The following is a 72,089-nucleotide window of genomic DNA, read 5'->3' as shown; positions in this document are numbered from 1 at the left end:
GATTGCTAATAAAATGAACTGTGTCCATTTAGGCTACATACTGTCAGGGTAGTGATTAGCCCTTGGCTTCTGTTAGACTAGGGGTGTCAAACTCCAGGCCTGCAGGTGTTCATTCTAACCATCTTCTTCATTAGTGACCAGTTTTTGCAGCTAATTAACTTCTTTTGCGTTTGTTTGAATTAACTAGACTCAGACCCCTTAGTTCTTTCTTTTTCCTTAATGAGGAGCCAAACAATAATGAGACACAAAACAAGCTGCCACATCACCAGCTAACCACGTTATCTGAACATAAAGAAAGGTGAGGGCCTCAGTAAGGTTGATCTCTCAGGTCACCAAAACATCTTGACGGTGTTCGTAGAAAAAAAAAGAAAATCAACAGTTTTAGAAATGTCTGCTGTGGTAGAATGAGAGGAGCAACCAGCCGTGGAATTAAGTAATTGATTTAATCAACAGCAAGAACTGGCTTCTCATTAAGAGATTGGTTGGAGTGAAATTGGCAGGCGTTTGAAGCCCCAGTTTAGCTGGTCATCCGTCAGCTCGTTTCACATCTCGTTTCTGTTTGGCTGCCATTTAATGAAGAAAAGAATCAATTCAGAATCCTTAAAAACAGGGAGATTAACATGAAGGGAAAAGAAGCTAACTAGCAGTAAAAGCTGGTCACTGATTAGGGAAAGGGTTCGAATGAAAACCTGCAGCCACTGCGGCCCTCCAGGCCCGGAGTTGGACACCCGTATGTTAGACTGTGTAGCCATTTGAAAGGATATGAAAGCCCAACAGGAGTAGCCGTTCCTTTCTTTGGCTTTGGTATTCGGAAGTGTATCCCTTTCAGGGGAAGTAATCTAAAGACGAACTGACGTGTAAGCGCCTCGTGACTGGAGCCCCTTCTAGCCCCCGGTAAGGTATTGAAGTTGAGGTCGCTAGCCTTGGCCTTTACCGAGATAATCTTGCTTTGTATTTGAGCTTATCTGTGCTGAGTGAATGTTGAACAGGTAAGTTTTGTGGGATGTACGTGTGAATCAAGGCTTAACAGTTCAGGCATTTTCAGTTTCAACTTGTCCACCGATATAGAAAGAGCCTAAAGTGCCTTTTCTGAACACTTGTACACCTCAAAAAAAGGCCTTTCATAAAAGTTTGCATAATCATTTCAGCCTCAGCCTCTTACACTTTTCTAATTTTTTGTTTGTCAGTTTCAGACCGCTGCCAGTCACTTTTGGGATCTGTGTATTCACTGGTCTCACCATTACATCCATTTTCTAAGTTGCTTCACGCTTCGATGGCCTCGGAGGCCAAAGTCTATCACAGCAACATTTGGAGCAAAGCAGGTTCAACAGTGGATAGGACACCAAACACCAGTCCGGTGCAACGTCTCATACTGGCCCATTTAGAGTGTCCGGTTACCCTTGAACTCCCATCTCCCATATTCTCATCCTTCTTGATCCGAATGCACCCTTTGACACTATTTGTCACACTACTCTACTTAATAGATTATCTTCGATTGGCATTACCCACACTCCACTAGACTGGTTCAGATCCTACCTCTCAGGCCGCACTCAGTTTGTTCGCTGTAACTTCAGGTGGGCTCTGTCCTGGGACCCCTCCTTTTCATTATTTACCTCCTTCCCCTTGGTAATATCTTTTGTAAATATAACATTAGCTTCCACTGTTATGCTGATGACACTCAGCTCTACCTCACTAGCAAACCTACTGCTTCCTTCCCACCCTCTTCACTTATTGATTGCATAGCAGAAATCAAATCCTGGTTTTCTTCAAATGTTCTTAAATTAAATAGTGACAAAACTGAGGTTCTCCTCATTGGTACAAAACGAACATTATCACAAACTGATCATTTTTCATTTGTTATTGATAATTCCTCTGTCTCCCCTTCCTCACAGGTGAAGAGTCTGGGTGTCATCCTTGACTGTACTTTATCTTTTCAGTCCCACATCAGTAACATCTCCCAGTCTGCATATTTCCACTTGCGTAACATTAATCGTATTCGCCCCCCGTCCCTCACTCCCCACACCACTGCTATCCTTGTTCATAGCCTTATCACTTCTCATCTGGATGATCGCAATTCCCTTTTCTTTGGTCTTTCTCGCAAATCTCTTTATAAGCTTCAACTTGTCCAGAATTCACCTGCCCGCATCATTACTAGAACCCCCTCTATTCACCATATCACTCCCGTTTTGCTGCATCTTCACTGGCTTCCAGTTCAGCTCCGAATTCAATTCAAAATTCTCCTACTAACTTTTAAGGCTCTCCACAACCTTGCCCCTCCATATCTGTCTGACCTCATCCCGTACCCTTAGATCCTCTTCCTCCATCCACTTGACTGTCTTAACACCATGGCATTCAGTTGCTCTGCTCCCCAGCTCTGGAACTCACTGCCATCTGAGCTTAGAAATACTGAATCATTTTCACTTTTAAAATCTTAAGTTAAAACTCATTTGTTTAAGACTGCTTTTTCTCCTTGATTATAATTGCTCTGTCTGATTTTAAATCTGTTTTTTACTTTTGTTTATAATCTGTGTTTTTCTATTGTTTGGTGTCCTTGAGTGTTTAGAAAGGCGCCTACAAATAAATAAAATGTATTATTATCTTTGGCAAGGTGGTTCAAAATGGGAAAGCTTGGAGAAAAAACACATGCAAATTAGGCCAGTATTTGAACTTGATATTATGGAGAGCTCAGCACTGCTCACTGTGTGGCTTAAATCATTTAAAAATGAACATTAAAACGTAAATGAAAGTAACGGTACATAAACAGGAATACCTGGGAGGCTTGAGCTGTGAAGCAGTCATGTTAACAGCTGTGCCACCATACTGGAAAGACTTCTTCTGTACCCCAGTCCCGCCTAAGTTTGCTTTGGAGTTAAAAACACTAAATATTTAAATAGTGGCCATGAGATCAGCATGTCTTCACTTCCCAGTCGACTGCATTAGCAGCAGAAGTGCAGGCTCAGCACTTTCCAGTTCACCCAGTTAATTTTGTTCGCCATAATTACAGAGTTCTTCAAATGCAGGGCCCACCTCAGTAGTCAACATACCCCTCTCACTTAAGTTTTAGTTTTCTGGTTTTAATTTCAAAACACATTGGCTCCGTCCAATATATATATATATATATATTTTATTTTTTTTTCCAAAAATGGAATACTTGTTTTTTCAGATTTAATTTAAGGGTAAAACATACAAAAAGAAGTGATATAATTATAGCACTGAGCATGGTGAAACCCGGCCTCGCTGTGTTAGTTAACATGAACGCACATGGCATCTTGAAAATGTGGTAAAAAAAACAAATCAGATGACGACATAAGGGATGGGCAGAACCGCCAAAGAGTTATAAAGAGTTATACAGACGATGGATTACCAGTTTCCAAAGGAGATGAAAGACTGTGTGGTCGTAGAGAAAGAAATCCCTGAACCATGAAGGCACCAAACCTCATATTGTAAACCTTTTCTAAAAAAATCAGATCAATAAACAGGATAATACATTTAAATCAAAGGGGAAATGAAAGAGGGACAGAGGGGTTGGCACCGCTGGCTTGGCTCCAGTTCCCATCCTTCGGTCATTGCAATGGTGGAGGCGACATGGGCTTCTTCTCCATTAGAAAGACATGCAGGTTAGGTGGGCAGGCATCCTTAAACTGGCCCAGTGAGAGTGTATGAGTAGACCTTGAAACCGAATGGCGTCTCCTTGAAAATGGATTAGGTGTCGAGACTGGCACCAACTTCACACAATGATGTCATTGAAGTCACAGACTCCTACAATGAATGAGAGGTCAATGCCTCTTTCATTTGAGTTCTAATCACTGAACCCAATCGCATATCTTCATACAGTACAATGGACTCAGAAAGTATTCAGACCCCTTCACTTTCTACATAGTTTATTGTGTTGTACATTTCTTTTGAAATTGCTAAATTCTCCAGTTTTCCCCATCCGTCTACAATCAATGACTCATAATGATAAAGAAAAAATGTGTTTTCTGAAAGGTTTTCAAATTTATTCAAAATCAAAAACTGACATCTCTCATTTCTGTACTGTCACGCTTGGGTCACAGAGTTGCACAGATACTCACAGGAGACTTTATTCAGACACTTCAGACAAACATAAGTCTCTTTCAGGAGGGAATCGAGCTCCGTGTGTACTCAGGAAGCTCATAGTCTTATGTAGAACAACTTGTTCCTTCAAGAAATCATAATCTCCAAGCTTATCGGTAGGCACATTTCACAATGCCAGCAAGGCATCCCCAGACAAATACGGGCAGCCCAGGTTCATCTATCCCAGCACATCAAAGTGTTCAAAAGCCAAAAGGAACACCTGGTGGTCATCTGTAGGACCCAACTTCACCAACAGATCCTTAGGAGCAACAGCAGGAATAGGAGGCCGATCATCTGGTCTAGAGCAGGGCTGTCGAACTCCGGGCCTGGAGGGCCACAGTGGCTACAGGTTTTCATTCTAACCATCTTCTTAATTAGTGACTAATTTTGGCTGCTAATTAACTTCTTTTGCCTTAGTTGATTCAAGCCCCTTTGTTGTTTTTCTCCTTCCTTACACCTTGACTGATGAAGGAGCCTTAGCTGCCTCGAAAGCTTGCATTTGTAATCTATTTAGTTAGCCAATGAAAGATGTCATTTCACCCTACTGTCTCCTGTGTCCTTCCTTAATTAGCAGCCAAACAATAATGAGACACAAAATGAGCTGCCACATGACCAGCTCACTTCTGCCCATTACGCAGTTTCTGAAAATAAAGAAAGGTGAACGTCTCAGTAAGGCTGACCCTGCTCAGATCACCAAAACATTTTGACGGCGTTCTTAGAACAAAAAGACAGAAAATCAACAGTTTTGGAAATGTCTGCTGTGGCAGAATGAGAGCAGCAACGAGCCATAGAGTTAAATAACAGGTTGAATTAGCAACAAGAATCGGCTTCTCTTTAAGAAATTGGTTGGAGTGAAACTGGCTGGAGTTTGAAGCACCAGTTTAGCTGGTCATCCGTCGGCTCGTTTCACGTCTCATTTCTGTTTGGCTGCCGTTTAATGAGGAAAAGAATCAATTCAGAGGACTGGGTCCTTAAAAACAGGGCGATTAACACGAAGGGAAAAGAAGTTCATTAGCAGTAAAAACTGGTCACTGATTAGGAAAAGGGTTAGAATGAAAACCTGCAGCCAGGTCCTTGTACTTTTTGGTATTTGAAATTTCGTTTCAGAAAATATCATTTAAAAAAGAAAAAGAGTCACTTATTTGATGTTCAACTTAAAAGGGATAAATGAAAAACGCAAAACAATTACTTTTTTCCTTTTGTTCTTTCGCACATCAGAAAAGAAAAATGCAAGAAACGAGAACGAGAAAACGCCCTTCATTTATTTTGTCTGAACTGGATGTTTTTGAAGGTCAACAACCTGGTCAGGTAATGCGGCACTTGCAGCAAACACTGGTCACTGGTGTTTAGATTGGACCATCATCATGACGTTGGAACAGTACTCAGACGTGATTTTAGAGATGGCAAAACAAGTCCTGTCATCGAAAATTATATCTGAGCGTTTATCATATGAACACGGAGAAGCGAGAAGGATCTCTGCGAGAAATGTTAGAAAGTTTTGTGCTGAGCAAATCTCGTGCTGTTGACCCTCTGGCACACATTTGGAGGTAAAGGTGACAAACTTCAAGGCCGTCCATCGATGTGTTGTGAGGAGGACTGTTCACACGTGTCGCCAAAAACCGCGCAGAAGAAGAAGTACTTCCAGTTTCAGACAACGAAAATGCTTCTGTTTTGTTGTTTTTGAGCTATTACACTTTCATTATTTGAATCACAAATAAATCCAGAAAAGTATGTGTAATTTTAAGTTTATGACTGCTATTCGTTACCGTAGAATTAAAAAATACCTTATTTTCCCTCATTTTACTCTTTAATCAAAAATCAAAATCTGAAAATTCCTTTCATTTTTCGTTTTTTCTTTCTTGCTTCTAAAATGAAATTTCAAATACCAAAAGGTACACGGACACGGCCACTGTGGCCCTCCAGGCCTGGAGTTTGACACCCCTGATCTAGAGGAAGCGGAACATTTTGAGCTTGGCCAAACAGTTCCTCAGAATTCATCTGTGCAACCACTTGTGATACCACTTGTCACACGGGTCACAGAGTTGCACAGATACACACAGGAGATTCTAGAGACATAAACTTTATTCAAACACTTCAAACTAACATAAGTCTCTTTCAGGAGTGATTCGAGCTCCGCATGTACCCGGAGGTCACAACTCCATCTCTCAATTAAAAGAATAGAAAATCTTCCTCTTCAAAGTTGGTGCGCCTCGGGAGCGGGAGCCCCAACAGGAGCAGAGGATGTCTGGGAGAGAAGAGAGACAAGGCAGTGAGACAAAAGGACAGCTGCTGTACAGGCTTCAAAGTGTTCAAAGTGTCAAGTAAGATGCAGAACATGCCGTACAACAGCAGCAGCAGCAACCAAGCAGCTGTTTGAGCAAAGAGGAGGTAAAAGACGGTATTTGTTTCCCATTGAATCACTGTTTAAGAGGGGGTTTCAGAGGAGCGACCCCATCACCTTGGGGTGCATTCAGCCCCCTCTTCACAATACGTACTTGTGAAAGTGCCCAGCGTTGTCCGTGGTTAAGGATACCCTGCTGCATCTGAGGGTGAACCCTGGACACTCTGGAAGCTGTTGTGGAAAAGAGGACGGTGGCAAAATTGGAAGCCATCGTGAAAAATCCCCTTCATCCCATGTAGGAAGCGACCTCTTGGAGCTTTTTTAGCCACAGGCTCTTTCCGCCATGGTGTACTGCCCTGGGGGTCTTTTCTGCTATCAGGCAAATCAATGCTGCCTCCTGACGCACTCTTTTATCCTACCTGGCAGGGAGAAAATTCTTTGTTAGTTGTGGTAATCACATCTCAAAGACACATGATATCCAATATGGTGTTCCACAAGGCTCTATCCTGGGTCCGCTGCTCTTCTCAATCTACATGCTTCCGTTAGGTCAGATTATCTCAGGGCACAACGTGAGCTACCACAGCTATGCTGATGACACACAGCTGTACTTATCTATAGCACCTGATGACTCCGACTCTTTCGATTCACTAACACAATGTCTGACTGGTATTTCTGAATGGATGAATAGTAATTTTCTCAAGCTAAATAAAGAGAAAACTGAAATTTTAGTGATTGGCAATAATGGTTTCAGTGAGGTTATCAGAAATAAACTTGATGCACTAGGGTTAAAAGTTAAGACGGAAGTAAAAAACTTAGGAGTAACTGTTGACTGTAATCTGAATTTTAAATCGCATATTCATCAGACCACTAGGACAGCATTTTTTCACTTAAGAAACATAGCAAAAGTTAGACCTCTTATATCATTGAAAGATGCTGAGAAATTAATTCACGCTTTTGTTTTCAGTCGACTAGATTACTGTAACGCACTCCTCTCAGGACTACCCAAAAAAGACATAAATCACTTGCAACGAGTGCAGAATTCAGCTGCTAGAATCCTAACTGGGAAAAGAAAATCCGAACACATTACTCCAGTTTTAATGTCACTACACTGGTTACCTGTGTCATTCAGAATTGAATTTAAAATACTGCTTATGGTTTATAAAGCCTTAAATAATCTCGCTCCATCTTATATATCGGAATGCCTGACACGTTATATTCCAAATCGTGACCTTAGATCTTCAAATGAGTGTCTGCTTAGAATTCTAAGAGCTAAACTTAAAAGAAGTGGTGAGGCGGCCTTCTGCTGCTATACACCTAAAATCTGGAATAGCCTGCCAATAGGAATTCGCCAGGCTAATACAGTAGAGCACTTTAAAACACTGCTGAAAACACATTACTTTAACATGGCCTTTTTATAACTTCAATTTAACTTAATCCTGATACTCTGTATGTTCAATTCATTATAATAACTATTAATGGTGACTCTAAAATCTGTACTGACCCCAACTCTCTCTTCTGTTTCTTTGTGGTGGCGGCCTGTGCCACCCCCACCTACTCAAAGCATCATGATGCTCCAACATTGATGGACTAAAAGCCAGAAGTCTGTATGACCATCACCATCAAGTCCTTCTGTGAGGGGACTGGGCGGCCTCATGGTCTGGAATCCCTACAGATTTTATTTTTTTTCTCCAGCCGTCTGGAGTTTTTTTTTGTTTTTTCTGTCCTCCCTGGCCATCAGACCTTACTTATTCTATGTTAATTAATGTTGACTTATTTTATTGTCTTAGTGTGTCTTTTATTTTTCTATTCTTCATTATGTAAAGCACTTTGAGCTACATTTTATGTATGAAAATGTGCTATATAAATAAATGTTATTGTTGTTGTTTTAAGTTCATTTTGAAATATCTGCACTTTGTCCTGGGAAAGACGTTAACCTGCAAGCAGGTCCTCCAACTTGCAGAGAAAACTTGGGGGTTGCTGGCAGGATCGGCACCCCAGCCACTGTACAAAAACCTCACACTCTTCCTTTCCATTCAAACTATAGTGTGGTGCTGAGGTGTCACCCGTCGCACTGCTGCCCTCGGGTCCAAGTTTGGGATCCTGAGGGGGTTCATTGTGAGGTGGGTGCAGCAACGCGCTGTATCAGTGCATATTTCATATTTCTTTATTGATAGAATGATTAATTGATTGGATGTACTTTTGTCCTATTAGTCTGTATCCTTGTTTGTTAAGGTTCTGCTATTGTAGGCATCTGAATTTCCCTTTGGGATTAATAAAGTTTATCTAACCTAGTTGAGGAAAGCAAAGGTTTATTTATTTTTAAAATGGTGACCTTGTTATTATTGCTAGCTGTCCCATCTGTCATCCACACTGCCTCTCCATCAGTGTCACAGCTCTCATGAGTCAAGAATTTGTTCTTTTTGGGTCCAGCTGGATGTCTGATTCATCTTCTTAGGTCAAGCTAGAGAGCTTGTAGTGCTTAAATTATGAACAAGCCTTTGATTCTCCTTTCGGTTGCACTGCTGTCCCACTCTTCATCAAGTCTCACTAAATACCCCTCTAAAGTCCATGATGCGCCCTTTTATATTACAGTAGATTGAAGCAGCACACGGCACTGCCCAGGTAAGTCATGGTAAGCAATGGTTGTTTTGTCTGCTAGTCTGCCTTCAGTCTGTTTAGATGTTTCACTTGCTGTGAGCCAGCAGGTGGCAGGGGTGTGCAAAGTGAAGCACACAGGTACAGTAAAATAAAAACCCACTGGGACTCGCAGTGTCCGCCTTTTTGTTTCTAAAGTTGTCCATACAGTCCTAGAGATCACATACTGTATGCAAATTTAGATGAAATCGGTCAAATACAGAAAACATAGAGACAGACTGACGTTCTATTTTAAACATGTCTAGATTAATACCCTTCACCATGGCACTCCACACTGAGCTCAGGTGCATGCTGTTTGCTTTAATTCTTCTTCAGACGTGTCCAGAACATGACTGGAGTCCACCTGTGGCAAACTGAATCTCGGATATCATTTGGAGAGGCACACACGCGCCTGTCTAAGGTCCACAATCCACACTCCATGTCAGGACAAAAACCAAGCCATACACACCTTCTTCTTCTTTCGGCTGCTCCCGTTAGGGGTTGCCACAGCAGATCATCTTCTTCCATATCTTTCTCTCCTCTGCATCTTGTTCTGTTACACCCCTTTTTCGGCCAACAGTCGTCCAATTTCTGCCAGCACCCTGTTGACTAACAGTCCTGGTGGTGGTCATTGTTAACCCGGGGCTCGACCGATCCGGTATGGAAATTTATACTGTTGTCCGCATATTGATTTGGCAAAATTTTACACCGGATGCCCTTCCTGACGTAACCCAGGCTTGGGACCGGCACGAAGAAACACGCTGGTTTGTGCATCCCCTGTGGCTGATGGTTCCCTACAGTCCATTGAATACATATTTAAATGAGAGATTTCAGTTTTTGATTTTTAATAAATTTGTAAACCTTTCTGAAAGCATGTTTTCACGTTGTCATGATGGTTCATTGAGTGCGAGCTGATGGGCAAAAGTGGTACATTTATCCATTTAAAATTAAATCTTAAACCCAATAAAAGTGAAGGCGTCTGAATACTTTCTGAAGTCACCGTATAGAGCGTTACAGCCTAAGAGGATGGAGACACGGAATTCCTGGCAATGCTTTGTCTGTGGAGTTTATTCAAAATGGTGACGCACAACCCACAAGAACACAGCTTACTCTTTAATCATCACTTTAGTTCATATTCTTCAGGGGAAATCCATTTTTTAATTGCTGCTGTTTGGGAAACTTCTGACAATTTAACAATTGGTGGCATATCTCCAGCTATCAGATGTGTGGTCTCATTAACTAAGAAAAGTGTGGCACGTTTGAGAAACAACCTGAGGTCTAAGAAGTCCTGTGGCGGCATCCTTAAAGAAGAATGACATACTGTATGTGGTATTTAGAGCCCTGTGATAAACATGGCGGGAGCCCAGCGTCAATATGAAAGCCTTCTGGTTCCCAGAATCTGAGCCAAAATAACGAATTGCATTGACATCCAGAGTCATTTCCTTCTCCTCACCATTAAAATCCAATGATTCCTGGTTCTAACTCTTAAGTGGTGGACTGAGCTTTCGCTAACCAATCAAACATCTGCCAAACTGCTGCTGTTCAGGTGTCTCTTGAAAATGCACATCTTCACAAGGCATCATGGGACACAGTAGGCCCTACTGCTAGGTGTCTGCAGCTGGACTGACCCAACTAACTATCGGCAGACCACTTTATTTGGCCTGAACTGTAGTTTTTCGTCTGATTTTAGGTACTCAGTCTAGTGCTACACTTCTTTTACTTTGAGTTTTGTTTACTTTTAAATCACTCCGTTTTATGTATTATGGATTGTTTGTGCAAGTCATTTTGGATAAAACATATCTGCTAAATGACAAATAACAAATAATATTAATAAACCCATTCAGTCCATGCGAGTTCCTGTCTTACACTTGATGTTCTCAAGATCCTCAAACCCGATGTTACAACGTGGCATACTGTCACCAGTGAGAAATCCCCCAGGCCCTCGCCTTTCTGTGTTTCAGATCAGCTTATCCAACTGGACCCAAGTTTGCACTTCAAGCGAGGACCTGAAAGGGATGGTAGTTGGAGTGCTATATAAGATAATAAAATCCATCTATTTTCGGAACTCACGGTTACATAGTTACAGAGGCCAAGCCCATCTTGCAGGACACAATGACTTGCCTCCATTTTGCTTTCTGGTAATTGCATGCTGTTGTAGTGTAAACTGGGCAGGGTTGGCTGGCAAATTCTTTTCCTTGTACTGTAAGTTATAATCACAGTAAACTGAAATGATTCAAACTGCACACCCATACCTATTCATACAGGGCCAATTTAGAGTTGCCTAACAGCACACACATAAAAGAAACTCACGCAGGCGGCCACCACACTGGAAACTGAGCCCATGTTCCCCGAGTCTGATAAGCAACAGCACTAACAACAACAACAACATTTATTTATAGAGCACATATTCATACAAAAAAAATGTAACTCAAAGTGCTTTACAAAATGAATAGAAAAATAGAAGACACAATAAAAAATAAAAATAAGTCAACATTAATTAACATAGAATAAGAGTAAGGTCCGATGGCCAGGGTGGACAGAAAAAACAAAAAAAAAAACTCCAGAGGCTGGAGAAAAAAAAAAATCTGTAGGGATTCCAGACCATGAGGCGGCCCAGTCCCCCATCTACCTAACATAAATCAACAGTGCTCCTTGGATTTAGGGTTCTTATGGAAGGACTTGATGATGATGGTCACATAGACTTCTGGCTTTCAGTCCATCAATGTTGGTGCATCATGATGCTTTGAGTAGGTGGTGGTGGTGCAGGACGCCACCACAAAGAAACCGGAAAAAGAAACAGAAGAGAGAGTTGGGGTCAGTACAGATTCTAGAGTCACCATTAATGGTTATTATAATGAGTTGAATATACAGAGTATCAGGATTAAATGAAGGTGAAGTTATAAAAAGGCCATGTTAAAGTAATATGTTTTCAGCAGTGTTTTAAATTGCTCCACTGTATTTGCCTGGCGAATTCCTATCGGCAGGCTATTCCAGATTTTAGGTGCATAGCAGCAGAAGGCCGCCTCACCACTTCTTTTAAGTTTAGCTCTTGGAATTCTAAGCAGACACTCATTTGAGGATCTAAGGTTACGATTTGGAATATAAGGGTGTCAGACATTCCGATATATAAGATGGGGTGAGATTATTTAAGGCTTTATAAACCATAAGCAGTATTTTAAAGTCAATCCTGAATGACACAGGTAACCATTATGCCATGACATCCCCTACCATCCTGTAACTGCAATTACATTTACTTTTTCAGCTGACGCCTTTATCCCAGGCAACTTATTACATTCGAGATACAGTTTGTTACATTATTCTTTTGTTTGTCCAGTTGGAGCACAGGCAGGTGAAGTGACTTGCTCAGGGACACACAGTGTCATTAGAGGGATCTGAACCCACAAACTCAGGGTTAGTTTGAAGTTCAAAGCCTTAACCACCACACCAAACTGACGTTTACTGTATGTTTAATATTGTAACACACGCCTTGTGCTCTCATGTTTGTTCTCAAGTACATTTATCAGCTCAGGATAAATGCAGACTTCAATTTCGTGGCATTTCACCACCATGTCTTCATAGGGTCTTACCTTCTGTGGTTTTAAGTTTACAGAGCAGTGACATAAACACAGAGTTCTTGAAATTCTCAGGCTTCTTTGACATCCTATTTATGGAACGTGGACTATCTTACAGACAGACCTCAGTATGTGCGTCTCGGGAACTGCAGGTCTGACATTGTGGTCAGCAGCACAGCAGCGCTGTACTTTCTCTGGTCCTGTTCAGCCAACATACATCAGACTTACAATACGACTCGGAGTCCTGCCACATGCAAAAGTTCGCTGACGACACTGCTATTGTGGGCTACATCAGGAGTGGGCAGGAGGAGGAGTACAGGAAGCTAATCAAAGACTTTGTTAAATGGTGCGACTCAAACCACCAACAACTGAACACCAGCAAAACCAAGGAGCTAGTGGTGGATTTTAGGAGGCCCAGGCCCCTCATGGACTCCGTGATCATCAGAGGTGACTGTGTGCAGAGGGTACAGACCTATAAATACCTGGGAGTGCAGCGGGATGATAAATTGGACTGGACTGCCAATATTGATGACCTGTGCAAGAGAGGACAGAGCCGACTATACTTCCTTAGAAGACTGGCGTCCTTCAACATCTGCAATAAGATGCTGCAGATGTTCTATCAGACGGTTGTGGCGAGTGTCCTCTTCTATGCAGTGGTGTGCTGGAGAGGCAACATAAAGAAGAGGGACGTCTCACGCCTGGACAAACTGGTGAGGAAGGCAGGCTCTATTGTAGGCATGGAGCTGGACAGTTTGACATCCGTGGCAGAGCGACGGGCGCTGAGCAGGCTCCTGTCAATCATGAAGAATCCACTGCATCCACTGAACAGGATCATCTCCAGAAAGAGGAGCAGCTTCAGTGAAACTGCTGTCACCATCCTGCTCCACTGACAGACTGAGGAGATCGTTTCTCCCTCACACTATGCAACTCTTGAATTCCACCCGGGTTTGGTAAACGTTAACATTATACAAAGTTATTGTCTGTTTTACCTGCATTGTTATCACTCTTTAATATAATATTGTTTTTTATCAGTATGCTGCTGCTGGAGTATGTGAATTACCCATTGGGATTAATAAAATATCTATCTATCTATCTATCTATCTATCTATCTATCTATCTATCTATCTATCTATCTGTCTTACATACAAGCATTCTCAAACACACCCAATACAGTTTCAGGGCCATGAGGGCTGGAGCCTAAACTGGCAGCATTGGCACACAAGAATAGCCAACCTAGAGCAGGGGATACCACTCTAAACTTATGATCCATTATCAACAACACCAGCTACAAAAATGTATTTCTCATATAGCTCAAAATCACACAAGGAATACCTTAATGCTTTAACAGGCCATTTTTTTGACAACATTGACTAAGAAGACTACAAACAAAATCCTTGTGGGGAAAGAAAATGGAAGAAATCTTGGGAAAGGCAATTCAGAGAGAGATCCTGTTCAAGGTAGGTTGGGCGTACAATTGGTGTCAAAAAATGGAGTAAACACACAAAACAGAACACAAGTAATCCTCTTCACAGAGCTGGAGGGTCACTCTATCATGGCCACCTCAGAAATACAATGCAACAGTAAAGACTACTTTGTTCTTGCTCAGAGCTTCTCACCAAGTGCAAGTGCACAGAACATCGAAAACTCTCAAGACAAAGTGCAAGAATAGATGATTCCACTCACTAAACACAGAACTATCACATATTAGGATACAGATTTGCTCAAATACCTCAAAAATAAAGTAGAAACTAATTCACGTATATGAAAAATAACACCATCTGTCCATCGGTTAATTGTAGAACCACAACCAGGTTGTAAAAGAAGACAAGCCAGACAGCCAACTAGCGGCCTCCCCCCAGCTGACTCAGTGCCATTCTGATGAAATGACCCTTCTTCCCAATGATTCCAGTGCTCCCTTACCTGACATGACTTTTTCATAGGCAGGCGAACAATTTGGCAGGAGCGCAGTGGCACCAAGCGTTCTGTTATTTATCCATCCATTGTCTAAGCTGTTTTTGCTTTTCAGAATTGCAGGGAGGTAAACATTGAGCACAAGGCAAGCAATACGAGGTGGAACAGCAGTTGGACTAAGCGATTGTGACAAGAACAGGTCATTGAGTCCAACAAGTTTTGTAATCCTATTCACCCACTTTCTCTAAAATAACATCAAGTTGAGAATCGAATTTAGTCCTGCTCTCTACCACACTACTTAGCAATCTATTATGTGTGTCTATGACGTCTGTGTGAAGAAAATCTAACAATTGTGCAAAATCTGCCCTTGACAAGTTTCCAGTTGTGCCCCCATGTTCTTATTGAACTCCTTTTAATGTAACAGCCTTGATCCACTAGACTAAATCCCTTCATAGTTTTAAATATTCAGTCGAGTCACCCATTAATGTCTGTTTGCATAAGCTGAAGATGCTCAGTCCATCACAGGACCTGCTCACTCATGTATTACTCTTCCTACAGGGTTAGTTGACCAAACAGACAGATCTTTGGGATACGGGAAGAAGACTGGATTACTCAAAAAAAAACAGAACTTGGGGACCCTCCACACCAGACAGGTGAGACTTGAACCCATGATGCTGTTTTTTATTTTTATTTTTAAACTGGTACTTAAAAGGTAGTGTACCATTCAGAATTTTTAATATTCCTGCATAAATATTAATTTAAATATCATCAGATTTTCACACAAGTCTTAAAAGCCAACATGGAGAACCCAGCTAAACACAAGAGACAATAATATCACAGTTGGTCATCTATGTATTGAAGAAAATCACTCAGTATTACATATCGGTGAGTGGCAAAAGTATGTGAACCCAGAAGGTGATGTGACGGTGAGGTTAGAGTCAGGTGTTGTCAGTCAGTGTGATGACACGTTTGTGAATTATCATGCCACAGACCAAGGACATTTCAGAGGTCAGGTCAGGTTGGGGTGCATAAACTAGTACAGCGCGTTGCCGCACCCACCACACAACAAAACAGCTCGGGATCCTGGTTGGCAACATCCTAGGCAGACTCGCAGTTCAGTCCCACCCTCTGGAAATGACCCTCTATCTGCCGCAGCCAGGTGTTAACGTTGGTGACCCCTTGGCCTGGTCCAGCCACTCGGGTCCCCAGCAATGAGGATCTTACAAGCTGGACCACCATCTGGGAAACGCGCCACATGGCCGTAGTGCCGTAACTGACGCGCCCTCACAATGCAGGTAATGTGCCACATTCGGGGCTCCACGAGCAACTGCTCATTCGACACAAAGTCAAACCAATGGTACCCAAGGATTTTCCGGAGAGACTCAGTACCAAAGGAGTCCACTCTTTGTCTGAGGTCACTGGATAGTGTCCATGTCTCGCAACCATATAGCAAGACAGGAAGCACCAGGACTCTAAAGACTTGGACCTTCGTCCTTTTGCAAAGATATCAGGAGCACCACACACCCTTTTCAATTGATCTGATGAGTAAGTAAATTTAAATAAATAAGTAAACCTCTCGACAAGGTCGACTGTCTCTCCGCAGACAGACACACTGCTAATGGCTGTGCCCAAGAGGTCATTAAAGGCCTGGGTCTTGGTTTTTATTCAGGACACTTGCAAGTGCAGACACTCAGACTCCTCGCTCAGTCTCTTCAGCGCCCCGATCAGAGCCTCCATTGACTCAGCGAAGATCACAGCATCGTCAGCAAAGTCAAGATCAGTGAATCTTTCTTCACCAACAGATGCCCCACAGCCGCTGGACCCCATGACCCTGCCCAACAGCCAGTCCATACAAGCATTGACCCGAGTGGGAGCACACTCCTGACGAACCCCAGAATCAACTGGGAAAAACAGAGAGGTTCAGCCTCCACTCTGCACAGAACTCACAATGCCAGTGTACACTGGTACATTTTAGAGGACCTCAGAAATGGAATTGTTGATGCTCATCATGCTAGAAAAGGCTACAAAACCATCTCTACAGAATTTGAACCAGGCCAATCCTCAGTCAGACAGACTGTGTACAAATGGAGGAAGTTTAAGACTAATGTTACTCTCCCAAGGAGTGGTTGACCAACAAAGATCACTCCAAGAGCAAGGTGTGTGAGACCAGTAAAAGATCCAAGGGTAACTTCTAAGCAACTAAAATCCTCCATCACATTGGTTAACATTAATGTTCATGAGTCCAACTTCAGGAGAACACTGAACAACAGTGGTATGCATGGCAGGGTTGCAAGGAGCAAGCCACTGCTTCCATAAAACACACTGCATCCAGTCTACTGTTTGGTGAAGATCGCGTGGACAAGCCTGAAAGCCATTGGAGTAATGTTTTATGGACAGATGAGACCAAAACAGAACTTTTCGGTTTAAGTGAAAAGTGTTATGTTTGAAGAAAGAAAAACACTTCATTCCAGCATGAGAACCTCATCCCATCTGTGAAAGATAGTGGTGGTAGTATCATGCTTTGGGCCTGTTTTGCTGCGTCTGGGCCAGGACAGCTTGCCATTGTGGACAGGAAAATGAATCCTAAATTATACCAGTGAATTGTAAAGGAAAATGTTAGGTCATCTGACATGGACTACGTCTCAAGAGAAACAGGGACATGCAGCAAGACAACAACCACAAGCACACAAGTCGTTCTACCAAAGAGTGGTTGAAGAAGAATAAAATAAAAGCTTTTGCAGTGGCCAAGTCCAGACCTTAACACGATATAAATGACGTGGAAGGACCTGAAGGATGACCTTCATTTGAGGAAACCCAGCAACATCCCTGAGTTGAGGCGATTCTGTATGGAGGAATGGGCTGCCGTTCCTCCAAGCCAATGTGCAGGACTGATCAGAACCTACCAGAAACTTGTAGTTGCAGTTATTGCTGCACCCCAAATGCTAAAAGAAAAGGTTCACCTACTTTTGCCACTCAAAGGCATGTAATTCTGGGTGATTTTCCTCAATAATAAATGACCAAGTATGATATTTTTGCCTCATTTCTTTAGCTGGGTTATCCATATCTACCTTTAGGACTTGTGTGAAAATCTGATGATGTTTTAAATCATATTTATGCAGGAATATAGAAAATTCCAAAGGGTTCACTAACGTTCAGGCACCACTGTATTTGTTAAGTAGCGGTGACTTAAATAAAAGTGCAGTAAAAATCAATCCAGGGCACAGTGAAGAGACCTGCCATGGATTTAGCAGAATTAGGTAACACTAACATTTTGTCAGATCCATCACAGTATCTGTGCGCTTGCTGGGGAAGACATGGTGCATTTATGGGAACAGCATATGTCAAGTTTGTACAGACCCGTCACGTTCTTTGAACGATGTCCCACTCTAAGTGTTACTGCAGAACGCACAGCTCAGCGAGTGGTGGAGAGGTGATGAACTACTGGCTTAGTGAGCACTGCACAAAACCCAAAAAGCTCTTACTGCAGTGTCTGTCATCGACGTTGTGTTTCGTACAGAAAGAAACCCTTATCATGGCAGACAGGCTCAAGTAGGTTCTCATCAAAATGTGAGGACGCACAGAATAGCTTATTAAACATTAAAGAATAAAAAAAAAAAAAACAATGAATGATTTGAAACCTGAGCTGTTTCTTTTGAGTGCCAAAGCATTTCATATTTGAAATGTTCCTCTCACTTCACTGCCAACTTGCATATTGGGTTAACTGGCAATTTAAAATTGCTCCATTGTGAGTGTGAGTGAGTGGGCACCCCATCCAGGCCTGCTTTCTGCTTTGTTTCCAGTGCTGCCAGAAAAGGCTTTGACCTTGAATTGCATCATATGTGCTGGAAAATATTACCTGTAAATATGTACGACATGGTTTGATTTTGCAATCCACCTTAATGAGTAAAGGCGTCAGCCTCTTACGCAATTCGAATACAGAAAATAAGCACAACTGTCTCGTTCCATTGACTGTAAACCTTAAACAGAAGAACAAGAAAAGCCAGTCCAGGACGCACAAATGCTCACGTGTTAGGGGACTGGAAGGGAAATGCAAACTTCCCGGTAGGAAATTTCACACAAAAGATCTTCAAAGCTTCCAGTAGGACAATTCAGACAAAACACAACACAAAATTCTCAGCCTTGCTTACTCCACTTCAGCATAACTCTAACTTCAATAGCTGACATAATGTTGACCTCCCACCTTCATCAAAAGGTATACAATTAAGAAAAAAAAAGAATTACCCCGCTCAGCCAGAAATGGCCATATTCATGGATGCGTTATACCTGCAGTGATGTGATACATGCCAAGTGTTGCCTTTGCTTTTCCTTTTCATGGGAGAAACTGCACACTTTTAATTGCTTGCTTGTGCAGACTGAATAGCAAGTAAATCGATACAATTCAAACGCTCTAGGACAGACTGGCATTACCCTTTGTGCTATGCCATGAACGCAGGTCCAGGGCTAGACACTTTTAATGTTGGCTAAACGGGTGTCAGTGTCCTTGATGGAACCCCTCTGGAATGCAGCTTGTATGCTTTATCTGGTAAGATGATCATCCCCAGACCAGAGAACATCTCTGAGAGTCACCATCTGGGCACCCAAGAGCCATAACTCACCAAGAGTGGCTACCTTAATGGACAGAACTTTGCCTTAACAGTCAACCATAAAGGATGAGCTAAAGTGCACCCAAGAAATCAATAACAAGGCGATGACTCCTTTCTTTAAAAACCACCACAGACCTCCTAGATGTTGCTCACTCTATCAAGCTGACCGCCCTTAAATGGGCTAGAACTTCTGCTATCCTACGTTGGACACCATAACGTATTGGGTGTGGCTGTAACAAAGGTTGGAACAATCCCTTTTACTATGAAGGGCAACCAGTGCAGGACAGGAAGGGTGAAAGACTTGTCTGTATTGGAGTTGGACGAGGGGCCATGTGACCAAACCTTGCTAAGGAAAATAAGTACAGGAGTGAAAGTAAGAACGCACATAAGGCCACACGTTCATCTTGCTGAAAATGGTTGACAACTGATCGCCAGCTGACCCAGCAGATGTGAATTTGCTAGCAGCAAGAAGACAGAAACTGTGTGTTTGAACATCAAGGAGAAGCTGCAGTACCAGTTATGACCAGAAGGTGTGACCAAGGCAACAAAGGAGAAAAGCTCCTGAATCTACAAGGTGGGCCATTTATATGGATACACCTTAATAAAATGGGAATGGTTGGTGATATTAACTTCCTGTTTGTGGCACATTAGTATATGTGAGGGGGGAAACTTTTCAAGATGGGTGGTGACCATGGTGGCCAGTTGGAAGTCGGCCATTTTGGATCCAACTTTTGTTTTTTCAATAGGAAGAGGGTCATGTGACACATTAAACTTATTGGGAATTTCACAAGAAAAATAATGGTGTGCTTGGTTTTAACATAACTTTATTCTTTCATGAGTTATTTACAAGTTTCTGACCACTTATAAAATGTGTTCAATGTGCTGCCCATTGTGTTGGATTGTCAATGCAACCCTCTTCTCCCACTCTTCACACACTGATAGCAACACCGCAGGAGAAATGCTAGCACAGGCTTCCAGTATCTGTAGTTTCAGGTGCTGCACATCTCGTATCTTCACAGCATAGACAATTACCTTCAGATGACCCCAAAGATAAAAGTCTAAGGGGGTCAGATCGGGAGACCTTGGGGGCCATTCAACTTGCCCACGACGACCAATCCACTTTCCAGGAAACTGTTCATCTAGGAATGCTCGGACCTGACACCCATAATGTGGTGGTGCACCATCTTGCTGGAAAAACTCAGGGAACGTGCCAGCTTCAGTGCATAAAGAGGGAAACGCATCATCATGTAGCAATTTCGCATATCCAGTGGCCTTGAGGTTTCCATTGATGAAAAATGGCCCCACTATCTTTGTCCCCCATATACCACACCATACCATCAATTTTTTTGTTCCAACATTCTTGGAGGGATCTATCCAATGTGGGTTAGTGTTAGACCAATAGCGGTGGTTTTGTTTGTTAACTTCACCATTCACATAAAAGTTTGCCTCATCACTGAACAAAATCTGGAAGCCTGTGCTAGCATTTCTCCTGCGGTGTTGCTATCAGTGTGTGAAGAGTGGGAGAAGAGGGTTGCATTGACAATCCAACACAATGGGCAGCACATTGAACACATTTTATAAGTGGTCAGAAACTTGTAAATAACTCATGAAAGAATAAAGTTACGTTAAAACCAAGCACACCATTGTTTTTCTTGTGAAATTCCCAATAAGTTTGATGTGTCACATGACCCTCTTCCTATTGAAAAAACAAAAGTTGGATCCAAAATGGCCGACTTCCAAATGGCCACCATGGTCGCCACCCATCTTGAAAAGTTTCCCCCCTCACATATACTAATGTGCCACAAACAGGAAGTTAATATCACCAACCATTCCCATTCCATATAAATGGCCCACCCTGTATACTAATAAAAGGCAAAGCCCTCACTCACTCACTCACTCACTCACTGACTCACTCATCACTAATTCTCCAACTTCCTGTGCAGATAGAAGGCTGAAATTTGGCAGGCTTATTCCTTACAGCTTACTTACAAAAGTTAAGCAGGTTTCATTTCGAAATTCTACACTTAACGGTCATAACAGTCGACAGCATCCGCCATGTTGAACTTTCTTATTTACGGACCCATCTTCACAAAATTTGGTAGGTGCCTTCCCTGCACTAACTGAAACCGATGTACGTACTTATTTCGATGGTATGACGCCACTGTAGCCCGCCATATTGAACATTCCAACGTCTCTAATTCTCCAACTTCCCGTGTAGGTAGAAGGCTGACCTCATCTTCACGAAATTTGGTAGGCGGCTTCCCTACGATAACCGAAACCATTGTACGTACTTATTTCGGTGGAATGACGCCACTGTCGGCCGCCATATTGAACTTTTCAACGTCACTAATTCTCCAACTTCCCATGTAGGTACAAGGCTGAAATTTGGCAGGCTCATTCCTTACAGCTTACTTACAAAAGTTAAGCAGGTTTTATTTCAAAATTCTACGCGTAACGGTCATAACGGTCAACAATGTCCGCCATGTTGAACTTTCTTATTTATGGCCCCATCTTCACGAAATTTGGTAGGCGGCTTCTCTGCGCTAACCGAAACCGATGTACGTACTTATTTCGGTGGAATGACGCCACTGTTGGCCGCCATATTGAACTTTCCAACGTCACTAATTCTCCAACTTCCCGTGTGGGTAGAAGGCTAAAATTTGGCAGGCTCATTCCTTACAGCTTACTTACAAAAGTTAAGCAGGTTTCATTTTGAAATTCTACGCGTAACGGTCATAACGGTTGACAACGTTCGCCATGTTGAACTTTCTTCTTTATGGCCCCATCTTCACGAAATTTGGTAGGTGGCTTCCTTGCGCTAATCAAAACGATGTATGTACTTATTTCAGTGGTATGATGCCACTGTCGGCCGCCATATTGAACTTTTCAACGGTCTTTGTTACTTATGGGCCCATCTTCAAGAAATTTGGTGCGCGGGTTCCCAACGCTAACTGAATCCTACTTACGTACATATATACGTCCATAGCCTGCAGCTCGGTCACCGTGTGAGGCCGTGTTGGGTCCCCCATCCCAACGCCTCCCACGTTGTTGGCTGCCTGCCTATATAAGGCCGTCCGTCGCTCCAGTCTCTTCATTCCCTTCCTTGCTTCGCCACGGGATTCACGTCTCCCTGCTGATAACTACTGCCTTTTTATTTAACCCACGGCTTCTCTGCTGTTTTATTGTTCATTTATTACGATTATAGTTATTGTTTAGGTATTTTAGACTTACTTTACATTGTTCAGGTACCCATTTCCATTATCATTCCAACCGTACCTCCATTAACATGTCTATCAAGGTGATCACCATCGATCAAAGAACTGTCACTTACCGAGTGGTTTCCATGCACCTACCTTTTCCATTCTCTGTGTTACATATTGCACGGCCATATCAGGCTCACTCTTGATATCCGGAGGAACATTGTGTCTTATGTATTGAATGACTGGGACAGGCTGAAGGTGTGGACTGATGACGGTACAGGAGATAATTATACTACACAGGAGCACTAGAAGAGTGAAATGCTTAAGCCCTTCACCTATGGTTCTGCATGTGAGTTGATGGCTGTCCCTGAATTGTTCAGTTGTCACTTTCAAGTGTACCGAAATGGCCAAATATTTTACACCTTTCGACAACCCCCAGTGCCTCTTAAACATCTTAGACTCACAGGTGATGATTTCAGTAGTGGACACTTTGATGTTTATGAATGTTTAAACTCTCAAAAGCTGGATGTGAAGTTATCGATGAAACCGGTTGTATGCTTACAACGCTCAGATGCCGAATGTCACTTCAACACAAGTCTTACAAATACTGTCGTAATTGAAACAAACCATGAAACTCAAACTGATTATGACAGCAGCAATCCAAGCTGTGAGATTTGAAACAAGATTACTGTTCACATGGCCAACTGTACGTTGCATGCTCAAGAGTAAGCTCAGCGCACAGCTTGGTCATATTACAACCGGAGGGCCGAACTCAAAATGTGGTATACAAAGAGATCCTTAACAAATAATTATTGGTATATTTTCCCTCAGTTTAAAAAGGTTTAATTTTCTTCTTAATAAAAATTTTAAGGCAGTACTAGTAAAGAAATAAAAGTGCGCTGAAGATTCTATCACATGTCTAAGGCAAGCCGAGCAGGTAAGGAACAAAGCATCACTTACATCAAACCAAAAGTACACTTGCTTTGATTACAAGAAATTTTAATTGTAACTTAATGGATACGATAAAGCTAGCTAATGTATTATGGTATTGATGTCACGGTAACTGGAAGCTAATAACATTGTGAAAGGTAAGTTCTAGCTGTTGTAAGGTTCTTCCTAAATCTGGTAAGAAAATTCTGAGCAGCATCTCACGCACATGCACACATGGAAAGTCTGGGTGGGGAAGATAAGCCAGTGTAAAGAGCATATCCATCTGAACCACATGCATTGAATGATCAGAACTCAGAAGTTATGTGCCTTTTTCCATAAGGAGAAAAAATGATGTGTTTAAACCAAGAGATAGAATTCATAAGTCATGTGCCTTTTTCTATAGGAAAGAGATCAGCTAAGTTAAGGTCATTTTATGCTTTGCGTTGTTTGTTATTGTCCTTTGTCTACGTACAGTGTCCCCCATAATGTTTGGGATAAAGACACGTTTTTCCTTGATTTACCCTTCTGCTCCACAGTTTAAAATTACAAATTAAATGGTTCACACGTAATTAACATGCACATTGCAGACTTTAATTTAAAGATATTATTTTACATTTTGGTCACACCATGTATAAATAAAAATTTCTACATGGCGCCCCCCCATTTCAGGGCACCATAATGTATGGGACAGAGCAATGGTGGGTCTATTAAAGCCATCATATTTAATACTTTGTCATATATCCCTTGCATGTAATGACTGCTTGAAGTCTGCAATTCATAGACATCACCATGTGCTGAGGATCTTCTCTGATTATGCTCTGCCAAGCATCTGACGCAGCCATCTTCAGCTCCTGCTTGTTTTGGGGCCTTGTCCCCTTAGCTTTTCTCTTCAGCATATTGAGGGCCTGCTCAATTGCATTTAAATCAGGGAAACGGTTTGGCCATTCATGAATTTTCCATTTTTTAGCTTTGAAAATCTCCTGTGTGGCAAAAATTCAATTAACCTGGCTTTGTTTGATGGCCATCCATCTTCCTCTTGATCACATTCTTGAGGTTTTCAATGGGTTTCAGGACTGGAAATTGGGCTGGCCATGACAGGGTCTCAATCTTGTGCTCCTCCAAGCACAACTTGATTGACCTGGCTGTGTGGCATGGAGCATTGCCCTGCTGGAAAACCCAGTCCTCAGAGTTAGTGAACATTGTCAGAGCAGAAGGAAGCAAACTTTCTTCCAGGACAACCTTGTGCATGGCTTGATTCATGCATCCTTCACAAACAAAAATCTGGCCTATTCCAGCCTTGCAGAACTACCCTCAGATCATCACCAATCCTCCACCAATTTTCACAATAGGTGCGAGACACTATGGCTTGTAGGCCTCTCCAGGTCTCAGTCTAACCATTACACAACCAGAGGATGGGAAAAGCTGAAAATTTGACTCCTCAGAAAAGATGACCTTACTCCAGTCCTTTACTATGCAATCCTTATGATTTTTAGCAAACCTCAACCTGGCTATTCTTTGCTTCTCATTGATGAAGGGATTTTTCTAGCTGTGCCTGACATAAACCCTGCCCGGAGGAGCCTGTTTCAAACCATCCTTACTGTACACTTAACCCCAGCTGCCATTTGCCTTTCTTTTTGTAGGTCAGTTGATGTCTTCCTTTCAGTTGTTGAGTGTCATTCAAAGGAGTTGAAAGATCATCCTGGTCCGTGGAGAGTCGCTTTCACCCATTGCCAGTCTGTAACTTTGTTGTCCCCAGTGTCTACTTGATCCTGTTCTTATGAACTGCCATTTTGAAATTTTGAGGATGGATGCACCCTGATGCTCACCGTATCCCTCTGCTAGTAAAGCCAGAACTGCATCCTTCTTTTTCTCACTTTTTTAGTGAGCTTTGTATTTTGGCATGATGAATAGATATTTTAATATTCCAATTAAATTTTAGGTACTACTAGCCCTATCTATAGCAGAGGTGAGTGATGGCCACAGCAGTGGCTTTTATACTTTTCCTCTTTAAATAAGATGTGGTTCCAGTGATCACCTAATCAGTACCTCAGTCAGTAAACTGAGATGTGCTTGTGTTGGAATTCCACCAAGACACTGGAATGAAAGACCTGCCTGGCGTCCATGGAGATGCTAATTTAAGAGAAAAAAAATGGAAATGGTCTCTTAATTTTTTCCAATGCTAGTAATCCACACAGGGAGAGTGAGTCATGTACCTTAAAACAGTTTTTTATTCCTAAGCTTTTGGCATCTTTCAGGTGTCATCATCGGAGGTAAATGATTAGACACCTGGAATCAAAGGCAATATAAGGACCATGCTGCAATAAATAAATTTAGTTTATTTATAACATAAGGATAACAGAAGATTGATATAAGCAAATGTTTTTGTACATACTGTAAATATATATATAGTGGTATCCGGATGGAGGAGGTGGTACCCAGCCGGGACACCCGAGAAGACCAGAGGAGAGCTTGTGCCTCCTCCAGACCTCGAGGGGGCGACTGCCCTGGGGGCCACGGGTAAAGAGCTGGGAAGCTCGACCCTGTAGGGACTCGGGGTTACCGCCAGGGGGAACCCAATACCTGGAAGACCATGGACCTCAGCACTTCCGCCACACCAGGAGGTGCTGAGGGGAAGAGGAACAGGGACACCCGGAGTGCTTCCGGGGAGACAGCCGGCATTTCCGCCACACTGGGGCGTGTTGATGGGAGATTGCCAGGAACACACCTGGAGCACATCCGGGTACTAATTTAAAGGGGCTGCCTCCCTTCAGGGGGGACAAGAATCGGATGGAAGATTGGACAAGGTCTCTGGAGGAAGCAAGAGGCGGCATGAAGAAGAGAAGAGAGAGAGAAGGCATTGGATTGGCCTGGACTGAGGGGTATTGGGGGGCTTGTGAGTACTGAACTGTGACAAATAATGAAAAATAAACGTGTGCTGGGTGACATGAGTGTGTCTGCCTGTCTGTGTCCAGGGCAAGGTTCACAATATATATATATATATACACACATACGCATACAGGGGGCTCACCAACCCCCATGCAGGCCCTGCACGCTAGTCATTTACTGAATCTGCCGCTTGCGATGAATCGTGCTGTGCTTTTGGATAAACACGAATATCAACTCTGTCTTTGACATCTCCGCCTTTTGAAACTATTATCACTGACAATTCATCACATGTTGGTTTATTATATATCCAAGTGTGATCTTTCGGATTCATAAAGAAGTCCAAGAAAACTTCTTTGTCCGTGTTTTTCAGATAAATTTTGTGTAAAGTGTGATACTTTTGGGCATATACTTTTTGGATTTGTATCCATTATTGGCTGTAGAATTTCTAATATGTCCACTCGTTTAACTCTTTTGATTCTATGTTGCATTGCTTCTCTATGATCATAAATATACACCTGACCAAACTGTGGTTTCTTCGAAATTAAACTTGTCATAGCTTTAATTGTTGCAGGACCACAGATTCTCATAGCATATGGTCCTGAATCGTGAAAATCTACGTTTTGAGCATTGAAACATGCGAACATGAACAGGTTTTTGTAGATTCAGATTTTTTGGCTGTAGTGTTTGTGGATTTCACTGTCAGCAAATAACAAATCTTTTATTTCTCGCGGATACGCCTCTTCATTGTAAAGAAACACTACTTTTCCCTGATGGCAACACAAATTATACGATCTAAAAGTCTCCGACTTAAGGTCCGGGCAGATTATAACTTTCCTTATTTTCCAAAGTTGCACTTAGATTATTATTGTTCTTTTTTCAATTCTTTCAATGCAATATCTTCCCTGGGACGCAAAAGGGTCAGTCCCCCTGGATTACATCGGTCCCGGAGCCCTGGATGGCCGCAGGAAGTTCATCAGGATGCACCTGGAGCACATCTGGGTGCAGCATAAAAGGGGCCGCCTCACTCTGTGTGGGGAGCTGGAGTCGGGAGGCAGAGGACAGAGTTTGTGAGTGAGGAGTGGAGGCGGCAGAAGAAAGAAAGAAAGAAAGAAAGAAAGAAAGAAAGAAAGAGGACTGTGAGCTATTTGTACATTGGTGCTGTGTGTAGAAGAAAGCAAAATAAAAGTGTGTGTTTTGGGATGTTTTGTCTTGGTGTCAGTTTGTGTTCGGACTGACCTTCCACACTATATATATATATATATATATATATATATATATATATATATATATATATATATATATATATATATATATATATATATATATATATACTAGGCTGACCCACCTTTTATGGCGACCGACTTTTAAGTTGACCACTTCTTAAGGCAATTCAATATGTAGATCAATTTGATATTTTATATAAACACATTAATTTGGTTATATTGCATTTCAGCGGTATTACTTTAATACTCGTAGTTTCTGTTATTTTTGTGATGACATTTAAACTTTTTTTCTATATTGAGGTCGCCCTTTTGAACCCCCCTGATATTTACTACGCGCTGAGGCATTTGTACTCCATCAACATTAATTATTTCCAGAGACATAATTTTGTCTATTTTTCCAGCGCATCGCGCACAAAAGCAAAGGAACAATGGGAGCACCAGAACTCTGCTCACATCATGTCGCTGCACGCAAGCTGCAAGTAGTAAGTCTGTGGTAAGCGGAATACCGCTACGCTTTCCACTCACAGGACGGAAGGACAATCCCGACCGCTTTTATATAGTAAGAAAGAAGAAGAAGATATCGTACAGTCTGAAGTAGAAAATCATCTTTTACCTGGAAAAACGAAACTACAAATTCCATCGTGCATTGCAAAATAGACGGGGCGTGTGTGAAACTCCGCGCCTGCGTAGCACTCACGGGACAGAAGGACACCCGACCGCTTTTATATAGAAGGATATATTCATATTCAAACACACATTTGCATATATCCATCTTCTGTTATCCTTATGTTATAAATAAATTGTATGATTTTGTTTATTGCAGCAAACATCTTTACGTTATTTGTTGAAAATAAATCTTATTGCCCTGTCTGGATCACAACAGGGTAGGTGAAAGTGTTTAATGTAGACTTTTCCAGAGTTGTGCGGATCTCTTTATATTTCTGACATCCGTGCTACAAAACGAAACCGAGACCCCCTACATTATTTTGGTGTTCCTTGAGAGGCGTTTTGTTAATTGTTTTCATTAATTTATGTAATAACTGGCAATTAATTAACTGAGTGATCAGAACTTTTCAACCCTACAAGTCTAGTTTGGGGGGCAGACTGAAGCCAATTCTAGCAGCAAGGCAGGAGACAGTCCTAAAAACAGCACCCGTCTGTCACACCCCCAAACACACACACACACACACGTACAATGGAGTCAATTTAAAATGGCCAATTAAGCTGCGACACACACAAACTTGAGCTTGTCCAAACTCCATCTAGCACAAGGTTCTCAAACTCCAGGCCTGGAGGGCTGCGGTGGCTGCAGATTTTCATTCTAACCCTTTTCTTAATTTTTGCTGCTAAGTAACTTCTTTTGAGTTCATTTTAATTGTTTTTTAACATTTGTTACCCTGATCATTCCTCTGAATTCCTTCATTTCTTTCCTTAAATGGCACCCAAACAGAAATGCAATGTGACGCAAGTGAGCCAACAGAAGGCCAACTCAGTCAGGGCCTCAAACTCCAACCAGTTGCTTAGTTAGGCTCTCATCCTGGTCGTTCATTAAACCCGTTCTTTAATCCCATGGCTTGTTGCTGCTCTCATTGTGTAATAGCAGACATTTCTGAAACTGTTGCTTTTCTCTTTTCTAAGAGCCCCCTGTTCAAATGTTTTGTGGACCTGAGCAGATCAGCATTCCTGACTCCTTCCTTTCTTTATTTTCAGATATTGTATGGTCGACGTATTTTGCTTCTCATTATCGTTTGGCTGCTAATTAAGAAAAAGGAATCAATTAAGGGGTCTGAGTCTTCAAGCGCACGTCAATTACATTTCATTCAAAAGAAGTTAACTAGCAGCAAAAACCAGGTCACTAATTAAGATTAAGGATTAGAATGAAAACCTGCGGCCACTGCGGCCCTCCAGCACTGGAGCTGAGGACCCCTGGTCTAGACAATGACCAGGCACAGATCGGTGAAGAGCAGCACTAACCTGTTCCCACCGTGCCGCCCGGGATTTGTCATGAATGAGAAAGTGAGTCATCTGACAGTATGTGAATGGCGGTAGCCAGACTGCTATGCTGGGAGTTTCAGTTGACGTGTGAAGGCACGGGCGGACATGTCTGTCTACAGCTAAGGGCTCACTCCATTATCCTCGAGGTGTGTCTGTCGTTGAGACTGGTATTAGGGTCTTATGGTGGCCAAGGTGTTGATGTGTACAGTAAAAGACCAAGCTGTCTGTTCAACAAACCTGTCCACAAACTACTAATGTAATGATATATAAAGAACTGTCTTACGCAATGGCAATTCTGAAATCACTTTGGAAAGAAGCATCTACTAAATACATACATAAAGACAGAGCCGAGTCAGTAGTACTGGTTTTCTGAGCCATTTCTTTCCATCTGAAGTATCTGCTATTCAATCACTCAGTAAAGCTTGAGCTGCAAATGATGTTTCAAGCAGCAACAAATCCTCTAATTTAGTTAATCATTTGCACCCAAGCCTTTCTGGGGAACACAGGCTGCTTTTTAAAAGCTGTTCAGGTAGAAAGGTGAGCAAAATATGAGAAAACGGGTCCAATAACCAAACCAGCCTTAAACACAAAGTTTAAAACAGTCTTATTTTAACACTGTATCTTTACTTTAAATTGTACCTGTATCTGTGTACCAGGGGCAGCATGGTGGTGCAGTGGTTAGTTCTGCCGTCTCACAGCCTCCTGGGCTTGAATTTCTTAACCAGTCATCATCTTTATTGAGTCTAAATGTTCTCCGGGACTGGGAAGTCTTTGCCCAAGTTAACTCTAATGTGATCCTATGATGGGCTGGCATCCCATCCAGGGTTAGTTCCTGCCTTGTATCTCATAGTGCCGAGGCAGAGCTCCCTGCAACTCTCAATTAAGTGAAGCGAGTGAGTAACGATAGACTGACAGGTTCATTACTCACCTCTGATTACAACTGTCAGCGCTATTAAAAAATAAAACTACTATGATGCATCCTGACCTTGTAAGCTGCCAGGAGTAAAGGCGTCTCCTAAATGCAGAATGATAAGAGAGAAGCAGGGAAGCCGAATTGGGAACAACAGCATGGTGGCACCATATGCATTGCTGCTGCCTCACTAATCTGGCCCCCTGGCTCCAAACCATTTACATTACTTATTATCCAAGGTGATTAACATCACCCAAGATACATTTTTGTTTTCCTCTTTGGAGCCTAGGGAGGTGAAGCGACTTGCTTGTGGTCACACAGCGTCAGTAGCAGGATCTGAACTCAGAACTTCAGGCCTTGAAGTCCAAAGCCTTAACCCCTGTGCCACACTGCCTGCCAAACCCTCGCCTCGTAGTTGGCATTTTATAGTTTGCGTGTGCTCCATGTATCTGCATGGGTTTCCCTCCAAACCCTCCGATTGTTTCAAATGAAAACATACAGAGTGCTGTTCTTTCCATGACTGGGACTGGACACCTTTGACAGAGTCCAGCCAACTTAACTTTCAACTTACCTAACAAGAGGTCTCCTTCGGTGTAATAGATGAAGAGATGACCTCCAAGTCACAAGATGAATCAATCATCCTTTAGCTATGTGCGAGTTACGTAACTTCCCCGTTTGCACACTACAAGATTTATCTAAAAACAATTGTCTTAGGGTTTAGTGGTTAGATGAAGACTCTGCCCGCCCGCCTGTTATCTGATTGGAGCTTGCACATTCTACCCATGTGGGCATACGCTTTCCTCTCGCAGGGCTCAAAGACGTGCACTGTGATGGCTGGCGCTCTGTACACGGTCGTTTCTGTGCTACTGTCCTGAGCTTCGCCCATCCTTGACCCTGAGTTTTAGTGGGCAGGTTTGAGGGCATTTTGTGACATTTAGATGCCAGACTTAAGTTTCAACTTGAATACGACCATATTACTAGGACTAGGGTTTTTTTTTTTTTCATTTAAGGAACTTTGCAAAACTTATAATATCTTGAAATGCCAAAATATGACCTTTGTTTTGGCTTCGTATATTATTGTAATGCACTCTTAATAGGACTACCTAAGAAAGACGTCAATCAGTTAGTTAAGAATTCAGCAGCAGAAAAAAAGAAAACCTGAACACATCTGAATATCCGTTTTAGTGTTGCTACATTGGTTACCGGTGTCCTTTAGGATTGATTTTAAAATACAATAATGGCTAAATAATAATCTCGCTCCTCCTTATATTTTGGAGAGCCTGGCCCCCTATATTCTCAGTGGTAATCTTAGACCCTCAAACACTGGCCTGCTTATTACTTCAAGTGTTAAGCATAAACAGTTTGAGGTGGTCTTTGGCGGTTACGTACCGAATATATGGAATGCTTAACTGACAACAGAGATGTCATTACTGTGGGACGTTAAAAAGTCTGCTTCATAGTTGCTTTTCAGCTCCACTGCACATTTATTTTAATGTTATATACTTCAGAGACTTGCAATCACTGGTAACCTTCACTGTTTTTCGTTAGTGGTGTTTTACGCCACGGTCGTCTGATCCAAGTCCTCTACCGCCACCTATGATGTTGGAAGGAATGTGGAGACCCCAACTGTCCACAAGTTCCACTGCTTCAAATTTCCAAGGGCGACGTATAAAAAGCAATAAGGAACTACTTAAGCACATTTGTTTAAGAGAATGTCCGGTGGAGGCGGGGTGGTCTTTACGCTTTAAACCCCTGCAGATTTTTTTGTTTTCTTCAGCATTTTGCCAGATGAAGTTTTTATTTTTCTGCCCTCCTTGGCCATCTGACCATAACATCAGATTTACTGTTCTAATCATTACAAACTTAAAAAGTGAACTAAATAAGGACTGTACTTTATCCATTGTGTACTGTGTTATGTAAATACATATTTATTCTTTTTTGATACTTTCTTTGTTCATCTGCGGTGGGCTGGCGCCCTGCCCGGGGTTTGTTTCCTGCCTTGCGCCCCGTGTTGGCTGGGATTGGCTCCAGCAGACCCCATACGTGACCCTGTAGTTAGGATATAGCAAGTTGGATAACGGATGTTTGTTCATTCATATATTCATTTATTTCTACTTCATTATTTTCACCTGCCTGTTTTGTATGAAAATCTGCTAGAGAAATGAATGTTGTAGTTGATGCTGCAAGTCTGCAATGCTGTGGATTTACTCTTGTAAAGGCCCATGAGAATGAGATGCTTTCAAACGAAACCTAAAAACGTATCTTTTTAGAAAGGCATCTTGTTAACTTATTTCTATAGAATATCTTGTTTGTTAATTTATTCTTATTTTGTAGCACTTTGAGATTGTTAAATATAAAGCGCAATATAAATAAAATGTATTATTAGTATTAGAAGCGATTTGCTATATAAAATAAAGCCTTCCACTTTTTTGATGTCTCAGTATCTATGAAGGGCTGCTTCATATTGTGTTCTTTGAGATGGGATGTAAGAGAGAGAGAGATATAAAACGTATGGTACACACTGGAGTGCGGTTTATGCTCTTAATTGATCAGTGTCCCATTTCCTGTAATGTAATCTACGAAAAATAAAATCTAGAGGTTGACGTGTTGTGGCATCTTGAATGAATGGGTTTTCCCAAAAGGAGCACAACAGGTATTTCCGGTTAAGGCACTGCTCGATCTCACCACTTGCCAAGATTTGTTCTTTAGCCAGTGACTGAAGGTTCCCGTAACTCTTCTAGCAGCAGTGAGTCACAAGAAATCATGCAAAGCACACAAAATTCAGAGCAAACGATGTATTCGATTGAACTCAAATAAAAACAAAAAAACAAGATACAAAAGTAGAATGTCCAGCACTTGTCAAAGAGAGACAGCACTGTAACACAAGAGCTGTGACGGCACAAAACACAAACTACACACTCTGTGTATAAACAGCCGCTGGGCATTGCTTACTGACATTACCCACCAGATCTAGTTCAGTATTGGTTGTCCCGTCCAGCGACGGCATGACCAACACCGCTGATCCCATAAAAGACAATGCTGGACAATAGATCTGCAGCTCCCAGGCCCTCCCCACCCCTGAACCCGTAGTCTCCGGACTGTAGGATCTGCAATAGGCCTGTGTCACGGAGTTCTTGAGGCACTTTCACAAGACAGCCCAGCCTAAATTCTTGCCTGAACTTGAAAGTAGAAGCACAAGCTGATCAGCAAGTGATACCACCCCTATGTAACCCAAGACACTGCTCCTATCCTGATTGCCTCCCGCATCAGCCTATTTGTCTGCTTTTCAAAAATGGCACAATTCACTTAAAAAAAAAAAAAAATATATATATATATATCAGTGAGTGCAACATGCACATTTTGGGGGCCCCTGCACTGCTGGTGTCTTAAGAACAGGACAAAGGTTGAATGGCGGGTAATCCTGGCGTTTGTGAAACTCAGATCAATGCTGGCGGTCACAAGGATTTCTACTTGCAGAGTCAGAGGCATGTGACTCCTGTTTCTTAATCTGAGTAAATCTGTTGGTCAGCATGCTCAAACGTACAGGCGTTTAACGCTTATATTCTGATTTTGTGAGTGGGCAAAGTCCACAATCATTAACTTTTTTGTTTGTTTTTTTTTTTGTATAAAATTTTAGAAAAGAAAAAACATAAATAGAACCACATACAAACATTGTAAAAATTATAAAATTTTAGAAAATAGATAGGCACCCTAAAAACCTGGTAGAAGATAAAGAAACAAGCCACTCGTCTTGTCACAGTGCATTGGCCATTCTTGGCAGCAAGCCCGTAAAGCGAACTGCATGCTGGGACAGTTCTGCTACTCTGTCCACCATGTCTTGCAGAGCTGAGACTGATGGGTAATGAAGTGCTGCCCCTTTCGTTGCCAGGACAACAGACTTTAGGGCTTGGCAAAGAAGGGCGCCAGATGTTGTGACTTTTGACCTGACTTCAGAAGAGGAGAGGAGCCTGGACAGAGTGTCTCCGATGAAGACAAGTTTGTGAGCCGTCACGATCACCAGTTTTCCCTTGGTAACAAAGGCCCTGGGAGGCTGGTTTCCCTGAATGCTGGCAAATAAAGCATCAATGGCTGCAGTTAAGGCAGAGAGGTGCGTCTGACTCTGATCTGAGTAGAATGATAGGAGCTGGCGATCTTCTGCAGAAAGAGAGGACAGTGGTGCACTGCAGCCATCCTGAAAAGAAAAAAAAAATAAACAAGACGGATTCATCAGTTAAGTCTGAGCCTATGCAATGATTTTTGAACATGGTGCTGTTCTGCACTCTCACGGCCCTAAGACAGCTTTAAGAATATTATATTACTGTTCCAAGTTCTGTCATGGACTCCGTGAAATAAAACTCTTGTGTTCTGTTTCTCTTCCATTGATTTTTTAAAACCTAAATTTCCCAAGTGGGGTCACAGGGAGGCAGCAGTGGGTGCAAGCTACCGGGTGGCGCACAAAAAAACCAAACCATCTCCGACTCCAATGTCGACGTACGTTTCTTAGCCTGTACACAAAACGAAAGATATGCAACACAAAAATCCAATTACAATTGTTTGAAGGAGCCACGTACAATAAAATACACGTCGTCCTTCAGTTCTTGGGCACAAGTCATTCTACTGTAAACAGCTTCATTTCTAATGAGTGCAACACATGTTGACAAGACCTGCACAAAACATTCGCTTGTTGTGCCAATTTACGTGTCCATTTCCTAGGGCTTCTGGCCATCCGTTTCTGAATATCTGCTACGACCGCAGGTGTATGAACGAACAGGGCCCAATTCTTTTTGTAGTTCTCAACTGACCCACTCTTCTGCCACTTCTTCACCAACTTGTGAACACTGCTCTTTGCCGATAGGTTTACGCCAGGAAACCTCTGTGCGAAAATGTCCCACGTGTCCTTAAAAGAACCGGTAGACACATATGCCTCCACTATTCCAATTCTCTGTTGCACAGAATACATCTTCCGGATCTCTTTCACGCACCTCTGTAGCCGCTGGCTCACAGCTTCTTTACTACTGCACAGTTGGAGCTGCTGAATCCGTTGCGACAACGAGGCTCCACGATGGCAACCGCCTGTATAATAGCTTGAGCCAGCCGGTCGGAGACAGTTCGGTTTTTCGTGCGCCACGCTATAGAAACTACCCAGGGCAGAATGTCAATCCGCTGCAAGGCTCACTTATGTCAAAAATGAAAATTTCATGCAGGAAGCAACCTGGATGGATCTGAACCTACTTGACATCAAGTGTACAGCACCAACCACTAAGCAAACATATTGACCATCTGTTACTCATACGGCCCCTTAAGGGCAAAACAGAACATTTTCAGCACTGATTATTCTAATTCAGTTTTTGAAAGAGACAAAGCCTATCCTGGCTTCACTGGGAATAAAGTGGAAACCAACAGAGCATTGACTTCCTTTACACAGAAACCAATCAACATCTGCATTATGCTTGAAAACACCTCACCCCAAACAGGATAAGCACTTAAAACGTACAGATGGATTACATTTAACAAAATAAATATCAGCTGTCTTTTTTCATTTCTGCTAACTACTCTGTCTTTCTCCATTTAATTTTCATTTGTCTTTTGTTGGTAGTCACAATGAAGCAGCACAAAATTCTAGAAAGTCATCTTTCTTTTAAAAACTAAACACAAGGATATTTCAAAGGCTCTGCAACTCTGCTTAGGTTGCCGAGTTGCTAAACATTTCCCATATTTTTAGAGAATCAGCTTTCACCAAGATGGTTAGTTCCAAACCTCAAGCTTAGTCACAGAAGTAATGGTTTGTCTTATGGTGAATGGCATGGGGGTGTACTGGTTAGAGACACAGTATAAATTTCCTGGCATGTGCTTTGCCAGTGAGAAGTCTGTACATTCACCTCCTGTCTCTCAGGTTTTCCAGTATGGCCTCTCGCTTTCCAAAGATTTGCATGTCAGGTTAACCTCACAAGTGTGGGTACTGGGCACTGGATTGCCAGTCCATTTAGGACAGGTTTGTGGAATGCTAACAGCATAGACCCCAGATCCCTGTGACCTGGAACTAGATTAGTGTGTGAGGAAATGAAGGAATGGATGAAGTTACCTTGTGATTTGGATCAGTGCTTTCTTGCTCTTGAGCAGGACCCTCTCTTTGTGGTCTTGGAGGCTCTGGCAGAGGTTGTCCCTATGAACAAATGAGAAACTTATTAAAAAGAAAAACAGTATTTTGAATTCTACAGAAACTTGTCTAACTACTACTAGGTTTAGACAAAAAGGTAATCAAATACAAGAATACTGACTTTATTAAGCAAAGCCCACATAATACGGCAGCTGTTTTGCTCAACTTCTCACTACATCCATAATGGCTAACACGGAACAACACCCTAAGGGCTCGTTTATACTTCACACTCACAATGCGTATGTATCATGGCTGCCACGCGTTCCCAGCTTTCATTTGAAGCATCCTCTAAGCATGTTTCACAGAAATTAACATGACACGTGCGCGAGTTGCAGTCCCAGAAAAGAGTCAGGGGGTGCAGTGTGATAAAAGTCAGAATGTGATGTTAGAATCTCTGTTTACTATCTACGTGTGACAGAAAGTCGCTATGCGGATCCTACGGGATCGGTGTGTCTGCTTTAATATTTGATGAATGGTTTGATGTGGTGAAGCAAAATGCTGACATTTTCGTGGTGCTTTTATATTCAAGGGTGGCATATTCCCCATTGTAATGACATGATACATTTTAAAAGTCTCACATACCATCTTCTGTGCTGTCTTTTTTTTTTTTGCACCTTCACACCACCATCAGAATGTACAGCCAGCGCTGTATTTGAGCCACAGAGAAAAAAAAAAATGACACAGTGAAAAGGTGTATTTTATGATTAAAGTTGGAAATTTCAGCTTAAGTCTCGAAATGTCCACTTTAATCTCGTAGTTTACTTTATCATTAAAGTAGACCATCGTAAACGTCAATTTAAAACTAGTCCAGTTGTTAATCACTATGTGCTTCTGGGGCTTCCACCTGACCCGACAGCAGCGGCAAGCAGCAACTGCCACACAGAACACATTCAATGTGATATTCCAGCTCTCCGCACATTTAGAATCCTTAGATTTATACTTGATATCACTTTCATGATGAAATGCATTATAAAGTATGTATGTTACATTTTACAGATAAATCGTTAATTACTTTTAAATAATGAATACTGTTAACAATTACACACATAGGGGGGTGACACGGTGGCGGAACGGTAGCACTGCTGTCTCGCATGGAGTCACGTCCCTGGTGTTCCCTGCCTGGAGTTTGCATGTTTTCCTGCTGGGTTTCCTCAGTGGGCTCTGGTTTCCTTCCAAAGATGTGCAGATTTGGGGATTTGGTGACGCTAAAACATGCGAGTGCTTGTTTTAGCCTTGTGCTGATGCCCTGTCCAGGGATTGTTTCTGCCTCGCGCCCAATGCTTGCTGGAATGGACACATCCCTGGATTGATGAATTTAATCTTTAAATATCCTTTTCAGAGATATTGCGGTAAGGTGTCATCAGAATATAATGAATGTTTCAGGTGATTCACAACACAGCCAAGCTGAATGTTTTCTCACCGTGATAATATCTTGCACTGCCAACCTGGTAGAATCTTCCAGATTTACCTAAAGTACGTGTGCAAGTATGAACAGTAAAACACTTGCGTCACAGTAGCGTCCGCTGGAGCATGCGTTGCGTCACGTTAAGTATAAACCTGGCCTAATACTACTAACAAAAGTTAAAATCCACTTTCACAATTGGGTACAAACCAATGAGGCAAGGCTTTAGGCTGCCTTAAGTCAATGGACTTTAAGGTGGTCAAAAATTAACCTAATATACAAGCATGTCCAGTAAAAAAGTAACTTTTATTTTAAAATTATTCACTCATCCAATTTTCTGATGTGTAAACAGAAGCAAGTAACTGGTTCATTGATTGGATTCCAGTCCACGGCACATTTTTCCTTAAAGTACATGATGCAATTAAAATAAAACTAAAAAGAAAAGTTGCCATAAATGCTGTTCAGATGAATATGTAAGCCAGGGGTCCTCAGTCACGGTCCTGGAGGGCCGCAGTGGCTACGGGGTTTTCATTCCAGCCATTGTCCTAATTAGAACTCAGTCCTTGCTGATAATGAAAGTTGGTGTTTAACTCTGCCTGGTTTGTGCTTTCATTTACCAAATACAAATTTTAGTTCCTTTGTAGTTCAGAGGTCCTCAGTTACAGTCTTGTAGGTCTGCTATGGCTGCAGATTTTCACTTTAACCAGTTTTTTAATTAGAACCCTTTTATCTACTATTAAAGCAATACACTTTTTGGGCTTAATTTTAGTTCTCTTGCATGTTACCATTCAGAACCCTTAATTGACTATTTTAGATTTTAGAAGCTGCAATTAAGTTTTCATTGTTGCCTGTTTTCTTAATCAGACTTTAGTTAATAATGAGATGCTGATAACCAATAAACCAGCAGCTCTCCAGCTCACGTGCTTTCCATGAAGTATCTGAGATAAAAAATGTTTAGAAATGAATGAGAGGGGAACTGGAAGGACCATTAAGTTTAAATATGATAACATGGACAATGTTCTCACAGAAGGAAACTCTACAGTGCAATTAAAATTGCTCTTGGATGACTGCAAGCATTAACAGGCTAAATAGTTCAATACTAAGTTTCATCATCAGCATGGGCTGCTTTTTAATTAGGAAACTTGCTGGAATAAAAACCTGCAGCCACTGCAGCCTTCCAGGACTGTGATTGAGGACCCCTGATGTAAGCACTCATGAACTCTGTGATGGGATTTCAATTCATAATTGCCTATGGCTGGACTCTTGTTGGCTGTGTGAATGTTCTCCCTATACCTGAGGGGGCTTTTCTCCTGTTTCAGATAAGACGTATAGGTTATGTTAACTGGCATATCTAAATTTGTGCGGTAAAGATTTTTAATGTGTGTGTGTGTGTGTGTGTGTGTGTGTGTGTGTGTGTGTATATGTGTGTGTGTTTTGAGTGTGTGTGCACATGCATGCCCAGTGATGGGCTGATACCCTCATCCAGATTTAGTTCCTGCCTTTTGGCCAATGCTACTGCCCTGCAATCCTAAACTGGATAAGCGGTATACAAAACGGATGGATAATTGATGGCTCTCTAAATTCTGTTCACTTTACTTTTAGCTCATTACTTAAGACTCATGGCGATAATTACATTTACAAATCAACAAAAATGGCCTTGAATTAGTTATAAAGAAACACGAAATAATGTAGAATACAAAAAATGCACCATTTACATAACAATGTGGAAATACACATATTCAAAGACATTTTCAGTAAGCTCCTTAAAACTTCAGACAGAAATATTAAGTACTGTATATACTCACATTTAAGTTCACCCGATGATACATCAGGGCTTGATTTTACTGTATAATTTCCGGTAGTTAATAATGTCGGTTGTACAAGTCGAATGTGGAAAACTCACGCTATTGATCCAAGAGATTATGATATGCTGATGTCCACCCGAGAGAGTACCAACGGAGCACATTGCCCTTTTTTTTTTTCTATGTATTGTGCCTACATAACCACACGGTAATTTAACCCAAACTATTCTGAAGTGATGTTTGCTCTGTTTTGTGCATCTCACACCCTCATACACCTTTATCATAAGAGCATCCCTTATCTACGATGGAGCGTTCGATCAGAAGAAAATATGAAGCTGGTTTTAAATTAAAAGTCGTTGAAGTGGTGAAACAAATTGGTAACTGTGCTGCTGCAACAAAATTCAATGTGTCAGAGAAACTGATGTGATATTGGAGGAGGCAAGAAGATGTAAAAAAATAAATAAATAAATAAAATTTAAGTGTCGTATTTTTGAACGGCCGTACAAGTCAGGGTCTGATTATATGATCAATCTTTCGAGTTTCAAGACCCGACTTATACGTGAGTATATATGGTAAATTACTATTATTTGTAGTTTTGGTGATGATGGTGATCTGATATTGGCTGTATCACTGGTGAAGCTAAAGAGTCTCATTCACTCACCGCTACAGATGTAGATGGCACCATGCCTGTTCTACCTTACTTTTGTTAATTTGATTTTCCTTTTTTTTTTTAATCTATCTCAACTACAAGGATATTAACTAGGTGGTTATCGAAACTTCATTAATATCAATATGGCTTACTGGCTCATGTATTGTGGGTTGTGGACCAGGTGCCTGCTGTTCAGCATTGAAAAGAGGGCGAGCCACTCCACCTGTCCACCCACTGAAACAGGAAATATGTACACATGCTAGACTTCAACAGAATACCAGTTTTATTATTAGAATTCTATAATTAACAAGCATATTTAAGCAATGCAACTCAGGTTTTTCATCTCATCACTTCCAAAGATCAAAGGAAGAATATGCAGCGGTTAACGCCTTGACTAATACTATATTTGGCTGTCTGTATGTTCTTATCAAAAGGTTAACCAAACACTTTTACAGAAAAAATAAATATAACACATTCGGAGTGGTTGCTGTTTCCTGGCTAGTTAGAGGGGACTGATGGTAAAGAGATGCTCTCCAGAACAGGTCTGTGAAGGTTCACTTCATCTAGCATCCTTGTTATCACACAGTTCTTCCAAGAAACGCTAAAGTGGTGTGTTCAAACAAGCAGCCTCACATGTGCTCTTCAGTTCTGTTTCAAAGACTGTCCATACAATGCAGCACGTTTTGCTTACATTTCATTTCTGTATGATCAGAGGGGCTTATCTTTTGTAGTTTAAACCTTACAAAGCATTAGAACATAAGCAGAAAGGTCTTGTAGTAAACAGGCCTTTTTGATATAATATTATGTTTGTTATACATCTTTCTCAAACACACCTAATCCAAGTCAGGATCCCAGAGGGCTGTAGGGTTTATCCCGATGGCACTTAACATGAATCAGTAAACCACCCTAGATGGGATGTCAGTTCATTGCAGCACCCACTCAAACACACCAACACTCACACTATCGTAATCTAATCAATTTCTGAATTGTAATGGTATGGTACAGCGGGTTATCAGTTCCAGGATTCCATGTTTATATCTCACATGGATCACCAACTGTGTGAACTGCACACTCTCCCTGCACGTTGTGTATGGGACTATTTCTCTGGGTATGCTGGTTTTCATCAAGATCATCCAGATGTGCTCGAGAATGCCCCGTTGCCCCGTCTAGGTTTGACTCCTTCTTTGCACCTAATACTGACAGGATAGGCACTGGCCTACATAACCCTGAGGTGTATATTAAGTAGGTTTCATGGATGGATGGATGGATGGATGAAACCGTGCTACTGTCTACCTCAGCTTTTAAAAAGAAGACATGAGCACATTTAACTTATTTCCAAACCAATTTACTGCCTAGCTTTCAGGGAATGCGAGGAAAAGTTGAATTTGATTCCATCTAGTCTGAATTTTGGAGAACTGGAAGCAAAATTTGAGAGGTCTGTCTTACCATCGAGCTCACAGGGCTTTGGCACAAGTGCTGTAACAACGCAGGTTAGAGAGATAATGGACTGTAAGCTGTGGACATTTTGTTAAATTCAGCTAACCCTTTTAGATGATGAATTTTCATATATATTTTTTTTCTTTTAACCACCTCTAAGGTAAGTGTCACATTGCATAGCACAGCTTAATTGGTGAAGAGGCAAGATGGCTTAAAGGTTTGATCTTTTGCTGCCCCATCTACATAGAGCTTTGACCCCCACATGCTTCAGCAATCACACATGTTACAAAAAAGGTCACGGAACCAGCTCTGGGTGCCAATCCATCGCAGTTCCAACTCACAGGCACAAACACAATGACGCAATTTCCAATCATTAATTGACCGGCTCTGAGGCTAGGGATCGGCACTGGCAATAGGAAGGTTGCTGGTTCGAATCCTGTAAATGGCAATAGGTACTCTGCTCTGTTGGGCCCTTAGCCTGCAATTGCTGAGCGCTTTGAGTAGTTAGAAAAGTGCTATATAAATGCAAATAATGATTATTAATTATAATTATCAACCTCACATATTTGGAGATGTGGGTGAAAATTCATGCATATATGATATATAAAATATAAACTCCACACAAACAACCATTAGCTGCTGGATGTACAGTAAATCAAGAATGCTAGATATGTAAGATAACAGTGCTAACCACTGCACCACCTGCTGGCCTGCTACTAGGTACTATAAATTGGACTATACAATTACACATGCCGATCCCAATTTGTAGCACAAATACAGACAGAAAGTGACAAATCGTGTACTGCTGCTTTCCTTTTATTTCAAATGAATGGCAGCACAAAAAAACCTACATCTCAAGGCTTGCTTGGTTCAAGGTTATTTTATGAAAAGCTTTTTGTGGTGAGGCTGCATGCTAGTCTGTCCTTGTCTTACCTAAGAACAGATACGATGGAGGTCACCCGCACGCTGCAGAACAGGCAGCTACAATAGTGTGCGATTAAGAGTGTGGGAGGTGAGATACAAAAAAGGCAACAGGCACAGCAGCTTCACTGTGAAGTTGTGTGGGTACCCAAAATATGTATCCTCAAGTGAAAGGCAGCATGTCTGGATAAGACTGAAGCTCATATTCATGTAAAAAGAACTTTACACAAAGTGAACTGTGAACCAGAGAATCTGAGTAACTTATGAGACTGTCACAGGTATAACACCCATCCATTTTCTAAAGCTGCTCAATTCAAAATCATGCTCAGGAGAGTGGGAGTCAATCCCAGGTGCACCAGCTGCAGTACAGGAACCAACCCAGGGTTTAGTGCCATTTATTGTAGGACACAGACCCACACTCACACACAGGGCCAATTCAGAGTCACTGTTAAACTAACATCAACAACTCGATGGCTTCAGGAGACTAATCACAATGCCATCATGAAATGCAGTGAATTCAACTTCATTTTAATAAACACCTAATCCTCACCAAAAAAAATTCAGTAAGAAAATGGGTATTTTTTTAAAGAAACATTACACTGGAAACTATTAAAGCTATTTGCAGGATTTTATCATCCAAAACCAGTTACTCCGCTACAGTCGTGTTTATCATGGGACCTGTGAATTGTGAGATGTTGCATGCAAGCAAAGATTTTGTTGTGCTCTGTACACCTGACAATAATACTACTACAGAACCGCAGAGGGTAAACGAATCTGGAAAAAGTGAGGAATCAACCATGAATTAGATGAAAGGGCAGGGAAACTAGATAACTCAGTGAAAGCCAGTGTAGACACGTGAAGAAAATGATATGGACAGTGACTGAGCTGAGATTTAAACTCGGGTGTTTGGAGCAAACATGGCATTGTTTAGTGGAATTACAGCCCAGAGGTGCAGAGATTATTGTAATCATTTTCCTTTTAATTATTAATATTCTGGTGCATAAAGAATCTGACTTATTGACCCGTGATGGTCCAGCGTCTCATCTCCTCCGTCCTGGCTTGTCTGACTCTGCTGACAGTAACTTCAGCAGCCTGTGACTTTAAATTGAAATAAGTGGGTTCAGAAAATGATGTGATAAAAGGAAGACAATTTATTTTAAAAGTGTACAGTAGTTTGTAAACGTTTAAAGAAAAACTGAACTAAACTGATTCAGCAAAGGTAGCGTGTTGCTACAAGGGGTAGTGTTGATCTCCCATAGATCCACCTTCTTGGGTTTGAACCTTGTGCCAAATCCACACAGACTTCCCCAAGACATGCTGGTTAGGAAAACCAATTCCATATTGCCAAACCCCAATTTAGGTGTAGGTATGTGCATGACCGGATTCTGTGATGGGCTGGTGCTCTACCTACAATGTACTCAGTACCAAAAAGATAGGATCAAGTGCTAGGTGACCCTGAATTGGATAAAGCAGGTTTGAAAATGTTATAATTCTGAAAACTAAGGAATTGCAAGGAATCTGAAATAAGGAAAAATTGCTGAGCAGCATGATGCAGTGGCTAATGCTGTTGCCTAACAGATCCTGCCTTCAAATAACGTGGTTAGCTGCTGCCTGTGTAATTTTCACACCCTCCCCTAGCCCTCATAGGCTTTTCTCTGTGTGGCTTATTTGCTGATGGCAGACTGGGCCATGTGTGTGGGTCCTGTAATGAACTGGTGCCTCATCTAGGATTGGTTCCTGTCTTACACAACATGCTGAAGAGGGAGATGTTTGATCTTCCACATCCCCGATTTGAAATGAGGAAAATACAGCCTCTTCCAGCTTAACTAGGGTCAACATCTTAAAGCCAGGGCAAACAGTTAAAAAGCAGAAGAAAACGGAGCAGTGGCACTGTGTCTCTGGCTTCATAGTAATCATATCACAAAGACAAACAACACTCCACTGTACTCATATGCTCAGATCCATTACAGCTACTGTGCAAACTGAAACACCCCGGTGGAAAAGGGTATAGATTAAATTCTATGCTGAATAAAAGGGCATTAGACTGTTTACTTTTATTCCCTTCTGTTGAGAAGCTCACAGTCTCTGTGATAAATATGTATTTAAAATATTAATAATATATATACATATACACACATAGAAGGGGCCTGAGTTGCCTCGAAAGCTTACATATTGTAATCTTTTTAGTTAGCCAATAAAAGGTGTCATTTTGCTTGACTTTTCTCTATATACACACACACACACATTTTATATATATATATATATATATATATATATATATATATATATATATATATATATATATATATATATATATATATATATAAACACACACATATATATTTTAATTAACAATATACAACTACATTGATTTAAAATGTAGCCAAGACAATACCAGTGTTTCTAACAACAAAAACTCCTTGAAATGACAGATTTTTAATTTCTCATTCACATATGACTTCAAAGCCCCACTTTCAGCTGCCATTCCTTCAGTGTCCTAATGTTAAGCTTCCGTTCCCTTATCCTTAGTCATTTTAAATGCTAATTAAATATTAGAGAAATCTTTGGAACTGAATTAGCACTGCTGAAACCTTTTATTCTGTTCACTTGGGCAGAAATGTACTGGCTTTCCTAAAGTTTGGTTCTGTGTTCACAAATGGCCAAAATAAAACCATATTCTCAAGAAACAAGTCTTTTGTTTATTATTCTTTAGTTTTTTTTCCCCCCAGAATGAAGGCTATTCCATGTGATAATTTTCCAAGAAACTGAAGATTTTATACAAAGTTGTCTGCTACTGTCTTGAGAAAAGAAGGCAAATTGGATCTAACCAGGACTTAAAAAGAGAAGAAAAAAAAAACAAGACAGACAACTGCATATAAGGATATGGACATCAGTGTCTATATTTTGAAAAACTAACACCTTTTACAGGACTTCATTTCACTTCCTTGTAAATACACACCAAATACCACTGTCATCTGCAACAGCAAAAAGACAGTTCTGCCTAACAGGCAAAGTTTCAAAGAAAAAGCCAGATGTCAGACTAACAAATAAAAAGAAAAGATTAAAATAGGCCAAAGAATATACTGTAGACATTGGACAGAAGATGACTAGAAGAGCCCATAATTGTCAGTGCTAATGAATGATCTTTTCTCTGCTGCAGACAGCACTAGTATTTGGCATGTACTTAAGGAAGAAGCCAAATGAAGACCTGTCCTTATCCTTTTTTATGCAGTTGTGCATCGAGGTCTCATTCTTTTTCTACCCCAGTTAGATGAAGTTTGGAAAAAAAAAAAAGACTAACACATTTCTTAAGAAAGCAGTTTCATTCTGTTCATTTTAGAAACCAGAAGTGAACTTAAGGAATGCCAGTACCTTGCAACCGAACTGAACAGAATAACTGGCTTCAGCAGCCCAAATGCAATCACAAAGGTTTCTCTAATAACTAACTGATATTTATACATGACTAATTAAGGATAAGCTAAGAGACTTTACAATTAGGACATTGAAGGAATGGCTGCTGAAAATGGGACTTTGCATCATATGTTAATAATAAATTACAAATTTGTCAAAGCGGTACTAGCCATTAGAAACACCAGTTATGCCCTGGCTATATTTTAAATCATTTTAATGGTATCTTGCTTTTTAAAAAAAAAAAAAAAATTGTCACTTCTCTCAAAAAAATAAAAATACCTGTAAGTACACACATGCCAACTCATGGGTGTGTGTGAAATGAATTAAACGCAGCTATAGACAATAACAGATATTGCACTTGAAAAGCCTCCAGTGAGGTGTAATGGTACTCCAGTCTCATATAAAAATGCCAAAGGAGTGGGTTAACACATATATCAACATTCAAGTATTCATTCATCAGAATATGCAAGGGAGGAATGATGTGATTATAAAGCTAATACAAAAGTAATAAAGAGAACTTAACAAAAACCTACAGCTCCTGCAGTGCCCTTGATTTCGTAAGGTCAGGTCTGTCTTGGTCAGCCTGTGTAATCTTTTAACTTACTATTCTTTTTTTTTTTTTTTTTTAATCTGTTCTGCTTAACTCAATGACTGTCTATCTTTAACCTCAACACACCCATGGCCAGATTCAATTTTTTGTTGGCAAAGAGTTACACTCTGTATTTTAAAAGTTACCCAAGTCAGCTTTCAGGCCCTCTTCTCTAATTTAGTTCCAAGTGGAGAATCACTGGCCTCCCTGTCTGCTGTCTAGCATGTAAGGTGGAATAATACAGGACTTCTGCCAATTTGTTATGCCTTCTTTCCCTCTAACCCAGAGCGCTTAATTCTGTGGCAACATCTATAATTACATACTGTATCTTACCAGTCTTGGCAGCCACTGTCAACACACAGTGGCTTATAACAGTTTTCCAATCACAACTAAGAGCTCTCTCTGTAGTGCCCTTCTCCAACTTGCCCCTATCCTGCAGATTTTCCATACCAGCAATTTACTTACTCACCCTTTAAAATAAATAGTTTTAATATTATTAACATACATAGTTCAAATGTAACTAAATAAAACTTTAAATAAAAGAAGAATTCTGACTTTTAAAATGCAAAAAAAAAAAAAAAAGCTACACCATAAAGGTCTTACCGTACAGCCCAGATAGTAAATTATGACTTATTCTAACTGTTCACTTTAGCAGGAACTACACAACTGTAATGTATTCTAACAGGAGATCAGGTATGATTGCATACTGCCTTGACATTCTCAAATGTGCTTACTCCAGTTCAGGCCTGTGGACACCTAGGGCCTAACCGGACAGCACTAGGTACAAGACAGAGATCAGCCATGAGGAGTTGCCAGTATATCACAAGTTGCACTCATACAAACGCCCACATGAGCCAATTTTGAACTATAAACCTATCTAACATGCATGCAAATTAAAAAAAAAAAATCTCCCAATGTCACATTTCCATTATTATTTCTGTATACCTGAGTGATGTCGTTACCTGTAGCTTGACATATCCTCCACTCTCCCCGAGTGGAATGTTTGTAGCATCTGCTCCCTGATTGCTTGGCACTGTAATCAGTCCGATTCCCTCATACTCATTTGCAATTTCCACAGTCTCTTCTTCTCTTTGTGGATCTCCCGTGGGAGGTGGGGGTAGAGGAAAGGAAGGGGGTGGAGGAGGTGGAAGGGGTCTCTCTTGGATGCTGCTCCCCTTCCGACAAAGCCCTTTCTTTCTGGACTTAATTGGCTTTACTTCGGCCACTGGAAGTGCTGGCAGTGGGCGTCTAGATAGTGATTCCTGTGAAGACAGACGAGGTCGATATGTTGAAGTATGGCCTGCCAGTAGGGAGGCAGCCTCCTCCAAAGCCCTGCAGACGAGGCACACCAGAGAATCAGGCACCTGCCCTTTTGAAAGACCAGGAATCATGTCTGCAATACGGTTCAATGAATCTGAAAAGCGCTGATCAGAGACCAGGAAGGGAATTTGACGACCTGAAGCTACAATATCATTCAGCAAAGAAGGCAGTTCCTTTGGGATTGGTATGCAAGAAGCTGAGCTCTGAGCAGAACTGATCAAACTGGCAAGATTATCCAGACTACTTTCCGTGGAAGACTTTGACTGACAGCTGCTTGTGCTTGAAACTGAAAGTCTACGAATGAAACTTTCTGGCTCTAAAAGGAATGCATCAGTCTCATCCACTTGGGAATTCAAAGAAGCAGGCATGTCATAAACACCACATTCATCTGCGGTTTCAGGAACATCCACAGGTGCCTCATAGACAAGCTCCTGCTTACTGGAGTGACCAGGCACCTTGTAAATGTCACTCAGTTCTTCACCATCTGGGTTTAAAATGCCACACTGGCCTGTCAAACTTGGCACACTGTATACATCATCTTCTTCCTCGTTATCAGTTGGATGTCGACCAACTGGAAAAGCTGCCATGCCAGTACTTGTTGGCACATTGTATGTCTCATCTTCAATGATCTTGCTTTTGATGTCTTTTAGAAGCAAAGATGGTACATCGTACACCTAGAAGATAAGCAGGCTTCAATAAATTAATGCATTATTGAAATACATGGCTCTTAACTTTTTTTTACCTGGGCTAAACATTAAATAATAATCTAAGCATTTCAGCAATAATGATTTAATTACTTTTTAAAAAATGATTATCTAATTTGGGATTTCCAGAAGCAACAGATGCAAGGAATGGGAATTCACAGTCACACAATAATCCAACAGCATGCCTTTGGATACTGCAGGCAACCCACATGATCAAGGGAGCAAAGCATACACCCCAACCCAGAAATGAATCTGGACACAAGCAATGTAGCACTCTTTTAAAAAGGAAGAGATGACCGCCTTTACTGCAGCATCAGTCCAAAATCCGGTTTCAAATTCACTCTTTTGAGAGCACATAGTGAGAGCAGTCTTGGCTCCAATAAGCCAACACATCGTCATACGCACGCACACCCACACTCACACTGTAGCCAGTTCCTGTCCTATGCAGATGACAGCTTTCTACAGACAAAAAAAAACAAGTTACATAAGGACTATGATAAAAATAAAAAATAAAATTAAAAACATGATGGCTTTAACAGCCTTTGTTGCCATGCTAACGGTTTGCTGTTTCGGTAACAATTTCTGGACTCGCCAACAAAGCCTTCAGATGTTGTCATTAACAAGAAAACAACAAAGGTTCAAACATACCTAATTATGAAATAACTTGGCTTTGACTTTTAAGCATGTTACCACACATTCAGTTTTACAAAGGTAGCATCTTAGTCAAAAAGCTTTAATTTTGACTTGAATTTACTACACTGCGTAGTTTATATGATCAATAATTTGCACCATATTCCGGTAGTCAATTTTAATCAATGAATTGTTTTGTACTTCATACTGCTTTGTTCATTTAGATCAATATAAAATTACAGGGAAAATTAGGAGTGTGGAAAAACCAAGACACTGGAAAAAGCCTGTAAAAGTAAAAAAAAAAATGTCAAAATATAGACGTTTTAGGCACGACTTGGAAATTATCTTTTGATTAACGGCAATCCTGTTTCCCTTAAAAACTCAACCAATGTCAAAATTCATCATACACACCTTACAAACAAAACCTGTACCCGTCAGTGTCATTAATTTTATTTTTAAATTATTTTAGAAGTTAAATTTAATTAATTGTCTCTTGCTTACATTTCAAAATGTATTTAGTACAACCTTCTCAAATCTGGTTAGGGAGCTGGTGGTGGATTTTAGGAGGCCCAGGCCCCTCCTGGACCCCATGATCATCAGAAGTGACTATGTGCAGAAGGTGCAGACCTATAAATACCTGGGAGTGCAGCTGGATGATAAATTGGACTGGACTGCCAATACTGATGACCTGTGCAAGAGAGGACAGAGCCAACTATACTTCCTTAGAAGGTTGGCGTCCTTCAACATCTGCAATAAGATGCTGCAGATGTTCTATCAGACGGTTATGGCAAGCGGCCTCTTCTACGCAGTGGTGTGCTGGGGAGGCAGCATAAAGGAGGACACCTCATGCCTGGACAAACTGGTGAGTAAGGCAGGGTCTATTGTAGGCATGGAGCTGGACAGTTTGACATCCGTGGCAAAGCAACGGGCACTGAGCAGGCTCCTGTCCATGATGGAGAATCCAATGCACCCACTGAACAGTATCATTTCCAGACAGAGGAGCAGCTTCAGCGACAGACTGCTGTCACCATCCTGCTCCACTGACAGACTGAGGAGATCGTTCCTCCCCCAGACTATGTGACTTTTCAATTCCACCCGGAGAGTGAGGGGGTAAAACGTTAACATTATACAAAGTTATTGTCCGTTTTACCTGCATTTGTATCACTCTTTAATTTAATATTGTTTTTTTTTTAATCAGTATGCTGCTGTTGGAGTATGCAAATTTCCCCTTGGGATTAATAAAGTATCTATCTATCTAATCCAATTTAAAGTTGCAAGGGTAAAATATCTCTCAGCAGTATCGCGCAAATGGCAGGAACCAACCTTGGATGAGATGCCAGTCCATTGTAGTGCTCACTAATGCACATGGCTAATCAGGGTAACTTACGTGTCTTTGGGATGTGAGGGTAATAAGCACATGTATTAAAAAAAACAACATATTATAGCATTCTAAAACCCACTTAATTCAAGATTGAAGGAAAAAAAAAAAAAGTTCAAACTCTGCATGAACAATATCTTGGTGCCGGACTCAAACCCAGGCACCTGGATTTTTGAGGTGGCGATGCTTGCCCCTACTTCTCTATTACATCTGAAATACCAAGTAGTCACTTTCTATATGGGTTCTTCAGGTTGCATTAACAATTCACTTATTTGCTGTCTTGATGATAAACAGAAAAGCACACTTTTTTCTTATTCCTCCTTTGTATGAAATGACAGAAATAACACATATGGCTGACTTTATTAGGGGGAAAAAAGTGTTGAGTCTTCAGGTGGGTAATATTGTACATTTACTTAAATCTGTCTACTATTTCTTGCCTTTATCTTACTTTAGCTCTAACTCCAATCTTCTCATTTTAATGTGCTTTAAACACAAATTATTATCCACATTTGAGTTGAGGAGGTAGATGTACAATTATTTGATTAATCATACAAAAAATTGCTAACTGCAGCAAACATGTAAGATTGAAAGTTCACAATGTACCCAAGCTCAATGTGTGTTCGGGATATATTAACTATAATATCAATTAGGGCACTATGTATTCCTTTTAATTCTTTCCCCAAATTGTTTCATTTTTTTCCCCATTTTGTTGATGTACTCTTTTTTTATTTGGATTTTGGGATATTAACCCATTGTTACTAAAGCAAAGTATGTGTTACACAAACAATAGCAAAATGACACTTTGAATTCATTATACACACTATTCTTTCTTTTCATTCAAAGTGCACACATTGCATGCACACAGATTTAGTAACAGCAAGATGTTCAGGGCATAAATAAATTAATAAATCAATTAACGTTCAGTGCATAATTAAATGTACATTATTGCTATAAATAAAAGTTCAATTAGCAAATTAAAATATCTGAATTCACCAAACAAAAAGTCCTTACATTTTAAGGCACCTAATCAGCTTTTTTTTTTTTTTTTATCTAAACTTGAAGCTGTGCTCATTTGGATAATTTTTCATAGAAGTACATGACTATGAGATGCATGGTGCGTAGCTCAATCAGAGACTCTGTGTTGTCTGTGAAGTGTGTCTTGTACAGTATTTGCTGAAACGACTCTCACTGTCTACTGAGCTAACTGGGTAATATATGTAGAGTGCTGCTACTTCGACCACACTTGAAAAATCACTGTCCTGTACCCTTCCAATCACAAAGAAGCTCCACAGGAGGAGAGAAACCCTAATTTCAGGCACAGAGTAGATACACAACAGAAAGGCTGTTGACTCAATTCGTAAGAATCACAGAGATATTTTTGTGCCCTGAATTTTGCATTTACGATTTTGTTTTAGTGTTATGTACCCTGCTTAGGTACCCGATACTAGTTATATCAACATCCCCCGCCTAAACTAATCCCATGCAAATAGATAGCTCTTGTACCTTAACTGAAGGGCAGGCATCCTGCATGCCATGATGTATACAACAAACATGAACATTTACAGCAGTCAGATTACTCAGAGTGTTTAATATGTTTAGAAATTTTGAAATCCCCTCAAAACCTCTAAATTCTACACATGTATGTGTTTATATTTGAAATTTGTTTTTATATGTCAATTCCATAAGATCCATTTGTGTTCTCTGCAGAAATCATAGAGCCTTAGGCAATAATAAATCTGCCATGTGATTCTAGGACTCAAACTCTTTGTTTAAGCTATTAAACATGTGTTTACATGCAGTCTGTTGCACCACACATACTTAAATTTATTTATTTATATTAGTTACGTAAATCTAAAATATGTATATTTATATTTGACACAAAATATCACGGACTATATACACACACACACATATATATATATCCTTCTATATAAAAGCGGTCGGGATTGTCCTTCTGTCCCGCGAGTGCTACACAGGCGTGAAGTTTCACACACGCCCCGTCCATTTTGCAATGCACGATGGAATTTGTAGTTTTGTTTTTCCAGATAAAAGATGATTTTCTACTCCAGACTGTGCGATATCTTCTTCTTTCTTACTATATATAAGCGGTCGGGATTGTCCTTCCGTCCCGTGAGTGGAAAGCGTAGCGGTATTCCGCTTATCACAGACTTACTACTTGCAGCTTGTGGTCCGAAGCGACATGATGTGAGCAGAGTTCTGGTGCTCCCATCGTTCCCTTGCTTTTGTGCGCAATGCGCTGGAAAAATAGACAAAATTATGTCTCTGGAAGTAATTAACATTGATGGAGTACAAATGCCTCACCTCGTAGTAAATATCAGGGGGGTTCAAAAGGGCGACCTCAATATAGAAAAAAAGTTTACATTTCATCACAAAAATAACAGAAACTACGAGTATTAAAGTAATACCGCTCAAATGCAATATAACTAAATTAATGAGTTTGTATAAAATATCAAATTGATCTACATATTGAATTGCATTAAGAAGTGGTCAACTTAAAAGTCGGTCGCCTAGTGTATATATATATATATATATATATATATATATATATATAAGCTCCTCCTGTGGAGCTTCTTTGCGTCTCCAGTATTCAGACCCCTTCTCTCTTTTCACATTTTGTTATGTTGCAGCCTTGACATTGACATGGGTATTTAGACACTTTACTCTATACTTCACTCAAGCACCTTTGGCAGCAATTGTGGCCTGGTGTTTCCTTGGGTGTAACGTGACAAGCTTTGTACACCAGGATTTGGTGATTTTCTGCCATTATCTTCTGCAGATCCCCTTAACCTTTGTTAGATTAGATGGAGACTGTCATTGGACAGCTATTTTCAAGTCTCTCTAGAGATGTTTGATTTGCTTCAACTCTGGGCTATGGCTAGGCTACTCAAGAACATTCATAAAGTTGACCCCAAGCAAATTCTGTGCCCTTTTTGTTTGTACTTTGGGTTATTGTCTTGTTGAAAAGTAAATCTTCAGCCCAGTCTAAGGTCAGGAGTGCTATGGAGCAGGCGTTCATTAAGATTATCTCTGTACTTTGCTCCATTCAGCTATTTAGTCACCGCCAGCAAAAACAACATTTCCCCTCCCCGGTATAATGCTGCCACCACCATTCGAATGGTATTGCATGGGTGCTGAACGATACCCAGATTCTAAAGCAATCCTGCTTCTAAGCTCCGCAGGCAATTTCTTTGGCCTCATGGCTTGGTTTTTGCGCTGATACACATAGTTAATTGGGGGACCTGATACAGACAAGTTTGTGTCTTTTAATGATTTAAAATCAACTAAAGTTGACCACTGGTAAACTCCAAACACAGTATACAAATATTACAATAATGACCATTAGAATGGGATTCATCTGAGCCGAAGTACAAAGTACACGTATCATAGCAAAAGGTGTCTGAATACTTCTGTGAATGTGTGATTCTTAAAATCCTGTTTTTGCTTTGTCTTTCTGGGGTACTGAATGTGGTTTGATGAGTAAATTTAATTATTTAAACAATTTTAGCTACAACATAACAAAATAGGAAAAAGTGAAAGGGTCTGAATACTTTCTAAATGCACTGTAACACAAGACAGACCCATTGATATGTATATCTCCACAGAGTGCAAGAGTGAGAAAACACACACCTCATGTCTCAATTGTCTTTCATTTTCCTCCTACAGACAGGCATGTTTTGCCTCTGGGCTAATTCTAAATAAGCTACAAGAATCACTGTGACGTGTTGCCACATAAGTAAAAGGTTAACCAAAAAAACAGACACAAAAGGAGTTTACAAGAATGTTATCCTTACACATTAGTCTTAGGCCTGTTTCCAGGGCTTCATGTCAGACTACAATTTACATGACAATCTGCATGATGCTTACTAGGATTTGTTGAGCTCGGTTTCAAAACTCTTTTCTGGATTTCCTCTAGTTCTTTACCATCCCTACTAAATCTCTACTGAAATACTGCTGCAGTGAACAAGTAAAAGACTTTGTGATGCTGGCTGTATATAAAATATGAAGTGAGTGACCGAATTCATTTAAAAGATTTTAAATTAATAAGTTAAATCTTAAAAAAAAAACAAATAAAAACAAACTAACACTCACACAAGATATACACACTGAAAGCTGCACATACCAACACTTTAGCAGCCTAAGCAGCTAACACACTCATTTGTGCAGTAAAGTTAATTGCTTCTGAAAATACAATGATTATTCATCTTCAGAAAATTGCCATATAATAATCACAAACACAGAATACACACCTCTGGCTGATGCTCTTGGGTTACTCCTTGCTGAGATCCATTTAAGGTCCTTGGAACATTATAGATACTGTCCCTGGATTCATCTGCAGGCAAAGGAAGAGCACCTTTACCCCACAGCACAGCTGCAGGGGTGTCATACACCTATTGACAAAACACAGTAATTAGATGGGAAAACCACCAGGACATTTCAAATCAACAAGACAATTACTTCATTTAAAATTATACCTGCATATAAATTCCAAATTAAACCTAGAGTAGTGATTGTCAAATGTATTCCATATGTATTATATGTGAATTAAAAAAATGCTAATTAGAAACTTATAGTGTTAAATGATGGCAAACAAACTAGTCACCACCCTGGGAAAATAAGTGTGTCAAGATAGAGTGTGTTGTAAAAACATTAATGACAAATTGCCCCCCCCAAACTGTTTGCCTTTGAAGTCCAAAATACTGTATAAATAGTATTTCTAACTACAGTATATCAAACTGATGGCATGAATTTATATTTTTAGTCATTCTGACTGGGAAACATCTGCCATGTTCTTCCGTGAACATATATTTTTTGTGCATAGTTAACATTTTTATTCAAGTGACTGGGGTATCTACATTGGCTCAATGGGACTAAACAAACTTGTCCACTCTGTGCAGACTGGGTCACTGTCTTGTACTGCACTAAATGCTGCTGGGATATTGCCTACCCTTGAACAACCCCTATCAAGAAAGCCTATAATGGAATAAGCAAGTTCAGACAATTGATCATTTTCCATTGTGAAAAGCTTGCCATAATGATTTTTTCCACAAGTAGCCAACAATAACATTAGTTCATAAAAAACAATTAGAAATAATTTCATTATTGTAAAATTGCTGCCTAACAGAATAATCCCCTCTTAACAAGCAGTTTTGCTTTTTTTACTTTCTGCACATTTAGTAAAGGTGAAAAGGCAAAAATTTCAATGCCATGTATTCTACAAATATACACATATTTGCCACCCCTGAACACGAATCTAACAATTACATTATATTTAAGTGTGTGCCATGCACAACTTGTAAACTGCTCAAGCAAATGTATAACTCTTATTTAAATCCTGAAATACTGCAACACTACTGATTTTGAACAAAATTGATTCAATGAAGCTTGCAGTTAATGAGGACTATTTGTGTGTGTGTTTTTTACTGCAAATTACGAGGGATATCCAGAAAAAAGGTTACAACTGCTGTTAAAAATCAAAAAATGAATATATTTCAACCAAATTTACAGGGTATGTTCCAAAATATGTGTTTATTTCTCAACATAATTGCTGTCAACTTCGATGCACTTCTTCAGCCTGGGCACCAGCTTTTTTATACCCTCGTCGAATACGCTCCACTTCACTTCCGAAAGCCACTTCTCCACTGTCCCCTTCACCTCCTCATCGTTGGAAAAACGTTTCCCACCCAAGAATTCTTTCCATAAGTTTCCACAAGCCGACGATGGATCTCGGCCGCAGATTCGCGACGCAAAGTGAGGAACTTGATGACCGAACGAATCTCGCATTGGCGGTATGTGGAGCAAACGGCCTCAGCAGAGGTTGACGAACTCGCTTGCTGTGATAACATTTCACAACTGACTGACGCGGTCCCGGGCTTATTTTGACCATTAGGACCCCCCTACACGCAGGTATGCCAACCTTCGAAAAAATAAATTCCCTGCACCCTCCAGGGCACTTGTAACCTTTTTTTCTGGATATCCCTCGTATTCTAAAAGTTCCCAATTATAGGTCTTTGTTGTTACCAACAGTTTCCAGTCTGCTTTCATTTTACGTTTACTTCTCCAACTTTGTTTTTTTCAAAAAATAGTGAAACGCAAAAAGATTTACCACACCTGTATAAGAGGTTTTCTTTCTTTCTTTTTTTAAATTCTCATACCCCTTGCGAGAACACCACACATGTCCACTAAGCAATATTCCATTCAATTTCAGTCTTACGCACTTAAAACATCTACACCGTGCTTAAATCTGTCAAGCAGATACTAATGCTGTATTTGGAGAAGGAAGCACAAATGTGTTGCTAGCCAGAGTGATCAGTGTTGAGAAAGATGAGCAATCCTCACAGCAGATTTTTTCTTGAATACACTTTTTACTCAAACTTATTTGCCATCATAAAATTACGTTTCTATTAAATAGTTGTGCAGATTTCTGTCTCCAATATTTTTGGCTGGGTAGCTGAATTCAATCTTTTCACTTTTCTTTTGAGGAAATGGCTCTCTTTTTATTTTTTCAACAAGCTTTGCAAGCCAACATCAACTAAACACCCAATTTAAAAAAAAAAAAAAATACAGACCAAACCAGAGGTATACATGCAGTTCTTATCTGATGGCATCTCTACCTGACATTTATAAACAGATGAAAAAGGTTTGAGATATGGTTTACAGAAATAAGCACCCAATTTGCTGTAAAGATAGCTCACATATTTTTCACCCATCAGTCATCTACAGACTCCTATTTTAGGAACACCTTGTACCAGAGTTTATCACTGCATACAAGATACAAATCAACAAGTTACATCTAACATTTAACACAGTGCATACAACTAAGGAAGACATTGGGTTGGGGGTCAATACTTCCAGGAGAAAACGCACTTGAACAGGTTCTGCACACAGAGTGACTCGGCCAGAAACAATAGTCCCCAGAACAAAAGGGTTGGAATACGAACTACTGAACTATTATGTTGTCGGCATATGTTATTTGCATTTCTATCTAGTTACTATAGGCTAATTTATCTACAATGACTTAAATATAATAAATGCACATGGTCCTCCACATAAGCCGTATCCAAATGCTGACAATCCATTATGATAATGTACAAGATAAAGACTTGGCTTCCAAGTCTGTTGCTTGAATTGTGACTCTCATGATCCTAAAATGCCAGTGAACAAATCCAAAATAATGGTACTGGTCACTTTAAATGACACAAGAATACTGAAAGGATCTGAAAGAAGAAGAAAAACACACATCTAATGGCTAACATTACAGTGCTTCTACATTACATCTTGCTTGAAGAAGGGGCCAGAGTTGCCTCGAAAGCCTGCATACTGTGATCTTTTTAGTTAGCTAATAAAAGGTGTCATTTTGCTTGGCAGTGCCTCTACAAATATACTTCATGAACACAAAACTGTTGCTCACCTTGTTTTTAACATTCTCATCATCAGGATCAACATACTCTTCCTCCTGTTTCTGCACTGGGTGGTTCAATGGTGTGAGATAGATGCTCCCTTCTTCCAAACTTTCTTCGACTGGCCTGACTAACTGGGTGTTAACTTTCTCACATCGGTTATCTGGTTTAGGGTTTTCCCGTACAGACAGTGGAGCTACCCTCTGGCACATTCGGAGTGGCTGTCCTATAGGTGGATTCTGGCTCGGGTTAACTGTGCCCTGCATTGTGCTAGATGCATGCTGCCGAATTTGTGACGAACCTTCTTTTCGAGGTGCTTGTGCCACAGCTTTGCCCTGAGAGCAGGAACCCCGGCCCACACCCAATACTCGGTGCTCTGTCTGCAATGCATTTTCTTTTTTAGATGATTGCAGTGTAGCTCGTCCTGGGCGACAGGACTCAGTGGAAGCACGAGATGTGCTTTCCGGTTTATGTCCTTTTATCTGAGCAGATGTTTGGATTGCCCTTTGTGGAGGTTTAGGAGAATGCACTCCCCTAGGAGACTGATAAACATGTGATACGTCTTGGCCATTTACAGCAATGCTGGCAGGTGTGGACTTCTTCCCATCAGTGGTAGCTAAGGAGCTTACATCAGAGCCCCGTGACTGGGGCACTCTGCAATTTTTCCTGGGTGAGGATACAACTTTGGGTGCCTGATATACAGTCTGAGAGTCTGGCCCATTAGAAGGCACCATTTTTATAACCTGAGATCCAGGAGCCGAGATCTGGGGTACTTTAGCACTTGGTGGTATCACATACAAATTCTCTGTGGGTGCTGGCAGATTCGCATCCTGATTTGGCACTTTGGTTGACAGCTGACATGACATTTCTGACAAGCATATTGCTGTGGGAGCCTTGTACAGACTCTCCGATTTCGGTTCCCGATGAGAGTATAAAAAGGAATGAGGTGCAGGAGTATCATTTATGGAGGCCTTCACACCAGTGGACACCCTGGGACCTTTATCATCAGTCACTTCTGGGTATGCAACATCAGCAGGAGGCAGTGTGGGGACCTGATACACAAACTCTGGGACCTTTGAGATTTTAGGTGACAGATTTAAGCTTTCAGTTGGAGCAGACGTGTGGATGACCTTTAAACCAACGGGTGCCTGATATGTCCCTGATGAAGTCACATGACTGACAGGATGAACAAGTTTTTTATTGGTAGGAGCCAAGTAAACATTTTCATTTGCCTGTTCAACATTCCCAAGCTGATGAGCTGCAGCCGAGTAACTTTTGACACCAGCAGGAGCCTGGTAGTACAGTTCAGGGCCATTACTAGTTTGTGTTACAGTCTGAGACGCTCTGACTGATGGAACTAAATAAAGATGTTCTCCCGGTTTTGGCTTCACACTGCTTGGTGCCTGATACAAACTCTCTCCTGCGATGACCTTTGAGCTTGTAGGTGCCAAGTAAAGATTTTCACCCACCGGATTAGAGTTTGATGTTGAATTCAGTGTTGTCCTACCAGAACTAGGAGCCAAATACACATTATTCTCTGCTTCTTGCAGAGTGGCTTGACTCTGATAGAGGCTGCTGTGGTTCACAGCATTTGTACAATCCTGTCCCAGGAGGTCAGGTGCTCCCATAAGGTTGTTTTGGGTTTGGAGTAATCTCAGCCTGTTTCCTGGCACAATACCTTGCCTACCATGAAGAGAACACAACCACCACCCAGGCACACCTCCTGCATCTTGCTCCAGCACCATCAGAATATCCCCCTTCCGAAACGCTAGCTCGTCAGGGCTTTCTGCAGCATTGTCAAACAATGCCTTGGCCAAGACAGTCTGTAGAAAGAAAGGGAAAAAGGGAAACTGTCAAATATGGAAATACCACAATGACCATCTGTCTGTACGGTTCTGCGCACAATAAAATCTTTATTCATTACCATTGCATGCAATAATAACAGATCTCTTGTACTCGGCTGAATGAAGCAAGTCAACCCCGAGCAGTTAGAAGGCTTGTGCCGTTACCATGTCCTGCTGCTGTAAATTTCACTTACCTGCTAAACCTGGCTGACAAACTCTGATCTCTTGAGCCAACTTTACATGTTAGTTTTAGTTAAAAAGATGTACTGTGCCCACTACACCAAACTCTTGCCTGACCGACTGCATTCAAATCTACAATAAAGGCAGCGAGTGTCCCGAGAGCATCCTTTCCAAGTGCTGCTGACAAACAGACTTGCAAGGGTCATTTGGAAAGATGGCTGCTACATGTTTGATTTGAAGCAACATAATCACAAATCTGTAGACAACCATGGATATGCTGTATTTCTCTGTAAACAGCATTGTACATTTAGTTTTAAAGTTTCAACTACACATTATTTTAATAGTATAAAGTGTGCTTTACAAGAATAAACTGAATTAAATGGGTCAGCACAGCAGTGCCGTGGTATCCATTGCTCCCTCACAGTTCAAGAAAATCCTGACCCTGTCAAAGTGTGTGAAAATGTGAGCTTTCGCACTGTGTTGGTGTTGATTTTCTTCCCCCGAGTACTTTGGTTTTCCTCCCACGTAACTAACGTGTCTGCTCCGTTACCTGGCGACCCTAAACTGGCCTTTTATGAACACGTTTGGTGTGTAATGAGCAGGTGTTTTGTCCAAGGTTGTATTTAGTCTTTTAAACAGGTCTGCCTGGAGAGGATTTAACACCTTGCAACTTGGTAAAAGCAGGTTCAGGTAATTAACAGATTAATTAGGTTAAATGCTGCAATGTCGCACAAAGCAAGGAGTTCCAAATGTTTCAAAGTCAAATCTCAGTGGAATAAAAATGTTCTGTTTAGGTTTTGAAAAGATGAAAAAAATCTGGATGATGAGGGGAAAGAAGCAAGTTAACCTCCAGACAACAATTACTTAGTGAATGCGCAGAATAAATTGGACAATCAGCATACATCGCCTACCATAACCCTTCAGCCAACAGACAGCTAGAGGTGGGATAGGCTGGAGCAAAAGGCATAATGGAAAAGGATGCAGAATGTGGATATCCTGGCAGGATCATTTACAAAACTGTATGGCACAGAGCAGACACACCGGGCCACAGCTGGTCTCTAATGCATATTTAAGCCTGGAGGCTGATTTGCAAAACTATAGACATCTCTCTGGGGGATCACAGTTATTGGACAGCGTCAACCACCTAAAAGCCAGAGTGAAACAAAAGCAGCAAGGAGATGACACCAAGCCAAGCCTGATGGTCATTCCAAACTAACAATCAGAATGACCTGACCCCCCAAGTGCATCCGGAAGCCACACAAGGACAGTGCATGCAATAAATCAGATGGGATACAGTAAGAAAGACTTACCGATAAAGACATTGTGAACTTTCCAGATCAGCTTCTGTGCTTCAGGATGTCAAAAAGAGGAGTTACGCCTGCACTTAAAGGTCATATGTAAATGCCATCTTTTTGTGTACTGTCATGTGCAATTTTTCCACTTGTCAAAAATATTTTAAACGGGTATTAAAGCCATTTTAACAAATATGTGAAAAAAAATACTGTCTCGCTTAATGATTAATGGTAGCCAATAAATAACTATACGGAAAAACAACTAGAATAAAAAAATAAATAATAAAGCATTTGTAATTAACTTTTTGTATTGTGTTTGACCATTAAGAAATTAACTCTGATTGATAAAAATAACATCAATTCTCAGTAATAAATAATGATTAAAACAACTGTTGTAGCATAAATGAAATATAATGAATAAATCTGAATAAAACCAATTATTATAACCAATAATAAATAACGATTTAGCGATCGAATTTTAAATTGCCTTTAGAAGGAAAGAAATCAAACGAATAAATAAATAAGATTGAGTAGACCTAACTAGATAAAGCTAAAAATATATGCTTTGGGTCAAAGTTAACATTTCTTCAAAAGCAGCAACAGAATTTGCTATACACAATCTGAGAAACAGACCACTGCAAACAGTACATCCAGGGAGAAAAAGCGAGCTTGGAACGTAACGCAACACAAGATTAGGTAAATAATTAAAATCTTATTCCCAGGCCCATTTTCTATGAAACAATTAAGGGGGGGAGGGGTTCCGTGGCTTAGAAGTTGAAAGACTGGAATGATCGGTGTAAGGGGGCGAAATCCAAAATAGTAAGAAAGCGAGGTTCGCAGGCAGACACACCTTTGTGGTGAGAATCGTGAGAATCTACGTGCGTGCCAAGCACTGCACAGGTCCGGCCAGGCGTCGCGGTTTTCTCGGGGATGGTGGGCACCTAAGGCAAACGAAGCCTGGAGCTCACGGACTTTGTGCGACGAGAAAGCGATCTTGCGATATCCCGCAAACAGAGAGAGACTAACGCACGGGAACGAACACAAAAAGCCAGTCCCAGAAAAGCGCCTTCGCTCGGCTTTAATGTGTCCCTATACAGTATAAGAAATGCGCCGTAGCCGCTCCGAGCTTCCGAAATGCGCCGCGCCGTGACCGAACTCAACCGAACTGCAACTTCTGAATCGCGAACAATACGGCTACTGTATGCCTTTTCCTTTTTTTTTCCTTTAAGAAATCATATCCTGTCGCTGCTCGATGTCCGATACCCGCTCTCTGCTATTTGCTGCCAAGGAAATCAGGTCCATTATCTCCGCGTCAGTCCACAGTCGCACGGAAAAGAAGGACAAAAAAGCATTCCGTGGAGGCAACGCTCAGACGCCTAACCAACCAACGAGCGAGCGAGCGAGCACAAACAGCTCAACCCGAGCAGCACACGACACTAAGTCCCGAACTTTGGTCCTGGGGTCCGCTGTGCACGGCTACCCGAGCCGTGCCGTCCCGACCACTCCAGCCTGGCTGCACTGTCGTTTTCGACTTCTCGGTGGTGTTGAATTACAGCCTCAGAGAGGCGCATCTGCTGCGGGCAGCAAAGTGGCAGCGCTTCCCCACCTCCCCAAGCCTGCCCCTTGGCGGCGAGCTCCGCCGGGTCCTACAGTCCTCCGAGTTCCATTCGAGACAGGCGGTCAGCCTCCAGCGGGCATTCCACGTACCGTCTGTATTTTTTCAACAGCTCGAAAACATTTATTCGCACGGACGTGCTAATGAAAAGTAAACGGAGCGGAAAGCCTGCCCGAGCTGTTACTTGTTGTCATGCAAAAACATGCAAGCCGTCATTCAGAAGTGGTTCTAATAAGCGATATACATGGAATGTCTTTATTCCTCACTAAATACATCCATATACATTGTGTCTCTCGTTCGTCTGAATTGTCGGGGGTTTGTGCCTGTCTAAGGATTCTGTCTTGACACCAATTTTGCCGCTGCAGCAAAACCTGACAAACCTAAAACAATGCATTGTTCATTCCGTTACATTAGTCGACCATCTCTGAGAGTCTCGTTAAAAAATGCATTCCAAGGGGGTGGCACAGTTATTAACACCGCCATCATCGGCAGCAAGTGAGCTGTTGGCTGTTCACACTCCTTCAACCCGCGTCCGTTTATACCGGATCAGGTTAAGTTTTATGGCAGCCCGTTTAGGATTCGGTCAGTGGGGTACAGAAGCTTCAAGATGCCCGGGGCAAACTCCTTAATTGTATGCCCCCTGAGGTGAGGTGCTGTCAAGGTGAATGGTAAAGATGACATATGAATATGATAAAGAAAGGGATATTAAATAAGAAATAAACACTTTATTCAAATTAAATATTCATGTAAGTTCTTTTCCCCAAATTAGATCTTCTCTCCGAAACATCTGTGAGGAATTCTTTTTTAATGCTGATTAAAGCCAGGTTGGTCAGACGCTCTTATTACATGGACGAATTCAGATGAGCTTTAATTAGTTTCAATTTTGAAAATGATCTTTCACAACATGCAAATGAAAATGCGATGGTAAGCCGTTATCTGTATGCAATGTAAATCGTGGAAAAGACATTCCTTTCAAACTGTACAAACTACTGAAGAGTATCCTTAGGTTTAGGGGAACTGTATTCCCCCCGACCTCGAAGAAGCATCATAAAGTCAATAATTTGTGAGAACTTCTAGTGCTTAGAAGGCATAACAATTCACCAAGAATGAGCTATAATGATTTAAATTTGTTAATGTTAAATTAAAATTATTTTCGAAACAGGGCTCTCCTGGAGAGCAGCACTCTTTGGATTGGATGCAATTGATGCAAATTAGTTGGGTGCATACAGCGCATTGCCAATCTAGAAGTGACAGCCATCTTACAGTTGGAAGAAACCAACAAGAAGAACTGCAAACTTGACATCGTTGACACTCGCAGTGGAACTGGGGTCCTTTTCACAAAATCCAGTGAGTTACTCTACTCTTAGATTCCACCCCAGCACCATTTTCCTCAAATAATCAAGAAGCCCACTTAATGAAGGAGTGTAAGGCACGCTCGAAAAGATCATTAGTCCAGTCCAGGATCCTTCCATGAAGACTCTTCTCAGATTAGTAGTGTTTGTTCATATCCTCGTGCCTTGTTATTTGATAGCACCTATTTTCATCAGATTAGTGGTGCTACAGTGGGTACTGCACTCTGCCAAAGTAGTTTTTAACAGTGATATCATAGAGGAAACATCTATGGTTCCAAAAAGAACCACCCACAAGAAGGTTCCAGAGAGAACCTTTATTCATTTAGATTTGTAACATAAATAGCAATGAATAGATTCTAATAAATTTGTGGAATACTAACGGGTCCCTGATTTTTAAAGGCTAAGTTCAGGTTTTCTCAATCCGTCAATATATGGTAGTCTACTATACATTAAACATTTTCTGTTTTGTCCACATATTGGGAACCTTTTTAAAAACAATTTCATATGTAAAAGAACCCTTCCCAGATTGAAATGATTCTTTATTAAGTGATGGTTCTGTTAGGAACTGCACAGCCCAGTAAAGTGACATTTAGGAACCATTATTTTCAAGAATGTAGAATCAGACCTACGTATGGCAATATTTTCATCAACTGAAGAGTTCTGTCTGCATAGGCTTTGTAACAGACCTGTACAAAAGACATAGCAATGATTGTGTTGGTACCACCTTTTGCTTCTGAAGCGAACTATAGGAATTCATTCAAGATTTTATTAGTTTCCATCCATCTTTTAGGTTTACAGTCAATGCTTCTATCACAACATACCATTTTTAGATATGAGTTTTTCGATCAGCTTTCCATGACTTAAAACCTCAATCCACAAGCCAACTGACTCAAACAGTTACCTTCTCTACAGCTCTTTCCACCCCTGGCAAACTAAAAACTGTCAACCTCTTTCACAGTTCCTTAGACTTTGCCCTCAGTGATGAGGGTGACTTCTGTGATGAAGCACTAAGAACAGAGGGTTTCTTTATTGATTGAGGATACCCGTCTCATATTGTGCTGAGAGCCCTCAGCCAATTCAGGAATAGACCTCATAACATCCACTCTAAGAGGAGCACCAACAAAAATAGCTCGCGTTCCACCAGAATACGCTATCTCTCTCACAGGTCATTAAACAAAATTTCCCCATCTTGCCTACTAATGCTTCCACAGGAGCCCCTTTTCTTATCACTCCATCGATCTTCTTCAATTGACCACCTAACCTATGCAAACTTCACATCCACAGCCCACTTTACCAAAAAGAGACACATTCCGCATCAGGCACCTTGAGCTGTAATGTGAGCTGCTGTTGCACTTGCAGATATGTCACCAACAATAGCCTTGTATCAATGCCTCTGGTGAATTTAGTACTAAAGAGAGGGCCTCTTGCCAGTCTAAAAATCTTATTTACTGCATTTCTTATAGGAAATGTTCAGCCATCTCCATGAGTGAAACATGGAGATGGCCAGCAGACCACCGCAGGGCTGAGGTGTTTGAACTATAAAGGTTAAGGACCTCACTAAGTCTGTTGCAGGACACTTTACATCCCTTGATCATAGGCACATTGAACTCTCTATTTGTGTTCTTTTAACAAAACTTCAAAGACTTTTTTGTGATCAACTTTTTATTAAGTAAAGACAGATTGATAGGATATATCAATACTTTTCAAAGAAAACCAGAAGAAGCTAAGCTCATTCTCTGCCTGGAAGCGCAGATTTCTCCATGCCTTAATGACAGATTAAGTTTTAATCTCTCCCTTCATCTTTTCTAATGGCAGCTTTTTCTTATTTCTCTCACCTTTTCTTCTTTCATCTGCCCTGTCTTTGCTCTCTCCTATATATTTTACCTGCTCTTTTCTTGTCATTTGAACACCTGATGAAATACAAGCAGCTGATATGTTGTATCTTTTACCTTTTTTCCTTTTTAGTTCAGAAATAACCTTGACCCTGTTTTTCTTTGCAGATACATGTTGACATAGCCTTACACTAACTCCCTAAGACCAGATAATAAAAAGTTTATTTATTCTATACATTTTACCTGAAAACAATTTACTGACAGTGATCTAATTAGTCTGAATTGCTTGAATTGAACATGAAATGGCATGTTTAATTAAATATTGCTGTTTACTTTTTCTGTATAATTTATTTAGAGGCAGATCTTAATTATTATGACTCACTTTTCCATTTCTAAAAATTGAACTCAATGATACACTTGGTATATGAAATAACCTCCTGTCATTGCGCAGGGAAGAAAAAACATTCTCTGTAATGTAGCTTGCCTGAGAGGTTTGCCATATTTTTGAAGACAAACTATCCCAAATCTACTTCAATAACCATGTACAACAACAGACAATCAAAAAAGTACTGAAACACTCATAAAAGTGATGGCTTAAAAAAGGCACTTTACTGGAATGTGGGGTTCCTCATAGAACCATCATTTGACAAAACATAATTTCAATCTGGGAAGGGTCATTTGAATAAAGAACTTTTTACTTGGGCTTTGAAAAGGTTTATAATACATATTTCAAAAGTCTTTTATCTATTCATGGTTATTTATAGAATGTGTTATGGATCTAAATAAACTGCTCAAAAAAAGTAAAGGAACACTTCGAAAACACATCAGATCTCAATGGGAAAAAAAATCCTGCTGGATATCTGTACTGATATGGACTGGGTAATGTGTTAGGAACGAAAGGATGCCACATCGTTTGATGGAAATGAAAATTATCAACTTACAGAGAGGGGCTCAAAGATACCCTGAAAATAAAAGTGAAAAAATGATGGAGCAGGTTAGTCCATTTTGCTGAAATTTCATTGCAGTAACTCAAAATCGTATTCAGCAGTTTGTATGGCCTCCACGTGCTTGTACGCATGCCTGAAACCATCGGGGTGGGCATGCTCCTAATGAGACTATGGATGGTGTCCTGGGGATCTCCTCCCAGATCTGGACCGGGGCATCACTGAACTCCTGGACAGTCTGAGGTGCTACCTGGCACATCGGATGGACTGAAACATAATGTCCCAGAGGTGTTCTGTTGGATTTATGTCAGGTGAGTGAGCGTGGGGGCTAGTCAATGGTATCAATTTCTTCATCTCTCCAGGAACTGCTTGAATACTCTCGCCACCTGAGGCCGGGCATTGTTGTGCACCAGGAGGAACCCAGGACCCACTGCACCAGCATAGGATCTTACATTGGGCCCAAGGCTTTATCCCGATACCTAATGGCAGTCAATGTGCCGTTGTCTAGCCTGTAGAGGTCTGTGCGTCCCTCCATGGATATGCCTCCCCAGACCATCACTGACCCACCATCAAACCGTTCATGCTGAACGATGTTACAGGCAGCATAACATTCTCCACGTCTTCTCCAGACCCTTTCATATCTGTTACATGTGCTCAGGGTGAACCTGCTCTCATCTGTGAAAAGCACAGGGCACCAGTGGTGGGCCTGCCAATTCTGGTATTCTATGGCAAATGCCAATCGAGCTCCATGGTGCTGGGCAGTCCATTAGAGGATGTTGGGTCCTCAGGCCACCCTCATGAAGTCTGTTTCTAATTGTTTGCTTAGAGACATTCACACCAGTGGCCTGCTGCAGGTCATTTTGTAGGCTCAGGCAGTGCTCTTCCTGTTCCTCCTTGCTCAAAGGAGCAGATATCGATGGGTCCTGTTGATGGGTTAAGAACCTTCTACAGCCCTGTCCAGCTCTCCTAGAGTAACTGACTGTCTCCTGGAATCTTCTCCATGCTCTTGAGACTGTGCAGGGAGACACAGCAAACCTTCTGGCAATGGTACATATTGATGTGCCATCCTGGAGAAGATGGACTGCCTGTGCCACCTCTGTAGGGTCCAGGTATTGTCTCGCGCTTCCAGTAGTGACACTGACCGTAGCCAAATAAAAAACTAGTGAAAAAACAGTCAAAAAACGAGGAAGGAAAAATGTCAGTGGCCTCCACCTGTTAAACCATTCCTGTTTTGGGGGTCGTCTCATTGTTGCCCTTCTAGTGCACCTGTTGTTAATTTCATTAACACCAAAGCAGCTGAAACTGATTAACAAGCCCCTCTGCGACTTAATGACCAGATCAATACCGAGAAGTTTCATTGACTTGATGCTATACTCTGATTAAAAACTGTTTCTTTAATTTTTTGGGCAGTTTAGATAAATAAAGATTCTTTCTGTGGCCTTCATGTGGATTGTTCTTTTGGAAATCAAAAATGGTTCTCCTATGGCATCCCTCTGAAGATCACTGGCACCTTTATTTTCAAGAATATATGTATACACCATGGTAATTCCTTGCCATCCAAAAGAACAGATAAGAACATGGTGACCCAGTCATTCCCACCACGGAGCTGGAAATGTCCTTTTGTTTAGGTTCCCAGGCCTGATGGGAGTTTTACACTTTTGCAATGACTTTTGTTGGCTCAACCAGGTTTCCTGTTTGACACCTATCTATGAAGAAGGTGGACAATCTCCTTGAGCACCTTGTTTTTTTCCAATTCTTGTCCACCCACAACATGACAAAGGACTATTGGCAGATCAGCTTTTTGAAGCAAATTACTGCATCTTATCTTTTGAGCCACATAAGATCCCAGAAACCTTACAGCAGCTGGTAACAGAATGCTCAGGCCTCATAATGCCTATAGTGCTGGCTACATAGATTACGATCCCTTGAAAGAAGCATGTAAAGTGTGTTCTGGCCATCTTCCTCACCATCTGCAATGTCAGTCTGCAGATCAATCTCAAGAAATGTTACTATGGATGACTGAGGCTAAGTATTTGGGATAAGTGGTGGACAGAGGGCAAGTCAAGCTGCAGTATTCCAAGTCCTGGCCGCATACCAAAAGGCAAGTGCAAACCTTCCTGTATCTCACTGGGTATTATCTGAGTTTTACGCCCTAATTCTTAGAGAGAGTTGCTCCTTTGACAGGCCTCACATTAAAGCGAGCTCCTAATACGGTGGCATGATGGAAGCTGCATTCAGTGACTTGAAAACAGTTCTAATATTGGCTCTGATACTGGTCACCCCTAATATTCCTTGCCTTGTCTCCTGCAGACCGATGCCTTGGACACTGACCTTGGAGTCATGTGAAGTCAAGTAGTCAACAGAGCCGAAAAATCTCATCATATATCTTAGCCAGAAAGTGGTGGACCTACAGATGAGGAATGCAGCAATTGAGTGATAGGTCCTGACCATCAAGTGGGCAATAATCCAGCTGAGGTATTACCTATGGGGCCAGTGTTCATTCTTGTGACCAACCACACCCTTCATTCTTGTTCATTCTTGTGACCAACCACACCCTTCATTAGGGGTTGCGCTCCCATAAGGACTCCAACCCCTGGGTTACCCGCTAGTTTCTAAGTCCATAAAAGTTTGCAATTCATCATAGACACATGTGAGTAGGAGGGAGCTGTATGGACCAAGTGAAGGTAATTCCACGTCATTCCAGGGGGTGGCAGGGTGCACTAAACCTGTATCAGATTTTTAATGTGTCAAAAGATTATGTACACCAAGTTTATTGATGTAATGACTCTAAGGAGCGTCTCGTTGGTCAATTGTCTTAACAGAGCTATTGGGAAGTACACCTGTGGCTGTATAAGGGTTTTCCTTTAGCGCAAGTGCTTTGTTTAATTTGTGAAGTGACAATTCAAGCAACTCAGCCCATACTTCAGAAAAAATCAGTGGACCTCCAGATGTCCAGTTCCTGCTAAGGAGCAATTTCCAAGCAACCAACATACCACAAGCTTCTCTACAAACTAATGAACACAAATATAAATGTTCAGGATCACACATACACTGAATTATTCAGGAAGGTGGAACAAATTAACTCTTAGAGATAAATAACATTTACTGCAAAAGGTTCAACTGAACCCCAGGACAACAGCAAGGGCACTGGCAAAGGAACTGGAAGCATCTGGTACCACGATATCTACATCCACTATTGACAGAGTCCTTCATCACCGTGATTTGAATGGCTGCTGTGCAAGGAGGAAGCCTCACTTCAAGATTGACTTAAAACAGGTCAAATTGAAGTTTTTAGGTGATCAAAAGGACAAACATCTAGCCTTTTGGAGTTTTCTGTGGTCAGATTAAGCAAAACTTGAACTGTTTGGCCATATTGATCAAACTATCTATACAGAGGGAAAAAGTTGAGACTGTTAAGCTAAAGAATTCTATCCCAGCTGTGTAGCATGTGAAGCCTACCATCACAAGATGGAAGGAGGATTATCTAGAAATACTGAAGCAAAACCTCAAGACATCAGATAGAAATTTAAAACATATTCACAGTTTTATCTTTCAGCAGGACAATGATGCTCAACCTAAATCCAAAGCTGTACCAAAATGCCTTTAAGACAGCCAGATGAAAGAACCGCAATTGGCATCACAGAGCTCTGACTTGAATCCCATTGAGAATTTGTGGGCTGAAGTAAATACTCATGTCTGAACAAGGCGGCCCACAAACCTAACTGACTTACACCAGTTTTGTCAGGTGGAGTGGGCAAAAGATCCTGCCAAGCATTGTCAGAAGTTTAAGGTGACCCTAAACATATGATTCAAGTTAAGCAATTCAAATACTAACAAATATCAACAAATTGTGGTGAAAAGTGAATGAAAATCTGCTATAGTAAATAAAGGTTAATCTAAATCTGTCTCCTGGGTATTATTTTGACATTACCACTTATGGAAATAAAGTCATTAACCTAAATGACTTAACACAGGGAATGATATTTGTGAGGTTGGGAAACATGAAGTTTGAAAGTCTTTAGCAGAGGTGCATAAAAGCACTTAGCCTCATCGCTCACTCTTTCTCACTCTCTCACACTCTCAACACGTCTCTGCGACTATACAGTTTTCATAATGGATAACATTTTACAACAATGACATAAAGGACAATCATTAAGTTCTTTAAATTCGTTCCATTTTGCAGAGTGGCCGGCTCACACTCATGTCTGACTGGGATGTGCGCCTGGTGTAATGTCCATCCATGTTAATCGTCCCTCCCCACACTTTCTAAAGATGATTTCTTTCATTCAATTAGCCCAGCGTGTGCTTGTGCCAGAGTATACCATGCAATGCATTGTTGTCCCTTCTTGGTCTGGTTCCTAATATGTGAAAGTTTGCTTTACAACAGATGGATTACTCTGCATGGTTTTTGCTGGGTTTTCAGCATATGTTTACGTTCACTAAGACGTTGACTGACTCCTACTAGGTATATCACTTAATCAATGGTTATTTTTATTACAGTGCCATTAACACAATTAACATTTGCACGTCGCTTTCAGGGCAAACACAATCACAATGACTTTGACTTTGTTCCAAGCTTGTAATCTTATCAATAGTCTCATTAATTGCGAGCAGTTGGGCTAAGAATACAAAGCCGCACACAAGGTCTTCTGGGCTTTCTTGTATGCCAGTGGTTCATTAAAGGACGGGGATTTTGTGACAAAGGCACCAGCTGCCTTGTTTCGTGTATTTATACGCCCCATTATAGTTAATCATTTTTGTTTCATTAATTAGATTTTTTTCAATTTTTATATTTATTCATGTGATGATGTAAATATGCAGTGTATTGGTTGACTTTGTGAAATCTCAAAGCCATTCAGTTTTTTTTTGTCATAAATGAATAGACAATCCTGGCACAGCTTTCAGGCTGAC

The 72,089-nt window shown here is 41.0% G+C and overlaps 1 protein-coding gene across 1 annotated transcript; it reads right to left on the bottom strand.

The window, feature by feature from the left end:
* Nucleotides 1-33,081: 33,081 nt before the first annotated feature.
* On the bottom strand, nucleotides 33,082-61,802 carry efs (embryonal Fyn-associated substrate). The gene is made up of 6 exons (XM_039746283.1): nucleotides 61,454-61,802; nucleotides 58,131-59,942; nucleotides 54,970-55,110; nucleotides 47,632-48,663; nucleotides 36,384-36,464; nucleotides 33,082-34,493 (listed from the first exon to the last, which is right to left on the bottom strand). Exons 1-6 carry the CDS (start codon nucleotides 61,463-61,465, stop codon nucleotides 34,056-34,058), a joined length of 3,516 nt encoding a protein of 1,171 aa, XP_039602217.1. The 5' UTR covers nucleotides 61,466-61,802; the 3' UTR covers nucleotides 33,082-34,055.
* Between the last annotated feature and the right edge of the window lie 10,287 nt (nucleotides 61,803-72,089).

The sequence above is a fragment of the Polypterus senegalus genome, chromosome 1 (assembly GCF_016835505.1).
Source record: "Polypterus senegalus isolate Bchr_013 chromosome 1, ASM1683550v1, whole genome shotgun sequence".
NCBI lineage: Eukaryota > Metazoa > Chordata > Cladistia > Polypteriformes > Polypteridae > Polypterus > Polypterus senegalus.
The sequence above is the reverse complement of the archived record's forward strand: the minus strand, read 5'-3'. Positions and strand labels throughout refer to the sequence as shown.

Excerpts from the sequence above, each read along its gene's own strand:
- efs (XM_039746283.1), bottom strand. Across the intron at positions 55,111-58,130 it reads ATGAGAATGTTAAAAACAAG|GTGTATGACACCCCTGCAGC; the intron begins GTGAGCAACAGT and ends TTTTGTCAATAG. Across the intron at positions 36,465-47,631 it reads GAGGATATGTCAAGCTACAG|GGACAACCTCTGCCAGAGCC; the intron begins GTAACGACATCA and ends ATTTGTTCATAG.